This window comes from Nicotiana sylvestris, chromosome 6 (assembly GCF_000393655.2).
Source record: "Nicotiana sylvestris chromosome 6, ASM39365v2, whole genome shotgun sequence".
NCBI classification, from domain to species: Eukaryota; Viridiplantae; Streptophyta; class Magnoliopsida; order Solanales; family Solanaceae; genus Nicotiana; species Nicotiana sylvestris.
The window spans coordinates 208,426,793-208,498,881 of NC_091062.1; the positions used below are offsets into that span (position 1 = coordinate 208,426,793).

The following is a 72,089-nucleotide window of genomic DNA, read 5'->3' on the forward strand; positions in this document are numbered from 1 at the left end:
AAAAAGGAAAAATGAATCGTATAAGCACACTTACAAAGCCAGGGTCATACAGGTTGCATGACAGGAGGTAGAAACAGTTGCGAGATTAGAAAGATTTCGACCACAGGTCATGATATGAGCAAAACGACTAAATGGGGGAATACACTGGACTTTGGATTTATTCACAGAGCAACTGCTTAAATGGCAAGAACAGTATTAAGGTATTCACAAGAGCTATAAGTTGCGAAAATGATAAGAGCATTAGTCAACATTCGAGAACGAATGTTCCAAATGGGGGAATGATGTTACACCCCGCAATATTACGTGAATATTATGTCTTGCGTTAATAAGTTATGACAGTGTTGCATTGTGTAGTATTACATTACGGTGATGTTACACTTCGCAGTAATAAGTTACGACGATGTTGCACCCTACTGTATTTTACGTTGAATTTGTCGTAAGGTAATTGACATCAGTCCAAGAAAAATATTATTTGGGAATTATAAGGATTATGCTATTTCACAAGTGATTAGTAAATTCATGAAGGTGAAAGGGGGAACAAGTCTAAGAAAATGAATTTTGTCAAAGTTTGACATTTTGAGATAAAATACGGCCCAAGCTAAAATACCCGGTATTTATGGACTAGTGCCACACAAGATACTACATGGCCATAATAGTAAGGTGTATAAAATATGTTAAAAGTGAGTAATATTTTAAGTAAGTGGGAATAATTTTCAATTTTACGGGCAATTAATTAATTACCGGGTAACATGTCATTACTTAGTTAATTAATAATTAAGGAATAAGATTCATCGACTCTCCCTTAACGTGGCAGCCCCCCATGTATTCTGTTTGTGACTCTTGATAAAGAGTGATAGGTGGCAAGACAACATGAAAACATAGTCAAAATTCTTGGATTGTGATAATGGAGAAGAAGGGGTGTTGGTATTTGAGTATATTTCAAATGGAACTTTACAGGAGACATTACATGGTATTGATGCTAGGAAAATGTCATGGAAAAAAATCGTATGGCTGTAGCATTTCACCTTGCTAAAGCTATTGAATATTTAAGTGATAATTGCACACTCCTTACAGTACATGGTGATATAAAAGCTTCAACTGTGTTACTTGACAAGAAATTCAATTGCAAGTTATGTGATTTTGGGTCAGCAAAAATGGGATTTTCATCGACAATTTTGCCACCAAAATTCGTCGACGAATCGTATGATGCTTGGTTCTCCAGGTATGTTACGGCCCTCCCTTCTTTTTTTTTTGGCATGATCCATACGATACGAACGAGACGTGAAAATGCACAAATTCCATAAGTGACTCTATTCATAGAAGTAATAGAAATATCTATGTTCTTTAATTTTCATGTGTCATAATATTTTATCATCTGTTCATAGGTCTCAGAAAAATACGAAAGTTGAAAAGATGTTACTTTATGATATTGCTCAAGAGGAAAAATGGTCTTATGACATTCCGAATGATTTTATTGACGTACTTTTCATGCATTACATTCATGTGCATTGACCCATGACCAGATGGCGTTATATATGCGTATATATGTAAATATATGTATATGAGATATGGGAAAAGGTTACGGCGTTATATACGCACCACCACCTGATCAGCTGGTATATGATGATGATGTTTCCCACAGTGGCTGAAATATGATTCAAACAACGTTATATACGCGTATATATGTAAATATGATTCAAACGGCGTTATATACGTGTATATATGTAAATACGATTCAAATGGCATTATATACGCGTATATATGTATGTATATATATGTATATGGGATATGGGAAAGGTTATGCCGTTATATACGCACCACCACCTGATCAGCTGGTATACGATGATGATTTTGCCCACAGTGGCCGATATGATATGATGGGATGCCCTCAGAGGCTGATGATGTTATGAAACATGTACCTATGCACGACATGACATTTATACGCATATGCATGATGCTAAAAGTATTTCATGATTTACAGAGCTATTCGGACTTACATGTTGAGTCAAGTACTATATTTCTTCCATGTCTGTTATGTACTTATTTATGTGCCTTACATACTCGGTACATTATTCGTATTGACGTCCCTTTTGCCTGAGGACGCTGCGTTTCATGCCCGCAAGTCCCGATAGACAGGTCGAGAGCCCTTCAAGTAGGCTATCAGCTCAATAGAAGATGTTGGTGCGCTCCATTTGCTTCAGAGTTGCTTATTTGGTTAGTATGATTTAAACGTGTATTGTTTGGTATTGCGGGGCTCTATCCCGACCTTTATGACATTTATGTACTCTTAGAGACTTGTAGACATATGTCTTGTACGTGAAATATTGTACGACCTTGTCGGCCTATGTTTTGAGTTTATAAAAGATCATGTTGCCCTATTAGGCCCGTATGTCATGTGTATATGATAATGTAATAAGAAAGATATGTTACGTTGGTACTCGGTTTAGTAAGGTACCGGGTGCCGTCTCGGCCCATCGGTTTAGGTTGTGACAATAATACTACGATCCGAAATCCGATCGGATCCAAACTTTAAAATCCGATCCGATATAATTCGAATCGGATTTGGATTGCATTTTTCTAGAATCCGAAATATGAATTCGAATCCGAAATGTGCAAAATCCGATCCGATTCGATCCGTGCACAGCCCTATCTTGTAGTAATAAATAATAAAATAAAATGACAATATAGCCGAGAAAAAGTGAGTCTACCTATTTTCCTTTTATTAATATTCATGGACCATAAAAGAAAAAGAAAAAGAAAAGTAGAAGAAGTTGATTTCTTAAATCCTACGCAAGGGAAAAAATTTGATACTCCTACTACAAAAAAAAGTAAAGTAAGAATAAGCGTCGAAAAAAGGTCAAATCATTTTTGGGCCCATCATATTCGTGATCAGAGATCGGACGGCTACATTTGTTCCTGGCCCTACAGGATGAGTAGCACAATATCCAAAATCGAAAAAGAAAAGGGAATACAAACCCTAACTTATTGATCAAAGGGGAAAATTTGTCAAAACTATCGATTCATCTCGATAAATCACCAAATCGAAAGGCTCTTTCACCAAATCTAAGAAAATGGGAAACGCTGAGAAATTAATGAATCAGATCATGGAGCTGAAGTTCACATCGAAGAGCCTTCAACGCCAAGCCCGAAAATGTGAGAAGGACGAAAAAGCGGAGAAGCTCAAGGTCAAAAAAGCTATTGAGAAAGGAAACATGGACGGCGCTAGAATTTACGCCGAAAACGCCATCCGCAAGCGCAGCGAACAGATGAACTATCTTCGTCTCTCCTCTCGCCTTGACGCCGTTGTCGCTCGCCTCGATACTCAGGTAAAACACCGATCCGAAATATAAGCTGTCATAAACTTGCATTTCACTAACTCGATCTCGGAATATATGAAATTAAGTTTAATTTTGTAGAAAATATGTGTAATTTCGATCCAGGACTGTCTATATGTAAGTACTGTAAAATATCTGATAATAATTAGAAGTTAAATTTAGAGATTAGTATATTTTCTGTCCTGAAATTCTGATATATCTGTGCGCGTATTATAGGAAATTACTAGGTCGTAAATTAAAAAAAAAAATTACAAAACGTGTAATATTGATCCTGGACTATATACTCCATATAGTAGTAAATTATATGATACTCACTACAATGTAAATTTTAAGATATTTTAGTGTGTATATATTAAGAGGTTTATTTACTTTCTTGAAATTATGATGTGTCTGTTTACACAGGCGAAGATGACGACTATTAGCAAGTCAATGTCATCGATCGTGAAATCACTGGAATCATCTCTCAACACAGGGAATTTACAGAAGATGTCGGAGACGATGGATTCATTTGAGCGTCAATTTGTTAATATGGAGGTTCAAGCTGAGTTTATGGAGAGTTCTATGGCTGGAAGTACTTCCCTGTCAACTCCAGAGGACCAGGTCGGCAGCTTGATGCAGCAGGTGGCTGATGATTATGGGCTCGAGGTGTCTGTGGGGCTTCCACAACCAGCTGCCCATGCTATATCTTCTAAGAATGAGGAGAAAGTTAATGAGGATGATCTGTCCCGACGTCTTGCTGAGCTCAAGGCGCGTGGGTAATTGAGAAACTAAAAATTCTTGTGTTAGTACACAAACTCCGGTATTGATGTAACATGATATAGTATGTGAAGTTTTATTTGTTGCTCACTCAAAATTGAACAGCTTTAATGTACATTTTATTCTCCTGTGCTTGTGTAGTCAATTTGCTTCTATCTAACGAGCTTATGGCATTTGTATCTTTGCATTATTGTGTGCTTGTTGATAGTGTATAGACAATTCAGCAGCATCTTAAGACCACTCATTTAGGTACAACAACAACAACAACAACCACCCAGGAAAATCCCACTCATTTAGGTAGGGATTCATAAAAGGAAGATACCTTTAGTGTGGGAAGAAAATAAGAATTGCTGCATTTGGTTTATTATAAGCTTGAGTATATCATGTCAAACTAATTAGTAGTAGTAGTAGTTTGATTGGTCATCCCCTTTTCTTGACACTGTATCTTTTGTTAAATATGATAATATGGAAATTTAGTGATATTGTATGAAATCTAAGGGCTCTCTTCATTTATGTAGTGGGATGAGATATCATAGTTGATAAAGTTAAGAAAGCATGAAGTGCGACTCTTAGTTTATCATGCATGGCTTTGGACTGCCGCAGAAGTGTTTGATATTGGGTGAAGCTCTATAACATTGCACCAGGGTGGTTGTGAATACAATTTATTATCATTTTGACTAGAAAGAATCAGATATTGTGTTTCTTTTATCATTCGCCTTACTGGATTGAGCTTGCATGCATGTGACAAGAGTAGATAACATAGTCCTAAGGTGCATATTCCTTCGCTAAGTGTTGAAATTGGAAGATCTTTAGGTTGACTCGATAGTAATTCTGTATCTTGTTAACTTATTTTCTGAGAGAGCATTGTATATTCTCAAACTCTGCAAGGTCTATATCATCATGCAAAGGGGTGACCCCCCGCTTGCATGCTGTATTTGCAAGAACACTTTTCCTATCTCATGAGTCACCCTGCTATGGTTACCCTCAGTTATATAACGGTTTAAGGTTTAATGCAGTAAAGAAGATGTGCCATTCTGTCTGAGGATGAATGATTTGCAATCCTTTTTGCATACATGTCTGAGGATGAATGATTTGTGAACCTTTATCTCTTATATGTTTATATGCACCTCTTCAGTGATAGCCTATTGCTGTGGGTTGCATGCATTTTCATGCTGGCTATTCACAAGATGTGGTGCATGGTAAACCCTTCTTCAGAATTGCCGGGGATGCTAATGTTTGATGCGAATTGATATTGGCTGACATTGTTGAGAATCTGTGATGCTATGCGATCATGATGACACATGCAGTTCATAGTTGCAGAACCAAAAAAAAGGATGAGGCTGTGGTTTGCTTTCGGGTTTGCTCTGTTGTAGATAAGATATTTGAGTTCTATACATCTGAGTTTCTAATGCTTAATTTTTGATACAGCGGTGAATGCGCTCTAAAAAGAGTTGAGACATGTGAAGTTTAAACGAAGTTGATATTTGAGCTTGATAGAGCTGTTTAATCTTGATACTCATAACTACATCTCAGTCCAACCAAGTTGCGATTGATTATATGAATCTTCACTTGTTTCTTTTCTTACGTATAGTGCAACAACAAACAACAACAACGACCCAGTATAATCTCACAAGTGAGGTCTGGGGAGGGTAATATGTACGCAGACCTTACCCCTACCCCGAAGGGTAGAGAGGCTGTTTCCAGGAGACCCTCGGCTCAAAAAAGCAACATGAGTTTCTTTTTGAGAGGCTCTTACGTATAGTGCAAGTTATCAATTTTGAGTTTAGCCCTAATGGGTTTATGATATTCACATTTAAAAAGCTGCCGTGCTATACATGTTAATGCTTTGATGGACTAGTTAACAATGAAACAGAAATTTGCTCACACTTATATATGAGCAACTCCAATACCAAATCAATCCAATAATAAGAGTGACATATATAAGTTACACCTATATAAATATCATATAATAAACATAAGATGTTACGGTATTTGTATAAAATGGAGTTGCTAATTGTCAATGCACAGCCACTCTGTATCAAATAGAAGTTCCAACAGCTGCCTCTGTCACTAAGATCCCAAAACAAGGGATCAATTGTTGTAAAAAATTGGTGATTATGGAGAATAAAAGGTTTAGCTTGAGGCGTGTCAAAGATACTGTCCTTAAGGATATTTCGCCTACACCGTAATAAATAAAATTAGGCGTATCCCCCAGGATTCAACAAACTCTTCTAGTATAACTAGGAACAGAAACAACAAAGTTTAACAAAGATAAACCCAACACAATAGAAGAAAATAAGAAAGAATTTTTTTTTTACTTTTTCTTCACACACTTCTATGTAAAACCGAAGAAGTATATATATATATATAAACCCAACACAATAGAAGAAAATAAGAAAGAATTTTTTTTTTACTTTTTCTTCACACACTTCTATGTAAAACCGAAGAAGTATATATATATATATAAACCCAACACAATAGAAGAAAATAAGAAAGAATTTTTTTTTTACTTTTTCTTCACACACTTCTATGTAAAACCGAAGAAGTATATATATATATATAAACCCAACACAATAGAAGTGCAAAGGAAATGTACACTCTGATATGAAACTGTCCAAGACAAAGGCTTTTTAACTTTTCAAAAACGTAAGCTTCAAAACATTATAACTATGAAATCAGATTGTTGGCCTCCGTTAGAAACTTAAGGCCATTAAGGCTCTGAAAGAATTGAAAGAAACACTCAATTGAATTTAAAGGTCAAATTGAAACGTCACACTAATGAGTATTCATTGGTCAGATTATTTGTCCCAAATTGAATTCAACATTAAACTAATTTATGTTACAAATATATTTAAAATAATTACTATCATAAAGATCCATTAATATAATAGCAAGAAAATAAATCCAGAGATAATTTTAGAATATTTCTTTTTGAGATATCAAAAATATTTTGCTATCATCAATATCTTAATATTTTAGATACAAAAATAGAAGAATATGACTCAAAGTCAAATCTTGCTTTTGGTAGCAAGTTCAAATTTTACATCATAAAAACAGGTCATGAGCAAATTTATTCAACAAATAACATTACCTAGACGCAACTACACAGAAGGAAACAGGGAAACTTTTTTAAAGTACATCTAGTGAAATGAAGTATAAATGTTGCACCCTGTTGGATCTTCAATTATCTCCGATGTAGGAATGGCAGGTGGTGCGGTGCGGTGCGCGTTCTGTCTGAATCCATGCAATTTTAACCCGCCCCGCCCCGCCCACATAGGATTTAAACCCTCTTTCACCCGCCCCGTCCCGCAAATTTTTTTAATAAATATTCTTTCTTTTTCAAGAAGTTAGACTTAAATCTGATTTTTCTAACAAAATAATTAATTATATCTGATTTTTCGAATTAGGTATATCAAAATAATGTTCAGTTCGAGCAGGGAAGACGTGCATATGTCCCTGCTGCTTTTCCAGTATTATGAACAAAATTCTTGTGTTTATATTATTTTTTGAAGTTGACCGAGCACACAACAACAATAATAATAACTACCACTACAACAATAACTAAACCTCAATAACAATAATAATAATAATAATAATAATAATAATAATAATAATAATAATAATAATAATAATAATAATAATAACCACCACAACAATTAAACCTCAACTGAAAGCAAGTTAGAATTGGTTATATGATTCTCACTTGCCATGCCGTTCTGATTAAGTTCATCTCAGACTCCTATATTACAAATAATAATAATAATAATAATAATAAGTACTAAAATTCTCTATATTTTCAAATGGCATATACATAAATCTCATATAGGATTAAAAGACTCCTAATAAACATAAGACCTAAACTAAATTGGCTAAGACATAGTCTTAACTAATAGACAGGCGACACATAACTTTAAGTTTATTCACTTGGCACAATTTCTCTAACCGTTTACAAATCAATCAAGAACACCTGGCCCTTAACAAGTCAACAGACCAATACGTTTGCGGATATTTATGGGAAGTAAGTTTTTACAAACAACTTTTTAAGGGGCTACAAATAGCGGGTCTTTCGGAAACAATTTTTCTACTCCCTCGGAGTAGGGATAAGATTTGCGTACACATTACCCTTTCCAGACCCGATTAGTAGGATTTTACTGGGTGGTCGTTATTGTTGTTTCTAAGGAGCTACAAAGGGTATTGTTATCTCGCTAATCTTTATGTATGTAGGTGATTGCAGTTTTGCATATGTTGGTTGAGTTTGACAATTTATATGGTAGTAAACTTAAATCGAGTCGTTGTATAGAGATCTTCCGCTTTAGCCGATTTGCCAGAATTTGATCCACAACTTTTTCGGCCACATGATATAAAAACATCACCAAAATTTAAGGAGGGGAGGTACGTGATATAACTTGATACAAAATAAATTAATATTGAAATTGATGATTAGAGAATAAATACAAATCACACAAATTGAATAACTTTGGGTTTTGAGTTTGATCACCCTTGAACCAAAAAATGCCTCAACTAATTTAAGAACAGGATAACAAGATGATAAGAGCTACAAATAACAGTGTATTACTTTTTGCTACATATTACAATATCTTTTACAAATGATCAAACCTCCCTTTATATAGTAGGGGAGTTCTACTCTTGAGGTAACCAATCTCGTGATTTGCTAATTGATCGGCCTCTCCTTGATACGTGCCGAAATTTCTGCCGTGATCTTCAACCGATCTCGGATATTTCGGCCTTCCGTTATTTGGCTCGACAAAGTTCCCTCGATCTTGTTCGGTCATGGAGTCACGAGCTCAACAATTTAACTTCGCGCCTTGGTTCGATATAACCCGCGCTCGAGCTTTGACCTATCACGTTTCAACCTCAGCTGGTCATACAATGGACGAACCCGGTTTCGACCGTATATAATATTTTAGTTATTTTTGAAACAAGTGCTTCCATATAATTCAAATGGTCATGCAACAGCATATCCAGTGAATCCATAAGTGGGGTCTGGGAGGATAATGTGTACACAAACATTACCCCTATATTGTGAAAACTGAGACGTTGTTTCCGATAGACCTTCGGCTTAAGGAAAGCATAATTTCAGCAGTCATGAGAAAGAAATACAGTTGTGGAGAAGCCACGAAAAAAGAAGCAATAACAACTGTCACACCTCCTTTTTCCGCACCCGAGGGGCGCATGGGAGTTTTTTCCAATTAAAGGACAATCGAAACGGGATTGGTTTAATTATTTCAGAGTCGCCACTTGGGAGGTTTAGGGTGTCCCAAGTCACCAATTTTAATCCCGAATCGAGGAAAAGAATGACCCTATATTACAGTCTGCGTACCAGAAATCTAGATAAGGAATTCTGTTAACCCGGGAGAAGGTGTTAGGCATTCCCGAGTTCCGTGGTTCTAGCACGGTCGCTCAATTGTTATATTCGGCTTGATTATCTGATTTTAAATACAATATGAACCAATGTGCCAATTTTAACTTTTTACCGCTTTATTATTGTTATTTTTACAAGAATGTGAACATCGCTTAAAATATATCTTTGGACTGTGTCGCATGAAATGCACCCACAATCCGAAACATATTTTATTTGATGTTTTAGGATTTGGATTTGGGTCGCATGAAATGCACACCCGAGTTTAAGAAAATTAAATTATTAAAGACGCGCCTAAAGCAACTAGCGCATTATTATTTTGCGGAGGCCGTGAAATTCGCTAAACGACCCTCCTGAATTCTAAGTAATTTTAAACAAGTATTTATTGAGGGCCCCACGATTTGTGTTGTTATTCGGCGAGGCTCATCTCATGCTTATTTTTTAAAAGGAATTTGCAACGTCATGGAAATGCATCTCATACCACGTCACAGTCAATGTACCCGTGATTAGAGGCACATTTCGATTTCGTTGAGATTTGGATTTGGGTCACATAAATGTGCACCCGAATTTAGGGAGATAACATTATTAAAGGCGCGCCTAAAGCAACTAGCGCATTATTATTTTTGGGTAGGGCCGTGAAATTTGCTAAACGACCCATTCCGGAATCTAAGTATTTAATACATATATTTTGTGAGGGCCCCGCAATTTGTCCCTTTTATTTGGCGAGGCTCGTCTCATTTTATTTTTTATTATTATTATTATTATTTATTTATTTTTATTATTATTTTTTTTATATATTTTTAATGGGATGCCATTTTTACGCCTTTAACAATACTAAACCTTACGGCTTCTTTACAACTAAAATCCCATGACTTGTTAAAAGTTTAATAAAAGGAGTTTAGTGAATGAGTGTTTCGGTAGTAGTAACAGCATGCACTAATGCTATTTTTCGAATGACCTGACCGAAGGAAAGGACGAACAGATTAACGTCAAACTTGCGTCATGGAACGACTAATCCAACTTAATTAAACGACATCAAATAAACAAGAATAATGTAACATGAAAATGAACCAAAATGCAGGCAATGAAACATAGGCAGAAAATTTCCATACCAATTTTTATATTGCATCTCAAACATTCAACGTAGGTTTATTTATCTAATACATCGAGGTTTACTAACCTTTGCACCTCGACAAACTCAGAGCGACAAACACGATTCCGACGGAACTTAAACCGGACCTTTCTGAACGAAGAACAACGACGGAACCTCGGACAGCGCCTCGACGTACCGGACCTCGACTCAACCTTTGGACCTTGGACTGGAACTCGACCTCAACACAAGGTCGAGCAGCTCACCTCCATGAACTCCGGCTCAACTAGTGGCGTGAAGCTGACAGACTGTTTAGTCGACGATTGTGGGAGTCGACGGGCAGTGTTTAATAGTGACGGGGTGATGGTTGTCGACTGGACAATGACGAGGGCGTTAGTTGCGACAGTAGGATGGGTTGTAGCTGCGAAGAGGATGCAGCAAAAGGTCGACGAGCAGGTGGGTTTGGACGTGAGGTTGAGCTGGAGTTCCGGCGTCGGAGGGTTGCGACTGGTTTGGTGGGTTACGATGGGAAGGTGAGGACGCAAACGCAGCTTCGACGAACAGATGGGGACGAGGGTGATGGTGTTTGGGTGTTGGTTATGGTGTTTGGGCGATGGTGTTTGATGGTGAGGCTGATAGCTGGAGGTGGAAGGTCGTGGTGGTGTCGGGTGGTTTTTGGACGGTGGTTTTAGGTTTTCTGCTTCTTCTTCTTTAGGAAGAAGAAGCTCGAACAGTGGAGGGGTCTGCTGGTAGGAGTTGGGAGGAGACGGGGTGGAGGTCGGAGGCTTGGTGGACGTAGGGTGGTTGCCTGGAGGTTTTTGCGATCGGAGCCGCCCTAGGGTTTTTTTTCCTTTCTCTTTAAAGAAGAAAGAGGAACAGTAGTATCTGTTCCTCAAAAATTCTAAAATCCCCGTTCTTTTTAATTCCAAAATCCTCTCCCTTTCATGTTTTGTCCGTGTATTTGTAACGTTTTTCCCTCAAAAAATGAGCCCCACGCGTGGTGGGGTTTAAGGCATATGTTCCCCACGCGTGGTGGGGTTCCCCACGTGTCCTGGACACGGTTCATTACGGGCTAGGTCCGAAAATTAGGCCTAAAACCGGATAGTTTAAACCCGAATATTATTCTTTTGTCAGGACCCGAGAAATAGGAACACGTCGCTTAACTAGTCCTATGTAAGCAAAATAACTACCAAAAATAAGACTAGTATTTAAACAAAACTATATCTTTTTTTGAATATTTTTTCAAGATTTAAAATAGCTACAAAATATTAATGAAACTATTTTTTTTTTGTAATTTTCGTTTTAAATATTAAGATAAAATATGAGGTAATATTTTTGTATTTTTCAAAGTTAAAATGACTATAAAACTTTAACAGAATTATTATTTTTGTATTTTTTTTTCGAAATTATACAAGGTATAAAAATAAAGTGCAATTTTTGTATTTTTCAAGTTTATGAGAAATACATAAACTAAAATTTATATATATATTTGTTTGAAATTTTCTTTTTGCAACGAAATAAAGTAAAAATAGTTAAAATAGCTGTACTAGACTCAATTTCACATATTCACGCAAAAAATGTGAAAATTCTCGGGGAGGGTCAAAAATCACGTGCTTACAGCTGCCCCTCTTTGACTGGAAACACGAAGAGTTTTCCGACAAAGAACGACTGGACGTGTTTTTGACCCGACCATTACTTGGACGGACTACACTTAAGGAAAGGGAGGGAATGTGACCGAGCCCTGGTACCTGAGCTGCCTACATATCCTTGGTTATACAGGAATCAGGCCACGTGTAGTTCGGAAATGAGAGAGACAGTGAAGTGTACCGAGGTGAAGAGCCGATCGAGGTGCCGTTCCGTTGAGGTTCCGGTCCGCGGTCCTGTCGTTACAACAAAAATGAAAACTGAAAAAGACTAACTAAGCCTATCAGCTACTAGTTACAAGGATTCCTATCTCTTAAGTCTTCTGAAACTTGGTCTTGAGTCTTGAATGGTGCTTCATACAGACTTTGGATTTGAATCTTGATACTTGCTAGTTGTAGGCGCTAGTTCTTGAGCAGATCACATCTGTTCTCCACTTCCGTGCTTCGGATTCATTCATTTTTCTCTTTTTCTTTTTCTTCTTTTTTTTCTTTTTGTTTTTTTGTGACTAGCTTTTGTTGACCCTCTCAGACTGTTGACTCGCATCCTTGGGGCGAGATTCTTGTTGCTTCTATCTTGGATTGAGTGCTGGGGATTTTTGTTGTAATCCTTCTGCTCTCCAGTGGGTCACTGCTTGATTTTGAAAAATGTTTTCTCCGTTCTACAGGCGGGTCCCTGACAATCAAAACAAACAAAACAAACAAAATTTCCTAACCCAGTTTGTGCTGGGAAGGTTTGTGAGTCGTTAGCAAAATTGTAACTCACTTACACTACTGATGCAATGATGAGAGTGAACTAAAGACTAGGCTAGGATGTGCATCTCCTATGAGTAAAACCAAAACTCTTGCTAGCAAATGTGTCTGCTAAAATAAAACCTCAATGACTCAAACTAGAAAGTGTGTCTTCTATGGTTGAATCGGAATGAGCTAAACTAGGAAGTGCATCTCCTAAGGGTGAAAACTCTAGTGACTAGAACTAGGAAGTGTGTCTCCTATGAACCTGAAAGACCTTGATTAGGAAGTGCGTCTCCTACGGGTAAACTTCAAAACTGGACTAGGAATTGTGTCTCCTATGGTCGAACTTAAAAATGAATCAAACTAGGAAGTGCATCTCCTAGGGGTGAAATCTTTTTAGGAAGTGCGTCTCCTATTGGTGAAACTGAACTTAGGAAGTGCGTCTCCTACTGGTGAAACTTATCTTAGGAAGTGCGTCTCCTACTGGTAAAACTTGCTTAGGAAGTGCGTCTCCTATGGTGAAACTGAACTTTAGGAAGTGCGTCTCCTATGGTGAAACTGACTTAGGAAGTGCGTCTCCTACTGGTGAAACTTATCTTAGGAAGTGCGTCTCCTACTGGTAAAACTTGCTTAGGAAGTGCGTCTCCTATGGTGAAACTGAACTTTAGGAAGTGCGTCTCCTATGGTGAAACTGACTTAGGAAGTGCGTCTCCTATGGGTGAAATGAACTTAGGAAGTGCGTCTCCTATTGGTGAAACTTGCTTTAGGAAGTGCGTCTCCTATTGGTGAAACTGAAACTAGGAAGTGCGTCTCCTATTGGTGAAATAAACTTAGGAAGTGCGTCTCCTATTGGTGAAACTTGTTTAGGAAGTGCGTCTCCTATTGGTGAAACTGAAACTTAGGAAGTGCGTCTCCTATTGGTGAAACTGAAACTAGGAAGTGCGTCTCCTATTGGTGAAATAAACTTAGGAAGTGCGTCTCCTATTGGTGAAACTTGTTTAGGAAGTGCGTCTCCTATTGGTGAAACTTGCTTAGGAAGTGCGTCTCCTATTGGTGAAACTTGCTTAGGAAGTGCGTCTCCTACTGGTGAAACTTATCTTAGGAAGTGCGTCTCCTATTGGTGAAACTTGCTTAGGAAGTGCGTCTCCTATTGGTGAAACTGAAACTTAGGAAGTGCGTCTCCTATTGGTGAAACTGAAACTTAGGAAGTGCGTCTCCTATTGGTGAAATAAACTTAGGAAGTGCGTCTCCTATTGGTGAAACTTGCTTAGGAAGTGCGTCTCCTATTGGTGAATTAAACTTAGGAAGTGCGTCTCCTATTGGTGAAATTAACTTAGGAAGTGCGTCTCCTATTGGTGAAACTTGCTTAGGAAGTGCGTCTCCTACTGGTGAAATAATTTTAGGAAGTGCGTCTCCTATGGTGAAACTGAACTTAGGAAGTGCGTCTCCTACTGGTGAAACTTATTTTAGGAAGTGCGTCTCCTACTGATAAAACTTGCTTAGGAAGTGCGTCTCCTACTTGTGAAACATTTTAGGAAGTGCGTCTCCTACTTGTGAAACTTTTTAGGAAGTGCGTCTCCTACTTGTGAAACTTTTTAGGAAGTGCGTCTCCTATTGGTACAATGGACTTAGGAAGTGCGTCTCCTATTGGTAGAACTGAATTTAGGAAGTGCGTCTCCTATGGTAAAACTGAACTTAGGAGGAAATGCATCTCCTATGGGTAAAACTAAAACTTAGGAGGAAATGCATCTCCTATGGGTAAAGACGTGGAATGTATGCCTCTGTTATCTGGGCGGGCTCCCAATTTCAATACTTAAAAGTAAAGACTGAATGTATTCCTCTGTTATTATGGGCGGGCTCCCAACTTCAACACTTAAAAGTAAAAAAACTGAATGTATGCCTCTGTTATCTGGGCGGGCTCCCAATTTCAACACTTGAAAAGTAAAGACTGAATTTATTCCTCTGTTATTATGGGCGGGCTCCCAACTTCAACACTTAAAAGTAAAAAAACTGAATGTATGCCTCTGTTATCTGGGCGGGCTCCCAATTTCAACACTTGAAAGTAAAGACTGAATGTATGCCTCTATTATCTGGGCGGGCTCCCAATTTCAACACTTGAAAATAAGTAAAGACTGAATTTATGCCTCTCATTATACAGGTGGGCGCCTGGCTTCAACACTTAAAAGTAAAGACTGAATGTATTCCTCTCATTATACAGGTGGGCGCCTGGCTGTAAAGATATGAAAAATGATATGCCCGCATTATACTGGTGGGTGACCTAGAATATGAAATGAACAGACACAAGCGTATTCCCGCATTATACTGGTGGGTGACCTAGAACAGAAATGAAAAGACAGAAATGTATTCCTCTCGTTATTCAGGTGGGCGCCTGTCTGTAAAACCTGAAATAAAAAGACTGAAACCAACATATCCTATTTGAGGGCGGATGAACCCGACAGATCCTATTTGAGGGCGGATGAACCCAACAAATCCTATTTGAGGGCGGATGAACCCAACAGATCCTATTTGAGGGCGGATGAACCCGACATATCCTATTTGAGGGCGGATGAACCCGACAGATCCTATTTGAGGGCGGATTAACCCAACATATCCTATTTGAGGGCGGATGAACCCGACAGATCCTATTTGAGGGCGGATGAACCCGACATATCCTATTTGAGGGCGGATGAACCCAACAGATCCTATTTGAGGGCGGATTAACCCGACAGATCCTATTTGAGGGCGGATGAACCCAACATATCCTATTTGAGGGCGGATGAACCCGACAGATCCTATTTGAGGGCGGATGAACCCAACAGATCCTATTTGAGGGCGGATGAACCCGACATATCCTATTTGAGGGCGGATGAACCCAAAATATCTTTAAGACTTGAAAATGTCTTACCTCGAATACTTGCTGGGGATTGGGATGAATTTTCCTTTTCTACCTTCCCCATTTTTATTATTATTCTTTTTTTTTTTTCTATTCCCTTTTTTTTTAATTCTCTTTTTTATTTTTGTTTTGTTTTTGCATAGCTTCTCCCTTCAAAGAATACCTCCCTTGATTTACTTACCTGTTGGGGGGTAAAATGTTATCAGCTGGGGGTACCTGACTTCCAGAAAATTTTCTAAATGGAAGGAAAATTTTCTGCCCCAGTTTGATAATATCCCTTGTGGCATGCGTTTCTGCCTCAATGCCATTTCCCTTACCTGTTTCAAATCAAACAAAATTGTTAGTTTAAAACATGGTGGTTGGTTGTGATACTCCCAATGGGATGGCTTTTCCTTTTTTCCTTCCTTGCTTTGCGTTGCACAACTTGTTGGGGATGATATTATGTGCTAGGGATAATCCCTTCCTGCTGGGGGATATCCCTCTTCTTTTGTGGCATAGCTTGGAAACTGGCATTTTCCCCGACCTTTTAGTCTAGCATTGATTTCGCCAAATCATGCTCACTGCTCTCCTTGCTTTGAGGTTTATAACCTTGGTTTTGGCAAGGATATCCCTCTTGACGCTTGTCAATCCTTTTGTCAATTCCCTTTGCTGGGGATATGTTTCTTGACACTGGCCTCGCGTTTGCTCCCTACTGACTATACCACTTGGATGTACTAGTCAGATCTCATTTTGGAAAGCTGATGGCCTATTTGAAGTCATTTCATACCTGTTCTGACCAGACATACTCTATTGGGGATTTTTCTATGAAAGGAAAAAGATGAAAGGGAACAGGATAAAAAGACAAAGGAAGAAACATGACTCTTTAACAAAAGAAACTATAAATAAAAACCCTATCAAATGCAGATACCGACTCTAATGGCCATGACATGCGTATGTGGCCTATCCTCTACCGTCAATCATCTTTCAAGATCTTCCATTGGCGATTCCCCCTCTGATTCTCAATCTTATTCGACTTGTAGTGCCCGAAGGGTTTTCACTATCAAGTCTCTCTCATTTTGGTTTTCTCTCAGCTTTCATCGCCTTATGGTGCCTGTGAAGGTTTTCACCGATAAGACTCTCTCATTTGTATCACTTTCCAGCTGGGGATTTGGAGTGTCGCCGGTATGACTCTTTCTGTTGGAGATTAGAGTCCTTTCTGCTGTGGAACAGAATGTTATGTTCGCCGGTAAGACTCTTCATTTGTCTGACTTGGCATCTTTTGAAGACTGATCGGAAGGTCTTTCTTTGGACCGTAATGTGGGTTTTGGATAGGGTTAGAAAGAAAGGGTATTAAAGGCTCAAAAATGCATTCATTTTGGGTTATTAATTACAACCTTCGGAATTAGATTTATTTACCTCAAACGCAACATCTGCCCCAGTTTCTTGCTTGGGGATATTTTAATTGTTTTTTTTTTTTTTTTTTATTTTTCAAAACTATGACCGAGCCGTGAAGCGCCTACGTATCCTCTTTGAGGAATCAGGTCAAACGTAGTTCCCAATTCCTCTTTTTCATTTAATTTTCCCCTTCTTTTTTCTTTGTTATCAATTTTCTTTTCTTTTCTTTTTTCTCTTTTCGTTTTGTTGTTTTCTTTCCTTCTCTTTTCTCTTACCCACCATGCTTGCGAATTTTATTCGTTGCTACTAATTCCGAACGAGGGGTACGAAAGAAAATAAATAAGGCTCCAAAGGGGTTAACGAAGGATAAAGTGTTTGGATAGTAGAACAAAATGCCTTCGTCATTCCAGTCTTCAACACATGCCAAGTGCAAACAACACAATTAAACAATAGATTTATAGTCTTTTCCGATGGTGCCGGACTTGACAATTATATTTAACCTCTGTTTGTTCATTTGTCACTTCTAAGACACCGTTGGGCGCCACTCTCATTCTCATTATTGTGAACGACCCTCATGCCAATTTAGGCGAATCTTTCTTTAATGGATTTCTTTGCGTTTAACTTGCCCCAGTTCCACATGACTCGAGCTCTGTATGATCTCAACCGTTCTTATTTTCCTTTAACTATTCTGATCACCTCTCCAGGGTTTGGATTAACTTTTAAGATTAGGCCCAAACTGGGTGCGCATGTTATGTCCCTAGAATCGGCATCGAACAAAAGATGGTAAAAGGACTAAACAAAAAGATGACTGGAAATAATAAAAGACCGGACTTGGTATTAGACTACCGGTGAAATGGTTTAAATAACAAAATAAACAAAACAATCCAGAACAAAATCCTAAAAACCAACTGGACAAGACATCATCCGACTCATCATCCTAATAATCCGAACAACAGAAATGACAACAAAATGAGCCACCACCAGCTTCTCTCTTGCTGACCCAGGAACAAAAACGTCCTCCCACTTTATCAGAATTGGCATTTTAGCCACTGAGCTTTGCATCAATACTGCCGAGACCATTACCAGCTTCAACCTCATCAACCTCCGTCGGAGAATTCTCGAGGAGGTTCGAGTGCCCCATGTCACTGTTATTAATTGCAACCCGCCCTTCTCGGATCATTTTCTCTACTTCCTTTCTCCAGCTATGACAGCTCTCAATGTTGTGCCCTATGACATTGGAGTGGTAGGCGCATCGTGCTGCCGGATCAAAGCTCCTTGCAAGCGGATTTATAGTACATGCGGGGAGTGGCTCAATCGAACCAGCATGCCTTAGCCTTTCAAACAGACTGGCATAAGATAACCCGATGGGGGCGAGAGCATTTCCTCGTTTCAGCAACCTCTTCATTCTTGCATGTTGACAGGGCCGGAAACCTGATCCAGGTGGCTTTTGGTAGGCTTGTGTAGGTGGGTAGGCATTTTGTGGAGCCGGGTGCCTGGAAAGTGAAGTATGGCGGGGAAAGAAGTGGTGTTGGGGAGCGGAGAAGCATTGGGGAGCGATGGAGCTACTCGGGTAGCTGGGAAGGCTGCCATAAGTGGGTTGGGATGGAGAGTATGGGGGATCTTCCATTATGGTGTTGGGTGCTTGGGAATTGACCGAGTTCAAGAGACTTGGCGGTGGAGGGGGTGGTGCTTTTCCTGTTATCCATGCCTGATACATGTCTGCCACATGCTGTCTCAGCATTTTCACTTCTTCTACCAACCCGTTGTTCAGTTCGACCAATTGTTGTCGGTCATCAGTACTGACCCACTCGGTTCTGCGGTTCTGAGCCATTGTCCTTTGATTTTGCTTTGCAAGGAGGAGTTACCACAACCAACCACTCTCTTTATATGGACACATCAAAGGGAAGTCATCACGTTAGTGTTAGGGCATTGGACAGACAATCATATATCAGAGATACAATGTACCTAAGCAGTTAGACAATTGTGCCCCCTAAAAATCTTCCACACTCTCTTTTATTTATTTATTATTATATATATTTTTTTATTTTTTTATTTTAGTGGTGGTCGAATCTTATGGAGATTGCCTACGTATCACGTCCCTGCGTGAATCAGACCTTGCGTAGTTCGGACCAATAAAAGATAAACAATAATAAACGCACACACATTTTTTTTTTTTTTTGGAATTTCCAATTTTCAAATTAAAACAAACTTGATTGCAAAAACAGACTTTTGACAAGAGACAACAAACGGACCCGAAAATCAAAATAATTCGCATACTCTAATCAACAATTACAAACTCAAAAACGAACGGATAGTTCCTTTCCCCGTTTGCCAAATGCAACCGGACGGTTATTTTTTGCAAATGTGGCCCCTTCCAAATTTCATATAAATTTTGAGGCCGGGGAGGATTATTTTGACACTTTGAAACTTGTCCATTCTTTTACGAAAATAACCTTTCGACAACTGAAAGATACTCTAAGGCTATTTCGGCAAGAACGGTTTAAGACGCGGCCGAAGCTGGCTCGGCTTATTATGACAAAAGACGGTATTCACATGACCGCTGACTCTTTGATTTTTTTTTCTTTTAAAAATTACAATAAAAGACTTGGCGTTGTAAACACGGCCCTTCAGCGCCTCGGGGACGAAGATTTATAAGGCTGTGTGGGTCCATATCTCAAAATGACCCAAAGGTGGCTGTTTATGCCAAGTCAGCCTTCCGGCGTCCCTTTCGGGAACATTCGGCCCTTTTTATGACAAAACAGCATCACCTGACTTATTTATAACTCTTTTTTATCGTTTTTCAAATGAGAAAAGTCAATATTGCAAACACGGCCTTTCAACGTCTCGGGGACGAAGATTTTTAGGCTGTGGGGGTCAACTGGACCAAGTCTCAAAAATGACCCAAAAGTGGCTGTTTATGCAAAGTCAGCCTTCCGGCGTCCCTTTCGGGAACATTCGGCTATGTCTTGATAAAACAGCGTCACCTGACTTTCTTTATGACAAAATTAAAATTTGACATATATTTTTTATTTATTTGTTTTTTGGCTATTTTAGCAAAAGGTGGGTTGGACATCACCCGCCTTATTTATGACAAGATTAAATTTTTTGATTTTTGGCTATTTCAGCAAAAGGTGGGGTTGGACCCGATGAGGGTTGCCTACGTATCTCACATCCAGTGAGAATCAAACCCGCGTAGTTCGGGCAAAAGAACTACTTTAAAAGAAGAAAGGAAGCATTTTTTTTATTGATTTTCTTTTAAAAGAAACACTTCTAAGATATATTTTTGAATTTCATTTGCTTTTTTTTTTATTCTAAAGAAGAAGAAGAAAATATTTTTTGGAATTTTACCTTTAATAAAAGAAATGCTTCTAAAATGTTTTTTTTCTGAATTTTCTAAAGAAGAATCAAAATATTTTCGGATTTTTATTTATCTATTTTATCTTTTTTGAATTTTGAACTTTCTTTTGATTTTTTTTTTGGATTATATATACTTATTTTTGGAACAAATAATAAAACTCTTTTTATTTTTATTTCTGGCATTTTCATAGACAAACAAAATAAAACATTTTTTTTTTTAAAAAAAAAACAAACTCTTTTTCATTTAATGGCAAAACAAACTATTATTTTTTTAAAAACAAACAGAACAATGGTGATTTTTTTTTATTTTTCCTTTGCTTTTAATATAACAAACTAACAAGTTATTTTTTCATTTTTTTAAAATTTCGGCAGAGTTTCGACTCTACTCGGACTTCTATGCTGTTATTTTCTCCTCTTTTTCACGATTTTATTTTTAATCTGTGGAAAATAATGAAAACATACAAAATCTTTTTGAATTTTCATGCTTTGTTTTATTTGTAAAATTTTTTTTTTATTTATTATTTCTTTTCCAACATATGAAGCGTGGGGGACATATGGGAATTCCAAGACTTCTTGGATTCCACAAATGTTCCCCATGTGTTTTCCCAAAAAGCAAGCGTGGGGGACATAGGGAATTCCAAGGCTTCTTGGATTCCACAAATGTTCCCCATGCTTTGATTAAAATAACATTATGCTGGGAATGACCCAATGACCCATACGCCCTTGACTAAATACAACATGTAGCACATAGGATGTCATAAGATGGTCTATTATTTTCAGGTTGCTTGTCCTAGACGGACCCAACCCCTGTGTTGAGTCCCCTAAGTCAAATGCACATGATGCAAATAAACGTTCCTACTAGGGATCCGGCATGTGGCTTTGTTATACTAAGTTCATAACCTGGGTATTTGTTCTAGACCTGGCTTACCCGAGCGGACAACTCGAGCCGAGGATGGGAGCTGTGTACCGGTAACCAAAGGGCCATCCGGTTTTGCAACTCCTCCGAATCCTCGTTCTATTTTGGTATATGACACTAACAGAAAGAAGCCACAACCAGCGTGCACTCCTCAAGAGAGAGAAGAGAGGGGTTTCGGCACAGTTTATATATACAGTCCAAATAGTATCAAAGCGGTAAAAGCAACATTTAGCACAACAGGCTCAAACATATAATAAAATCAGATAATAAATAAAGCCAAATAATAACAATTATTCTAAGCTCGAATTCTTAACCCTGAACCAGTGGTTCTGGGTTATCGTCCCCAGCAGAGTCGCCAGAGCTGTCACACCTCCTTTTTCCGCACCCGAGGGGCGCATGGGAGTTTTTTCCAATTAAAGGACAATCGAAACGGGATTGGTTTAATTATTTCAGAGTCGCCACTTGGGAGGTTTAGGGTGTCCCAAGTCACCAATTTTAATCCCGAATCGAGGAAAAGAATGACCCTATATTACAGTCTGCGTACCAGAAATCTAGATAAGGAATTCTGTTAACCCGGGAGAAGGTGTTAGGCATTCCCGAGTTCCGTGGTTCTAGCACGGTCGCTCAATTGTTATATTCGGCTTGATTATCTGATTTTAAATACAATATGAACCAATGTGCCAATTTTAACTTTTTACCGCTTTATTATTGTTATTTTTACAAGAATGTGAACATCGCTTAAAATATATCTTTGGACTGTGTCGCATGAAATGCACCCACAATCCGAAACATATTTTATTTGATGTTTTAGGATTTGGATTTGGGTCGCATGAAATGCACACCCGAGTTTAAGAAAATTAAATTATTAAAGACGCGCCTAAAGCAACTAGCGCATTATTATTTTGCGGAGGCCGTGAAATTCGCTAAACGACCCTCCTGAATTCTAAGTAATTTTAAACAAGTATTTATTGAGGGCCCCACGATTTGTGTTGTTATTCGGCGAGGCTCATCTCATGCTTATTTTTTAAAAGGAATTTGCAACGTCATGGAAATGCATCTCATACCACGTCACAGTCAATGTACCCGTGATTAGAGGCACATTTCGATTTCGTTGAGATTTGGATTTGGGTCACATAAATGTGCACCCGAATTTAGGGAGATAACATTATTAAAGGCGCGCCTAAAGCAACTAGCGCATTATTATTTTTGGGTAGGGCCGTGAAATTTGCTAAACGACCCATTCCGGAATCTAAGTATTTAATACATATATTTTGTGAGGGCCCCGCAATTTGTCCCTTTTATTTGGCGAGGCTCGTCTCATTTTATTTTTTATTATTATTATTATTATTTATTTATTTTTATTATTATTTTTTTTTTATATATTTTTAATGGGATGCCATTTTTACGCCTTTAACAATACTAAACTTTACGGCTTCTTTACAACTAAAATCCCATGACTTGTTAAAAGTTTAATAAAAGGAGTTTAGTGAATGAGTGTTTCGGTAGTAGTAACAGCATGCACTAATGCTATTTTTCGAATGACCTGACCGAAGGAAAGGACGAACAGATTAACGTCAAACTTGCGTCATGGAACGACTAATCCAACTTAATTAAACGACATCAAATAAACAAGAATAATGTAACATGAAAATGAACCAAAATGCAGGCAATGAAACATAGGCAGAAAATTTCCATACCAATTTTTATATTGCATCTCAAACATTCAACGTAGGTTTATTTATCTAATACATCGAGGTTTACTAACCTTTGCACCTCGACAAACTCAGAGCGACAAACACGATTCCGACGGAACTTAAACCGGACCTTTCTGAACGAAGAACAACGACGGAACCTCGGACAGCGCCTCGACGTACCGGACCTCGACTCAACCTTTGGACCTTGGACTGGAACTCGACCTCAACACAAGGTCGAGCAGCTCACCTCCATGAACTCCGGCTCAACTAGTGGCGTGAAGCTGACGGACTGTTTAGTCGACGATTGTGGGAGTCGACGGGCAGTGTTTAATAGTGACGGGGTGATGGTTGTCGACTGGACAATGACGAGGGCGTTAGTTGCGACAGTAGGATGGGTTGTAGCTGCGAAGAGGATGCAGCAAAAGGTCGACGAGCAGGTGGGTTTGGACGTGAGGTTGAGCTGGAGTTCCGGCGTCGGAGGGTTGCGACTGGTTTGGTGGGTTACGATGGGAAGGTGAGGACGCAAACGCAGCTTCGACGAACAGCTGGGGACGAGGGTGATGGTGTTTGGGTGTTGGTTATGGTGTTTGGGCGATGGTGTTTGATGGTGAGGCTGATAGCTGGAGGTGGAAGGTCGTGGTGGTGTCGGGTGGTTTTTGGACGGTGGTTTTAGGTTTTCTGCTTCTTCTTCTTTAGGAAGAAGAAGCTCGAACAGTGGAGGGGTCTGCTGGTAGGAGTTGGGAGGAGACGGGGTGGAGGTCGGAGGCTTGGTGGACGTAGGGTGGTTGCCTGGAGGTTTTTGCGATCGGAGCCGCCCTAGGGTTTTTTTTCCTTTCTCTTTAAAGAAGAAAGAGGAACAGTAGTATCTGTTCCTCAAAAATTCTAAAATCCCCGTTCTTTTTAATTCCAAAATCCTCTCCCTTTCATGTTTTGTCCGTGTATTTGTAACGTTTTTCCCTCAAAAAATGAGCCCCACGCGTGGTGGGGTTTAAGGCATATGTTCCCCACGCGTGGTGGGGTTCCCCACGTGTCCTGGACACGGTTCATTACGGGCTAGGTCCGAAAATTAGGCCTAAAACCGGGTAGTTTAAACCCGAATATTATTCTTTTGTCAGGACCCGAGAAATAGGAACACGTCGCTTAACTAGTCCTATGTAAGCAAAATAACTACCAAAAATAAGACTAGTATTTAAACAAAACTATATCTTTTTTTGAATATTTTTTCAAGATTTAAAATAGCTACAAAATATTAATGAAACTATTTTTTTTTGTAATTTTCGTTTTAAATATTAAGATAAAATATGAGGTAATATTTTTGTATTTTTCAAAGTTAAAATGACTATAAAACTTTAACAGAATTATTATTTTTGTATTTTTTTTTCGAAATTATACAAGGTATAAAAATAAAGTGCAATTTTTGTATTTTTCAAGTTTATGAGAAATACATAAACTAAAATTTATATATATATTTGTTTGAAATTTTCTTTTTGCAACGAAATAAAGTAAAAATAGTTAAAATAGCTGTACTAGACTCAATTTCACATATTCACGCAAAAAATGTAAAAATTCTCGGGGAGGGTCAAAAATCACGTGCTTACAACAACAACAAGAAAAAGAAAAAAATCGAAGCAAAAAATAATAGGTAGTAGTAGAAAACTAAGAATAAGAAAATACGGGAGTAGTACTAATACTACTAGTATATGGGGAAGAAAAACATGCGACTACCTACTAACTTACTACCTTAATTCTCGACATTTACACCCTCCTATCAAGGTCATATCCTCAGTAAGCCGAAGATGTGTCATGTCCTACCTAATCACGTCTCCCCAATACTTTTTTGGCCTACATATGCCTCTCCTTAGACCTACTATTTCTAATCTCTTACACATCCTCACTAGGATATCAGTGCATCTCCTCTTCACATGTTCGAACCACCTCAATCTCGCATCTTGTCCATTACTGAGGTCACTCCCACCTTGCCCCATATATCCTCATTCCTAATCATATCTCTCCTAATATGCCCACACATTCATCTCGACTTCTTCATTTTCACTACTTTCTGTACATGAAATTCTTTGCTGGCCAACACTTTGTCCCATACAACATCACTTTATATAACTTACCTTTAAGTCTTAGTAACACATTCTTATCACACAAGACCCCTGATGCGAACTTCTAGTTTATTCACCCCACTCCAATACGATGTGTGACATCATCATTATTCTCCGTATTACCTTAAATTATGGACCCAAAATACTTGAAACTTCTTTTATTGGGGATGACTTGTGTATCAAGCCTCGCTTTCATGTCAACCTCATGAGTTACTTCATGGAACTTACTCCTCCAAGTATTCTGTTTTGGTTATACTATATACTAAAATTTGGTTTTCAACTCATTCAAAAAGAAATTATTTTATAAGTTTATTATAAAATCTATCCTACATTATAATCCTTGCATTATTAACCATGCATTCCAATCCTTACACAGCTTGCTTCTAGACCAAACAATCCCTTACATATCGACAAAATAAACATAAACTTGTCGTATTTGTATTGAATGAAGCTTCTAATTTTCAATACACAATAACTCCGTATCAGTTAGACTGTCACTAGATCCCAAAAAAAGGAATAAAGTAATTCGTTCTAGCAATCACCATAGAGTTGAGTCATGATCACTCCCGAATAGTGTTGGCAAATGGGCGGGTTGGGCTGAATTTGGACGGGTCAAGATGGATTAGGTTAATAAATGGGTTATTGCCCAACTCAGCTCAAAGTGTACTTGGGCTAAGATGGGTTGGGTCAAGATGAGCTAAACAATGAGTCATAACCCAACCTGCCCAACTTAACCCATATTTTAGAACCATGCTCATCTTGCATAAAAAAAATTCTTTTACCTTAAAATGTGTAAGTTGAATTTTTTTTTTGGGGTTGGGGTAGGGGTGGAGTGTGTGTGTGTGTGCGTGTGGGGGGGGGGGGTGAATAGTGCAAAAAAACGAGAGAAAAAAACAGAAAATAGAAAATTTAAAATAAAAAAAAAAGTAAAATTTTTTTTTGAGGTGTTTGCCGGGGGGTGGGGGTGGGGGCCAGAAAAAAATAGAAATTTAAAAATACAAAAAAAACAAAAAAGTAATTTTTTTTTTTAGGGGAGGGGGTTTCACGAAGGGGAAGGGGGATGGTTGGTGCAGGAAACAACAACAACCCAGTATAATCTCACTTAGTGGGATTTGGGGAGGGTAGTGTGTACGCAGACCTTACCTCTACCCTGGGGTAGAGAGGCTGTTTCCAAATAGACTCCCAGCATCCTTCCCTCCAAGAACTTCCCACCTTGCTCTTGAGAAGACTCGAACTCACAACCTCTTGGTTGGAAGTGGAGGTTGCTTACCATTAGAGTTACCCCTCTTGTCTACAAAAAACAGAAAATTAAAAATACAAAAAAAAAGTAAAATTTTTTTTGAGGGGAGGGTTTTGCGGGGGTGGTGGGTGGGGTATGGATGGTGCAGAAAAACAAAAAAACATAAAATTGAAAATACAAAAAAAAAGTAAAATTGGGACAACTAAATAAATTTCTATATAAGTTGGGTTGATATACCTTTTGTTTTGGGTGAGTTTTATGGGTTGTATTTGGGCTGCTTAATGGGTCAGAATGGGCTATAAAATATAATGAGTTAACTTGGGCTCAGCCCAAATTAACCCATGAACTAAAATATTTATAACCCAACCCATTAATCTCTGGGCGGGTTGGGCGGGTTAGATGTGTTTGGGCTCAAATTGCCACCCCTACTCATGAACACTCTGTTTTAAAAGGCATAATTGGGACTCGCTCGGGGCTCGCCTCGGGGCAGAGCATTTATAAAACGCCCTTGGGCTTATGTGTCGGGCTTAATTCCGTGAGGCTTACGCCTCGGCCGTTGGGGCTTACGCCCCGGACACGCCCAACGCCCAGCGTACTGGGCTCGCCTAATAGAAGTTTATGCAATTGAGTGTAACCAACCTTGTAAATGCACAAATTTTCTTAATAAATCGTTGACTATTCACAATTACGTTTTTCTTAATCATAAATCGTTAAGTTGAGAGTATTTTATGTCATAATTAAAATAAAATTTTTTGCACGTTATCCACTAAGACTGCTATGATAGTAAATTTAAATAAATCTTTCATTTAAAAAATATTTATTTATTAACTTTTGTTATGTCTTTATTATATAATAGTCCATAATTGTTTTATAATTATTTTTCTAAATATTATTTTTTTCATGTTTACGTGATACAATGCTTATTTATTTAATAGCTTATTATTAGCTATTAACTATTTACAAATAATTAGTTATCATGGTATTGCATGGTGAATTATGTGTCACTTTAACTTGTTGAAACTTAAAAATAAATGATGCTAGAGAATCATATTTAAATTGTGAATAATATTTTTATTATAAATTCTCTTTCAAATAGAAAACATATTAAATAAAAGGAGTATTTTATAAAAAAAATATCAAATTATAATATCGAAATTCTTTCAAGATTCATTACTCCTTAAGAGATACGTATTAAATTTCGTATCGAATACATTACTTTTAATGTTTGAGTTGTAACGACATTGCAGCTAATCTGCATATTATGATATATGCCATACTTTCGTATTATTCATGGTTGAATTATAATTTATAAATATTTTAAATAGATTATTTATTATAATTTTTTGATTTTAATGTAATTTTTATAATTATTTTTGTTACTTTAAACTATCTTAAAATTCTTGAAATTAGTAAAATTTAAAGATCCGTGGGACTTACGCCCCATATCTTAGAGCTTACACCTCGCTTCATCAGAGGTAAAACGCCTCGCCTCACGCCCCGCCTTTTAAAACATTGCATGAACATATCATTTATTTCATCAAAAAGATCCTTTTTAGTCGTTAAGGTGAACTCTGTCATAGAAGAGTTATCACGAAAAGATGTTTATAAACCCGGACAAGCTATTCTAAACAAAAGATTCAACAGTTCTAGTGAGTTTTTTTTAGAAAGAAGTGTTTGTTTGAACTGTTATTGCCATTTCTTATGAATTTGCAAACTCTATTTTTGGAAACTTCAGAAAAAGAAAAACCGCCTAAATGTGCTTCTTCTGAGTACGAAAGCTGAATGGAGACACTAACTCATTGTTTGCAATCTACAACAACTACAAAAAACCAAGTGTAATCCCATAAATGAAGTCTTGGGAGGATAGTATGTACGCAAACCTTACCTCTACCTTATAAAGATCGTTATTTGCAATATCTTCATATTAAATTCCCTCGAAGTCTACAGTTGAGTAACAGAGTTTCCACATAACACAACTCAGACTGAAATGATTAAACCAAATGGAATCTCAAGGAGTTGCTTGTTACCTTGCATTACTGTTGATCAGTAAAAGTCTGTATTATCACCAAATCCTCTATTTTTTTCCTCTCCTTTTTTTTTTTGTTGAGTCCATATGTATTCTTATAAATCAGGTCTGGAATGCTAACAGTTACTGTACAAAAGTTTCCAAAAGGATAGCCAGGTTCATTAACAACACAAGAAGACAGAATCACCAGTGATTCCATATCTTGTATCCTTTTGCATACTTGAAGAGAATAAAAAGGTCTTTGACAACAAAAATGTAAAGTTGTAACCTACATGTATAACATGCAGACCAATTGAACCATCTCAGTAAAGCCACTAAAAATGGAAGTACTACAAATGCTGATGAACAAAACTATAGCAAATGCAAAAAGATGTGATTTCCACATACAATGGCTCCACTGCATAATTACCCTTGTTCTCAAAGAAACAATCTTCAGGGAAAATCCAAGCCACCAAACAAAACTTTGGACATCAAATCCACACTGAAACAAAACCAATGGGCTCAAGGGGCTCCATAAGTTCATGTATCATGAAAAAATTCGATACGCCTCGCCCTTTCTAATCCCAATTGTCTCCGCCCGTTCATTTGCCCATAATTGTACTAGGGCAATCATACACTGAGAATGTTCCAGGATAATTTGAATACGCTTTGAAACATCAAAAGCAAAAAGAAGAAATTAGAAACAATAACATGGCAAACAAATGTCCACCGTGAGAATGCCCATCATCGACAAGTACATAACACATCAGCAGAACAGGTCATGAACAAATTTATTCAAAGCATAACATGAGCTAGACGCAACCACACAGAAGGAACCATGCAAACTTAGTTAAAGGAAATCTACTTAAATGAAGTAAGAAGGCTCAATTATGGTGGATCTTCAATTATCTTCTCCAATATATCTGTATTAGTGAGAAGGCTCCTTTATGGTGGAACTTCAATTATTTCCTCCAATATATCTGTATTTGTGAGAAGGTAGTTTCTCAACTCTTGCAGCTCCGTACATGTAAAGTTGTTCAATTTAACTTTCTTTAGTTCATGCCTCCAACATTTCCAAGGCATCGATGCACAACAAGGTTTCTCGTCTTCATCATCAGCTGCATCTCTGGATGTAAACTACAAAACCAAGAAAACCATGACAGAAACAAAGGTAATAAGTATCTCCATGAACAATCAATCATGAAACTAATATAGAAAGGTTAACAGTCACTGTGAGGGAAGGGGAAGTTCATCGAATTAGGTATATCAAAATAATGTTCAGTTCAAGCAGGTAAGACATGCATACGTCCCTGCTTTTCCAGTATTATGAACTAAATTCTTGTGTTTATATTGTTTCTTGAAGTTGACCGAGCACACAACAACAATAAAAATAACCACCACCACCACCACCACCACAACAACAACAATAACAACAACAATAATAAGTACTAGAATTCTCTATATTTTCAAATGGCATGTACATAAATCTCCGATAGGATTAAAAGACTCCTAATAAACATAAGACCTAAACTAAAGTGGCTAAGACATAGTCTTAACTAATAGACCGGCGACACATAACTTTTAAGTTATTCATTTGGCGCAATTTCTCTAACAGTTTACAAATCAATCAAGAACACCTGGCCCTTAACCAGTCAACAAACCAATACATTTGCGGATATTTATGAGAAGTAAGTTTATACAAACAACTTTTTAAGGGGCTACAAAGGGTTTTGTTACCTCGCTAATCTTTATGTATGTAGGTGATTGCAGTTTTACATATGTTGGTTGACTAACTATCAGGTTGGCTAATCTGCTCATAAGTGTACTATTAGGTAAACAAAAGATCTTAAACCAAGTATGAAGGTTTTGTCACAAAAAAAAGAAAAAAGAAAAGAAATCAAAGGCATGTAAAAAAGGGAACTAACTGCCAGAAAACCACACATAAAGAATAAAGGTGCAAGAAACCTTACCTTCAGGGTCTTTAAGTCTTCAGTCCCGCAGCCAAAATACAGGCTGTCCAGTTGAGGAGAAATCCAAAGCAAACTATCCACAACGTCCACAACTGAATGATTCAATGGATTCATAATTGTTACATGCAAACACTTAGCATCATAAAGTGGAGGAAGCAAGTTCTCTCTCATGTCTTTTGGTATAACTATCTCCTGCACAAACAAAAAGAAGAACTATGAGAAATCCAGAACCACGTCTTCAAGCAGGGGCAAGTAGATAACGTGTTGCACGTACGTACCTTGTCATTCTCACAGCATAGAGTGATAGCATTGCAATGATTAAAGTTACCAAGAGACTTTATCAGCTTAGAGTACCAAGGATTGTCAAGGGTTTCTGGGATCAAACAGAGACAAGCTTCCAGCAGATTTGAAGCTTTCAGATTGAATGTGGGCAAGGGATCAACAGTATCTTCTCCATAACGAACATCAGATAAGAATCCTAGTAAGTTAGGAGTATCTAGATCAACCTCAATCAGATTATTGCACGCAGTTACTTGGAAATACTTGAGCCGATCACTTGAGATATTCACGGTCTTCAACAACGAACAACAAGATAAGTGAAAGATTTCAAGGTTGGGTATATTTGGAAGAAGCTCCTCTAACCATTGGTCAGTGACAGCCTCAACAGTCAAGAGCTCCAAATGCTTTAGGGATTTGCAAGCAGTTATCTTAATTACATGTAGGTCCTCACAAAAGGAGCTAATTTCAAGGTCTTTAAGATTAGGCGCTGCAATATCAACCATCTGGAATTGATCTGGGCAATCTTCCAAATATACCGCCCTTAGTTTAGGTAAAGTTCCTGCTACTTGTAAACTGATTGGTCCATGAAATCCACTTAAAGACAAAACTTCTAAATTGCTACAGCTTGCGCATAGAGCTTGAAGTAATTGCTCGTCCAGAAACGAGTCAGCAAGGTATAACTCTCGCAAAGATGAAAATTTTATGCCATCAGAGGGTAGTTCGAGGTTAAATCCGCCTAAACGAAGCATGTTTAGAGCTTTGGCAGCAAAGATTGCTTCAGGCAACTTGATGTAAGTGTGTGTGCGTTCAACCTCTATAGACAACTCTTTGATATTACAGGCTAACAGTATATTAATCCAATTATCCACATAATTAGAGGTTAACGAAGCATATGGTAACTTTACCATGAACTTTCGCACAGAAATGTTCTGCTTTTGCCGATCTGCTAGAATTCGACTCACAATGTTTTTTGACTTGCTGAAAATATCATCACCAAAATTTAAGCAGGAGAGGGAAGCCCAAGCACTGTTCCAAGCCTTGGACAATGTACTAGTGTTCAGAGCATCTTTAACAACAAGTAAAGACTGGATGTGCTCCAAAATCGACACTGGCAGTTCCGAAATTTGATCTGTCCCTTCCATCCCTTCCATTGCTGCCAAAATTTCTATAACACTTTAATACAGAATATAAATAAAGAATAGGAGTATATATGTGACACATACATCTTAAACATATTAGTGAAAGGATTGGAGAAGTATAAGGAAACGGAAAGTTCCCTTCCAAAACCACGCTGTTAAAGGATTTAGGTAAGTGTAAAAGCCAAACCCTACAAGAATAAGGAAAGCTAGGAGCAAGAGGAAGAATTATTTATTTCTATTGTACGAGGGAATGGAACGGAAAACAAATGAGTTTGCAGCGTGCTCACTTTGAATCGAAATGATGTCATTTGCAATAATCCACATGAGCTAACCCTTAGGGGTTGGCCTGGTGGCAATTGACTTGAGCCTTGGGGTTTGCTCCCTTTCAAGGTCACAAGTTCGAAACCCACTGGATGCAAACAATTCTGAGGCTCATCGGATTGGGTAAAACCTGAATTAACCATGGCGCACTTGCGGGAAACTCATTGTCGAGGGCCTGTGCACCCCCGGGATTAGTCGAGGCTCTTAGAGACTCGGACACCCTGTGCAAATCAAAAAAATAATCCACATGAGCTTTTTGTGGGTTAAAATTATTTAAGTTTTTCCCAATTTTGCTTAAATCAGATTCCTGCTTCAACTTCAAACGATAATCATTCTTCCTCTCTTTTATCAATGTTTATTTTGTCCTTTAAACTATCAATCATCATCTATGTAAATTATTTTTGTATTATAATATTTTAATAAACTTTTTCACAGTACTTTGGATATAATTAAAATGATGTCAAACTATATTTTTTTTTTTTAAGTCATTCAAAATATATAAATTGAAAAATTACTTTATGAAATTGTTGTAAAATCAACCTATATTTTATATAACTTTCATTACATATCTTCCCCCCCCCCTCCCCCCCCTTTAAATTCAAACTTTCGAGATATAATTTTTAGTTTTTATCACTGATGACATTACTTATGTTAAAATTTATTAGAAATATTAAGTAATTTCATTAGTGAAAATCAACATTAAAAAATATATCAACATCAACAGAAAATAAAAGCGGGACTTGGAGAGGTTCAAAACTCAAATATGTAATGCATATAATATTAATTTGATATAACAGCCCAGCCCACTAGTGATATTGTCCGTTTAGGACCTAGGTCCGCAAGGCTTTAAAACGCGTCATCAGAGTCTAAAGTTTGTCTACTTATATACCCAGTATTTCTCCCGTGTTTTGTCGATGTGGGATTCGCCTAGGGTGTCACATACACTGATGCAAGATCAAGAATGCTAAAAATTCATGAAACTCAAGAAGCGAAGAATCCATCCAAGATTAGGATTTCTTTTCCTTAAAGATTAGGATTTGTTATTTCTTATTTCCTAGTAATTTAATTCTTGTTTTAGTAGGATTATATTTGTAGTTCTAGTCAAACTAGAATTGTTAGTTGGTATCCCATTCTTACTAGAATTCTTTTTCCTATTTTAGTTAGGATAGATTTTCTTAGCCTTATTCTTATTCTAGTCTAATTAGGATTAGTTTTCCTTAACCTTACCAATTTTACTCATTGTAAGGCCTATTTAAAGGGCTTAATATGCTGAAAATAAATATTGGTGATTAGTTTTTCTAAGATATTGCTTCAAAAACGTGATTTACTTTTTATTTCATTGTTCTTCCTTTATTCAACGCTTCTTGCAATCTTGCGGGATTGGGGAACGTGTCGGTGAGGTTTATTTCCATCTTACATTCTTCTAACGTGAGTTTGAAGAACCCTTTCGCTAGTTTTGTGAAAAACTTTAGCGGGGTGCTTCTGTTTTTCTCTCTTCTTTGTACTTGAGAGGTGCAAAACCTTGAAAGTACATCATACACCCTCCGTAGGAACTCAACGTCCTTACTAAGGTTTGATCTCCATCGTTCAAGATTGCACGCAGACTGACTTGGATACCATGTGTAACAACGCAACCTACTAGTGATATTGTGCGCGTAGGGACACGACGTCCTTACTAAGGTTTGCCCTCCATCGTTCAAGGTTGCACGTAGAGTGGCTCGGATACCATATGTAACAGCGTTAGGCCCAGGCGTATGTGACATCCTAGGCGAATCCCACATCGACATAACACGAGAGAGATGCTGAGTATATAAGTAAATAAGCCTTAGACTCTAGTTATTAAAAGCGTCCAATATCACTAGTGGGCTGAACTGTTACATATAGTATGAGAGCCACTCTGCGTGCAACCTTGAACAGTGGTGGGATAAACCTCAGCGAGGATGCCGAGTCCCTAAAGGGGGTGTATGTGACATCCTAGGCGAATCATACATCGACAAAACACGAGAGAGATGCTGGGTATATAAGTAAACAAGACTTAGACTCTAGTGACGCGTTTTAAAGTTGTGTGAGCCTGCGCCCAAACCGCACAATATCACTTGTGCGTCAGGCTGTTACATATGGTATCAGAGTTACTCTGCGTGCAACCTTGAACAGTGGTAGGGCAAACCTCACCGAGGATGCTGAGTCCCTAAGAGGGGGTGTATATGACACCTTAGGCGAACATCGATATAACACGAGAGCAATGTTGGGTATATAAGTAAACAAGCCTTAGACTCTAGTGACGCGTTTTAAAGTCGCACGGGCATGGGCCCAAAGCGCACAACATCACTAGTGGGCTGAGCTTTTACATATGTTATCAGAGCAACTTCACGTGCAACCTTGAACAATGGTGGGGTAAACCTTAGCGAGGACGTTGGGTCCCTATGAGGGGTGTATGTGATACCAGGCAAATTTCACATCGACAAAACATGAAAGAGATTTTGGATATATAAATAGACAGGCCTTAGACTCTAGTGACGCGTGTTAAAGCCGTACGGGCGTAGGCCCAAAGCGGACAATGTCACTAGTGCGAGCTGGGTTGTTACATTTGACAACTATCTAAATTGGAAATAGGTTCCACAAATACAGGAAAAAACAAAAGTAAAGGAAGGTCACTCAGTCAAACAAGAAGCTAACCTCTTCTACACACTCACTTTCAAAGCAATTAGTAACAAGCTTTTTTTTAATAACCGTGGTGTCCAGCCAGCTTGATCGCACCTTACTAATTTCACAGGTAACTTACCTACTACCAGCACAGTTACACGATAGCTCAGGAGCAATTAATAATAAGCTTTGCAATTATATTATGTTTTTTCTTGCAATAAATGAAAGGAAAGTATTCGTTCGGCATGCACTATGGCCCAAATTGAAAATAGCCAAGCAACAAATAAAAACAAAATTGAAAAGAATTCAAACAGAAATCACCCTAAATCAATTTTAGTGCCCCAGAAAACGCGAAAATAATGGAACACATCCAATTATTTAAACAGTAGAAAGACCCAAAAAATTCACAAATTCGAGATTAAATTGGAGAAAATCGAGCATTAACTTGCATTTTCGTAGGGTAGGGGCAAGGGGAAAGAAAGAAATGTAGAAACATATGTCAGATGGTGCAGGAAAGAATCGAACTACACTGCAGATATGGAAATTTGGTACCAGCGATTTGTACGAAGCTGGCTAATTCTTCAATGTTCCCGAGCGAGTGATGAAATCGGGCTACAGCTTTTCTTTTGTGTGTTGCGAATAAGAAAATTAGAATACTTATAAAGGAAAAGCCAAAAAAAAATGAGGAAAGGGCCAAATTTAACCGTTCCTTTCTAATATTGTCTATAATCTATGCAACAAGAACCCACTAAAATCTCACTAATGGGGTTGAGAAGGGTAGTGTATACACAGACCTTATTTCTAGCCCATAGGAATAGAGAGGCTATTTCCGAAAGACCCTCGGCTCAAGATAACAAAAAGACAAAAGGACAAAAGGAGACAACATTAGTATTACCACAGAAATCATACGAAAAATAGGAACAACATGAAATCCAGAAGAAAGGTGCAATACAATAGCGAAATTAAATAGGTCCTGCACTACAAAGCGAAATAGAAAGACACAACATTGCCACTAGTTATCTTAGACAAAAACCCTACCTAGCTAGTCCCACAATGGTACGAAGTAAGGCAACACTCAACTACCTCCTAACCTACAACCTTAATACTCGACCTCCACATCTCCATATCAAGTGTCATGTCCTCGGAAATCTGAAGCCTCGCCATATCCTGCCTGATCACCTCTCCCCAACACTTCTTAGGCCGCCCTCTACCTCTTCTCGTGACCTCCACAACTAGGCACTCACACCTCCGTATCGGAGCATCTAGGCTTCTCCTCTGAACATGTCCGAATCATCTAAGCCTCGCTTCCCGCATCTTATCATCAATGGGAGCCACGTGCACTTTCTCCCGAATATCATCATTCATAATCTTATCTATCCTAGCATGCCCGCACATCCACCTCAACATCATTATCTCTGCTATTTTCATCTTCTGGATATGTGAGTTCTTAACAGGCCAATGCTCAGCCCTATATATCGTTGCCAGTCTAACCACCGCTTTATAGAACTTACCTTTTAGTATCGGTGGTACTCTCTTGTCACACAGGACTCCAGATGCTAACCTCCACTTCATCTATCCTACCACAATGTGGTGTGTGATATCCTCATCGATTTTCCCTTCCCCCTGGATAACCGAACCAAGCTACTTGAAGCTGCCTCTACTTGGGATGACCTGTGATCCAAGCCTCACATCCACGCCCACTTCCCCCGGCTCAGCGCTGAACTTACACTCCAAGTATTTCATCTTCGTCCTGCTCAGCTTGAAATCCTTTGACACAAGATCCTGTCTCCAAACCTCCAGCTTCTTGTTAACACCGGCTCGCGACTCATCAATCAGAACTATGTCATCAACGAATAGCATGTACCATGACACATCCCCTTGAATATGGTGTGTTAATGCGTCCATCACCAGGGCGAATAAGAACAGACTGAGCGTAGAACCTTGGTGTAACCCCATTACAACTGAAAAATGCTCAGAGTCGCCTCATACTGTCCTGACCCGAGTCTTAGCCCCATCATATATATCCTTAATCGCCATAATGCAGGGAACCGACACACCTTTTGCCTCCAGGCATCTCCAGAGAATTTCTTTAGAAACTTTATCATACGCTTTCTCTAGGTCAATAAATTTCTAATATTGTCTATATTTACCTTATATTGTACTATTCGGTAAAATTTACTCATACCGATAATATTTTCCGACTAAATTTACCCTTTGTCCAAAAAACTTTTAAAAATTACTCCCATTCCTAATATTTACCAAAATATCTCAAATTGTTCTTCTTTTTGAATCAAAGAATTGCTTGGAAGAAAACTGCCAATTGTTGATTTATGTGCAGGAACCTCTATCATTTGGTGGCTCAAAGAAATATAACAGTTTTACTAAATGGTATTTTAGTCATAGCTCAACTTTCATTTGTGTTGTGAGCATATAATTCAACATGGCAAAGTATTAGAGTTACAGAATTACGTCAATTAGCAATTAATTGATACATGTAAAACCTTTAAAATAATAACATGATAAAAATGGTAAGTATTACTATCAATTGAATAAAGAAAATAATGTAAGAGAAGGGATAAGAACCGATTTTTTCAACACCCTTTCAAAAATAATATTAAGTTTAGGGTACTTTTTAAAGATTTGCTAGAGACATGGATAAATTTGGTCAGATATTATAATAATATGCATAAATTTGGTCGGATAGTATATCAGAGGATAAATATGGATAATAATCAAAATTAGAAAGGTGATTTTGATCATTTTCCCAACTTATATTATCAACTATAAATAGGAGGAAACTCTGGAAAAAATGGGAGGGAATGGGAAAAAAACATGTTATTTTTTATTCAGTAGAAACATTAGATTTTTTGATAATTAATAAAAGTCATCACCAAAGGTCGTTTGGTTAATGTACAAGTTATATTGAGATTATAATTACTGAGGTATAATAAGACAATTGAATAATGACAGATTATTTAATGGAACTGTAGATGTTTAGTTCATTGGACAAAAAATAAAATATACAAGGTATAACATAAAAAATATGTTTGGTTTTACACTAGATAACATTTATTTTCAGTTTTGTGAGGCTTTTGTTGAAGATAGAATGTAACACCCTAGAAAATTTTGAAGTATTTAAGAACATTAATAAGATTGGCGGGTGCTAATTATATTAATTCAGATATAAACAGGATTAATAATATAAATGATATTAATTGATCATGATAATACATGTATGAGGTGCACTAAGAATGGTTTATGGTCCAAGAAGAGCCCTAAGGCTCAGTTAAATTAAAAATTATATGATGGGGTAAAATTTCAAGTGAGTTCGCACAAGACTTAACTTCAAACAAGCATAAATATCAATATATGAAGATTTATATGGTGTATGACCTATCAAATGAAAGGTCTATGTGATTAGTTTCTAATGCTTCAAATAGTTTATCATTTGAACATTTTTACAAGAAGTTATGACCTTTTTACTAAAGGATAGCAGAATAATTACGAAAGTCTTGCGTAGCCCACGCAGCATTGTAGCGTAGCCTACGTACCATGCGTAGGCAAATCCAGCAACTGCCAATTGAAGAGGAATGGCAGGCCACCCTGTGTAGCCTACGTGTGTAGCCTACGCATAGGGCTACGCACCTATCAGACCCATTTTTAAAATGTAGAAAAAAGGGGTTTAGAGAGAGAAATAGTTAGTTCTTCAACGTGGAATTGATTTCTGGAGAGAAGGAGGAGCTCTTTGATAACTAGGGATTCTAGTTAATTTTACACTCCTTTTTACTTGAGTTTTGATTAAAAATGTATACAAAATAGTCCCAAAGGCTTACATGTTGTACTTGTTTGCAGGGTTTGGTTAAAAAGGTGACAATTAGTCAAAACCAGCTCAAAAATGAGTGAAACATGCACAAGTACCAAGAACAAGTCAAAGCATAGCTGCAACAGACCTACTGCGGCCGCAATCCATTTAGTGCTTCTTGCAGTGAGAAGATTCAGAGAGGTGCACTTTTGGAGCCTAAGGCAATGCGGTTCACAAAGGATTTCTTGTGGCCGCAGTAGCCTCTCCGCGGCCGCAATCCATTTTGTGCGGTCCGCGGAGAGGGGGGTTCAGAGAGTTGGGAGTTTGAAGATAAAAGCCAATGCAGTCCGCGGTCCTTTTTGTGCGGACCATAGTTGAAGCCACCGCGGCCGCGATGGCCAGATTCAGAGAGTGAATAGTCAAGCCAAGAAGCTTCATCGCGGTCCGCGGTGCATTTTATGCGGACCGCAGTACCTCCTCAGGGGTATTTTTGTCCAGAAAATTCGACCTAGTATAAATACTTTCTTTCACATTTTTAGGGCATCTTTTGTAATCTGTTAGACTCCAGAGCACGTTAACGACTGTTTTGTTCTATTTTGAGTAATTTGTAGCTCCTTTAACACTGAATCTTCATTATCTTAGTTTGTAATTAAATCTTATGGGTTATTCTTCATCTATTTTTCTGATTTCTTCCATTATTATGAGTAGCTAGACCCATTAGCTAGGGTTGCGGCTCAACTCTAGTATGGGTATTTGATGGGTCTTTTGATTTAAGGCTTAGATGTTTATGGGTAGTTGATATTTGGACTGATTTGTGTTTTCCATGTTGAATTAGTGGTTGCAAACACTAATTTGTGCCTATTTGACTTGGGTTCTTCTTGAGAAAGAGAGCTTTATTCTAGAAAAATCGGTCCAACAAGGAATTGGGGTGTAATCAAGAGATTGATAGCGCCAGTTAAAGGGTTAAACCAAGAGATAGTAATACCCGACTTGAGCCTATATTGCTTGCACAATTTTAACACTCAATTGGTCTTGAGAAAGTCAATTAGGGCAAAGTCACTCAAGTTACCGAGAGGTATAGAGTGAGTAATTTCGTGCATTGGCTATATCGCAATCCCCAACAAAACTTCTTTGCCTTAGGCTTTAGATCCCGTCAAATATTCACCTAGGAGAAAGTCACTTCCCTAGTGCCTTTTTAACTATTTAGAAAACCTTACAAGTAATCATTCTTAGTTCACTTAGCTTATCATTAGCATAAATATTAGAAGTAACAACTAACCAAAAGATGATTGAAAGTGTAATTAAGAGCACTACGCACTACTAGCTTAGATAAGAATCCAATTCCCACTTCTAGCTCCCTGTGGATTTGATCCCGACCATCTCGGGTAAAAGCTGCTTCGACCGCTCTCGCCGCTTTGTAGTAATGTAGAGTTGGCACCGATCACTTTTTGGCGCCGTTGCTAGGGAGCTAACGGTTTTGGCTATCTATCTAAATAGTTTTGTGTATTATTCTTCTTTCCTTTTGCGTTACTAATTTGTGTGTGTCACAAATTCAAGTACAAAATGGCAGCAAACAACGCACCTCCTGGAGATCTTCCGCCGGGGGAGGAGGTAGATGACAATATTGATGATGAAGTTCCTATTGTACCTAAAGGACAAAGGAGAGGCCGCCAGGACAATGATAATATTTTAGACCCTCCCCCGCCACCTCCAAGATTGGCTCCTCGAGTGCTTCCCAACCAAGGATATGCTAGTGTAATTGTCCCACCTCGGATCCGGGAGGGCAATTTTCAAATTACAAATGTGATGTTGACGTTGTTGGAGCAGCGAGGGTATTTCACGGGTGCTCCCCATCAGAATGCTTACAAACATCTCAGGGGTTTCGTCGATACCTGTTGGGGGAGCAAGCAAACTATTGTGTCAGAGGATGCACTTCGGTTGAGATTATTCCCTTTCTCACTTAAAGGGAAGGCATTGGATTGGCTTGAACGACTTCCCAACCATTCCATCACTACTTGGGATGAGTTGGCGGATAAATTCATTGCAAAGTTTTTCTCGCCATGGCACATGGCAGAATTGAGGGATGAGATCTTAGCTTTCAAGCAGAAGGCCACCAAACATTACATGAGATATGGGAGAGATACAGAACCATGGTAAAGGAATATCCCAACAATGATATGACTGAGGAAATAATAAAACAGACATTCTACCGGGGCATTAACATAAAAAATCAGTGCATAGTGAACCAACTTGCCATCACTGAAATACTCCCGGGTCATCCAGAACACGATCCGAACATACGCCCAAGTCTAAAATCATCATCCGAACCTGCTGGAACCTTCAAATCCTGATTCTGAGGTCGTTTACTCAAAAATCCAAATCTTAATCTATTCTGCCAACTTAAAGCTTTCGAAATGAGAATTTTCTTTCTAAATCAACTCCGAACTTCCCGAAATTCAATTTCAACCATGCGTACAAGTCCTAATACCTGAAGTAAAGCTGCTCATGGACTCAAACTGTTGAACGATATGTTAGGGCTCAAAACGATCGGTCAGGTCGTTACATACCTAATAGGGAAGGCCCCTATTGTGAATCTAGTTATTTCTAATAGTCTCTTCTTAATTGCTTCATCTACCTATGCAACAAATACGCTTGATTTTTCCATGTTTGCTATCAAGCATGTGACCTTGGTGAAGTGATCTAGTGCCTCCATTACTCCTTTGATAGATTTCTCTTGACCTTTGCAGAAGAGCATTAAATCATCATCAAACACCAAGTGAGTGAGCTTGAGATGTTTACACATTGGGTGAAACTTAAAATCTGGAAGTTCACTCATACACTTAAGTGTTCTTGACAAGTACTCCATAACTAATACAAATAGGAGGGGAGACATGGGATCCCCCTACCTTAGTCCTCTTCTTCCCTAAAAATAGCCATTCCCTTCTCAATTCACAATGATAGAATATTTTGTTGAGGTTACATACTCCATCACAAGCTTGACAAATTTTCCTGGAAACCCATAGCCATTTAATGCCTCTTCTATAAATTCTCAGCTCATCATGTGTCACGACCCCAAAACCGACCCGGTCGTGATGGCACTTATTGTGAAATTAGCCAACCAACTCATTTCCAAAACAAACCACATTTTCATTCAAAACTTAAGAAAAACCTTTTTTTTTTACAGAAATCCGATAAAGATCAAATCAAGTTTAACAAAGCGGAAAAAAATACAAGCCTGATCTCGGGTGTCACTAAGTCATGAGCAAAATGCTACAACTGTTCGAAATAAACAAGACTAACATAGTTTGACAATATCCAATAAATATACTAAGAGGAATATAAGGAAGGAGAAGGCGGAACTGCGATCGCTAGGCAGCTACCTCGCAATCTCCAAGGAAAAGTCCACAACTGATATGATTAGAAATCGCTACTATGGCCCGAAATACTAGGATCTTCACACAAGGTGTAGGAGGTAACGTGAATACACCAACTCAGTAAGTAACAAGTCCAAACTATGGACTGATAGGTAGTGACGAACCAAACTTCAACAGGTAATACAATTAAAACTGTACAGAAAGTTGACATGATTGCAATTCAAGTAAAACTCAACAGTAAATGATACAGTCTGAACAGTACAGAGTATAAATCTCAAGAAATATCTATGTACCAATGCACAAATAACATGATCAATGTTTCGTGTACCTCCACTCACAAGTGCTCAACCACTCAGTACTGTATATGGCCATCCGGCCCAGGGAAGATCCATCCCGAAATATATCATTGACCGCAATTATCCAGTACCAAGGAAGGCCATTCCAGCCGTATGGAGAAGATCAATCTCCAAGTATAATTACTTCGGACAAGATCCATGGCCAGTGAAGATCCATCCCTCAATATTATCAACTGTGCTCACTGGGGTGTATTACAGACTCTGGAGGGGCTCCTACAACCCAAGCGCTATCATAATCATCAACATAACTAGTGTGGCGTGCAGCCTGATCCCATATACTGTCACTCACAATCAGCTTCTCGGCCTCACTTAGTTATCACTCTCCAGTCTCACACTCACGACCTCAAAATGTCATAAAACTAGCCCGAAACAATGATATGATGTGCCAAATAATTATAACTGAGACTGAGACATGATATAGAATGTATGAACAAGACTAAGTACAGAATATCAATGAAGCTAATGATATAATAAGAAACGACGTATCGGGTCTCAACAGTATCGACGTGAAGCCTTAACATGATATCTAGCATGATTTTACAGCACATTTACTTATTTATATGATAGAAAGATGGATATCAACAAGAAAGAGTTACTAAGCAGTGCCATGGAATGATCCTGCAACTCTCACGGTGCACGCCCACAATCCCATCACTTGGCATTTGCGTCACCTCAATAGTAATCATAGAACACATAGTTCGGGATTTCGAACCCTTAGAACCAAATTTCAAAGTGTTACTTACCTCAAACCAAGCAAAACTCTAGCTCGTGATGCCCTTGCCTATCGATTCAGCCTACAAATGCCCCGAATCTAACCAAAATTAGAACCATAACATCAATATATGCTAAAGGGAATAAAGCCCACGCGAAAATAATCAAATTACATAAAAAATCCCGAAATTGGTCAAACCCGACCCCCGGGCCCACATCTCGGAATCCAGTAAAAATTAAATCAATAGAATCCTTATCCTCCCACGAGTTCATACATACTAAGAACATCAAAATCGGACCTCAAATGACCCCTTAAATCCCCAATTTACACTCTCCAATTTCAAGCCCTAATTCCCTAATTTTAGGCTTTAAATCCCACTAATTTCATGTTTAATTAGTTAAAAATCACCATAGAATCGAGTATTGCATTCAAAAATCCTACCTCCAAGTGTTTCCCTTCGAATCCCTCTTCAATCCCTCTTAAGAAGCTTCAAAAACCGCTCAACAATGGTGAGAAATGGGCTAAAAATCGCGAAGACCTCTATTTAAACATTCTGCCGAGGTATTATTTCCTTCTTTGTGAACGCGGTTGTGAACACCTAATTTTTGACAATATTTAATTTTTTATCACTTCTTTTATGTAAATATTTTAGGGGGTTTTAACCTACTATTATTTTAGCTTTATTACACTTTTTATTATAGGATAAAAATACCAAGAAAAAAAATTAAAAGGTGAATTATCACTATTAATATTTTTTTTTATTTTTTGTTTTTTATATAAAAAAAATCCGAAAAAATATATATTTTTTAAAAAAATAAAATAATTTCGGGAATGATTTAAAAAATAAGAAAAAGGGAAGTATTGAATAAAAAAAATATATAAAAGTAAAAATAGGTGGAATTCTCTTTTAAAAAAAGTAAAAGAATGTAGAAAATTTTAAAAAATAAAAAGTTTAGTAATTTTAAAGAAATTAAAAAGTAAAAGAAGGTTGGAATTAAAAAATAAATATAAAGGTATCTGAAAATTTAAAATTTTTAAAGTAATTGAAAGTAGCATTTTTAAAAGAAAAAGAAAAGATAGTGGTTTGTTTTTTTAAAGAAAAGTTAAATAAAGTGAGATGCTCTTTTAAAAAAATAAAAAGTGGGATTTTAAATAAGATAAAAGTAATTAAAGTTGGAATTTTAAAAATAAAAGTAAATAAAGGTGGGATTTCTTTTTCTAAAAAAATAAAAGCAATTTGTAAGTGGGATTTCTTTTAATTAAAAAATAAAAAAAAACAAATCTGAAAATTTCGAAAATTTTGCTATAAATAGAAGAGAAAATTTAGGAAGAAGGGGGTTCAAAAAAGAGAAAAAAATAGATAGAAAGAAGAAAAAAAAAGAGGGGGCGGAGAGAGCGGTATACACTGGATATACACTCTGGATACACTGGATATACACTCTGGATACACTGGATATCCAGGGACAGAATTCATTTTGGAGAGAGTAAAAAAAATAGAACCAAATTTTCTGAAATATTGAGAGCGGAAGAACACCAGAGAGAGTTCAAATCTAGAAAGAGAAAACAAAGAGAGATTTTCGGACTATTTTTCTTCTCCATTTTTACTAGTTTTCTCCGTGTTGCTGGGATTTCTGGATTGAGGTGTTGAAGCTACTGTGTTGGGCTTTCTGCTGCTGTATTTTGCTGTGTTACTACTGTTGCTGACTGTTCTTTCATCTTCTTGTATTGCCATTTCCAGGTACACAGCTGTAACCTTGGTCATTTGTAAGCCGAAAACATAAGCATGAATATACATGAAGAATTGAAGCTTTAAGTTTGATCTAGCTTTTCTACTGATTTGTATATTAGGATATCTCATTCATTAATATCATGCAAGTGCCTGCGGAATGCATAAACTGAACTGTTGAATCTATTTCTACAAACATGTGAATAATGTTAGTAACTAATATTCTCGAATGTTAGTGATTGATGTTAGCCTAATGTCGGTTTTTTAAGCATTGACGCATTTCTTCGACAAGTCGTAAAAAGAGTAAAAAACAAAAATGGCTTTGTATTACACATAGTCAATTCCAATAGTTCAAGTCATCTAATAATGTTAGTTTAAATTAATCAAAGATTAGTTGGTTTGTTTTGATATTACCGGGTGTCAATCTCGTGTTCTATTCATAATCTCAACTTTAGTGTTATTAATTAATAGAATAAGGAACGAAATAATCTCCCTTTGTACAAGCTCGATTACAATTTCCCATTTGCATTTGTCTTAGACTAATAACTAATAAGTCACGTCCATTTTTTAAGCATGTAATTAATTTGGAGATTTTCTTTTAGAGACAAACTTAATAAAAATGCAGTCACTTTAGGATTGTCCTTTTAAAATAAATGAGATGAGCCTCGCTGGATAAACACATAAATGGCGGGGCCCTCTTTAAATGTATGTATTAAATACTTAGATTCCGAGACGGGCCGTTTAGCAAATTTCACGGCCCTACCCAAAATAATGATACGCTAGTCGCTTTAGGCGCGTATTTAATAATGTTATCTTCTTAAACTCAGGTGCACATTTATGTGACCCAAATCCAAATCTCAACGGAGTAGAAATGTGTCGCTAATCACGGGTGCATTGATTGTGACGTGGTTCGATATGCATGTCCATGACGTTGCAAATTCCTTTAAAAAATAATGAATGAGACGAGCCTCGAAAAACAAGAATACATAAATTGCGGGGCCCTCAACGGATAGTTATTTTGAATGCTTAGATTTCGAGACAGGCCACATAGCGAACTTTACGGCTTTTCTCAAAATAACAACGCGTTAGTCTTTAGGCGCGTATTTAATAATGTTATTTTCCTAAACTCGGGTGCACATTTATGTGACCCAAATCCAAATCTCAACGAAGTTGGAACGTATCAAAAATTGCGGGTACATTTATGTGGCGCAATTCGAGATGCATTCTCACGACGTTGCAATTCTTTGAATAAATAATAACAAAGCGATAAACAGTTAAAATTTGCACGTAGTTTCATAATTGTATAAAATCAGATAATCAAGCCGAATATGATAGTTGAGCGACCGTGCTAGAACCACGGAACTCGGGAATGCCTAACACCTTCTCCCGGGTTAACAGAATTCCTTATCCGGATTTCTGGTGCTCAGACTGTTAAACAGAGTCATTCTTTTCCTCGATTTGGGATTCAACCGGTGACTTGGGACACCATAAATCTCCCAAGTGGCGACTCTGAAATAAATAAATAAATCCCATTTCGATTGTCCCTTAATTGGAAAAACTCCCCTCTGCGCCCCTTTGTAGGAGTGCGGGTAAAAAAGGAGGTGTGACAGCTCTGGCGACTCTGCTGGGGACGTAACCCAGAACCACTGGTTCAGGGTTAGAAATTAGAGCTTAGAATAATTGTTGTATTTGGCTTTATCGTGTGATTGAGCTTAAATGTGCTAAATGCTGCTTTTACCGCTTTGATATTATCTGAATTGTATATAAACTGTGTCGAAACCCTTCTCTTCTTACCTCCGGGGATGTGCTTACTGGTTGAGAATCCCTATTCTATTAGTGTCATACCCTGAAATAAAAGAGGCTCGAAAAGTTTCTAAGCCGGCTGGCCTTTTGGTTTCCGGAAAGGAGCTCCTTCCTCAACTCGAGTTGTCCGCTCGGGTACACTGTCTAGAACATATACCCAGGTTGAACCTAGAATAACTTGACTTCATGCTGGATCCCCAGTAGGAACGTTTATTTGCATCATATTGCATTTGACTTAGGGGACTCAACACAGGGGTTGGGTCCGTCTAGGACAAGCAAACTGAAATGAAAAAAGACCATCATGCTGCATCTTGTTTGTTTTGCACATTTATTTGCTTCAGATCTGCATGCTGACCGGCTTCTGAAATCTAGAATTTTTGAAAAATTGTGAAAAAAAGAAAAATAGCAGCGTAGGGAGATAACTACTTATTTTTAGAAAAATAAAACCAATGTCCAAGTAGTGTAAAAACCCTGCTGAAATTTTGAAAAATGAAAAAAAATTGTCTTTTTTTATTTTGATTTATTTGAAAAACAAAAGAAAGGAGTCTTGTTTACAAGTTTAGTTTATTTTGCCCGAACTATGCGGTTTGATTCTCACAGGATGTGAGATACGTAGGCAGCCCTCATCGGGTCCAACCTCCCCTTTGGCAAAAATAGCCAAAAATGTCAAAAAAAAATTCCTCATAGGGTGATGCTGTTTTTGTCAGAAATAGCCGAATGTTCCCAAAAAGGACGTCGGAAGGCTGACTTTGCATAAACGGCCACCTTTGGTCATGTTTTTAGGATTTTGGTTGGTTAGCTAAAGCAGCCTTAAAATCTTCGTCCCCGAGGTGCTGAAAGGCCGCGTTGGCAAAACCCGGTCTTTTATTATTATTTGAAAAATAATAAGAACAAGAGTCAGTGGTCAAGAATACCGTTTAGATTTTTGGTCAAAATCAGCCGAGCCAGCTTCGGCGGTGTCTTAAATCGTTCTTGCCGAGATAGCCTTAGAGTATCTTTCAGTTATCAAAAGGCTATTTTCGTAAAAGAACGGACAAGTTTGTGAAGTGTCATAAAATAATCTTGCCGGCCTCAAAATTCATGTGAAATTGGGAAGGGGCCACGTTTGCAAAAACAACCGTTTGGTCAAAATCGGCATATAGGGGAAGGAATCTGTCATTTTATTTTGCTTGAGTTTGTATTTCTTTTGATTAGAGAATGTGGGCCGTTTGACTTTCGAGTCTGTTGTTCGTCTTTAAGTGATTCCAAAAATGTTTTATTGTTGTTTACCTTTTATGTGGCAGAACTACGCCCGGTCTGATTCATGCGGGGACATGATACGTAGGCAATCCACATAAGATTCGACCACCACTAAAAAGAAAAAAGAAAAGGCAAAGTGAATAAAAGAAAGGAAAAGAAGGACATAAAAAGAGAGATAAAGAAAGTAAGCCGGAATGACACATGCAGTCGAAGCAAAGACATGTTAAAAATGGTTAAACTGCCTAGGAGCATTGCATCCCCAACGTGAAATTGCAATATGTGTTAAACTCTAACTCTAAAAAGTTTGTTGTTGATCCAGAGATTTCGAAACAGTTAGCTCGTTAGAACTTTCTGGCAGATTACCATTACCACATAAGATCTAAAGGGCCCATTCCGGAAAGTATGTCTGGTTCGGACAAAAGTGTTGAGGCGGAAAAGACAGAGATACAAATGATGAAGGAGGAAGTAGACAGGTTGAGACAAGAGATAGTTGAGATGCACCTAGCCTGGGCTAGGGGACAAACATCATCAATCCTTCCCCCTACTCTTACCCTCTCACCGACTCGGACTCCGGAACACCCTCCCACTGGTCCATCAACGAGTTTCCCCATTGCCCAATACTATCAAGGGGAAACTTCCTATAATCCTCAAAGCTCCACCACCCAAACAAAATCCTCCTCCACCAACTGTTCCTGTTTTCGTGGCACCTCCACCCGCCACATTGCAAAAATCATCCGATGAACCAGTGTTTCAGGTTCACGACAACCAATACTATCCTCCTGAACTCACCTTCAAAGCACCCGAGCCATACACTTACACCCCTCACCTTCAGCTCCCGGCAGAAACTGAGAGGCCAACTAAGAATCCGGAGCAGGACGAAGTGCTTCGTAAAGTGAAAAGCCTGGAGCAATCCTTCAGGAATATGCATGGATTGGGCAGCCAAGTTAGTGTGGCCTATAAAGATCTGTGTCCCTTCCCCGATGTTCAGTTGCCGGCAGGTTTTAAGATGCCAAAGTTTGATCTATATGAGGGACATGTTGATCCCATGGCACATCTACGAGGTTTCTGTAGTAAGATGAGAGGGGCAGGTGGAAAGGATGAGCTTCTGATAGCTTATTTTGGCCAAAGTTTAAGCGGGTCCGCACTGGAATAGTACACGAGGCAGGATCCTAGCAGGTGGTATACCTGGGACGATCTAGAACAAGCATTTGCAGGTCACTTCCAGTATAACCTTGAGATCGTCCCTGACCGTCTCACATTGTTGAAACTTGAGAAAAAACCTGGAGAGAGCTTCAGGGAATTCGGATTCCGTTGGAGAGAACAAGCAGCAAGAGTCGATCCACCAATGAGGGTAAGTGAAATGGTGGACTACTTCTTACAAACTTTGGAGCCAACTTACTTTGGTCACCTGGTGACGTTAGTTGGTAAATCTTTCAAGGAAGTAGTAAAAATGGGCAGTATGGTTGAAGAGGGACTCAGATCCAACAAGATAATGAGTTATTTGGCAATCAAGGCCACAACTCAGGCTATCCAAAGCGGCACGGGAGGTGCGCTCAGGAAAAAGAAGAGAGAGGAGGTCGCCACAGTCGAAGAAGGTACTTGGGCCAGATCCAGAGGCCCTTCCCCTCACTACCAACCCAGGCCCCATCACCCAAATTACCCATAAACTCCATATGGCCTTCCACAACCCTACTACCCACCATCAGAGCCACGTTTTTCTGCCCATCACGCCCAAGCATATACCCAGCCTCCGGCTCAACTGCAATGGCATGCACCTCCCCCACAAATACATACCCATCTCCACAAAATACATACCCACATCCACAATACACATATCCACCTCCTAGGGCCTATAGAAATCCTCCAGGGTCAGGTTTTCGTGGGAATCAAGCTTTCAAGAATGAGAGGAAGCAGAAATATACTCCGCTGGGAGAATCCTATACTACTCTGTTCCACAAATTGAGGCAATTAGGCCTGTTGAATCCTATTGAGCCCAAATTTCCAAATCCCCTTCCTAGAAATCTTGACCCGTCAGTGAGCTGTGAATATTGTTCGGGGGCTCCCGGACACGATACTGAGAAATGTTGGAAGTTGAAGAATGTCGTGCAAGAGCTTATTGATACAAATAGGATCGAGGTTCAGGCTCCAGAATCACCAAACATTAATCAGAATCCGCTACCGGCGCACCATGAGACCCACATGATCGAACTAGTACACAAGGGAGGGGAGCTTAAGAATCCCTCACAAACGGTAATGACGATCCGTGCCAATGAAAATAGTTCGAAAGAAAAACCGACCAGTGAAAAAGTAGTGGTGCAGTGTGTAGATGACAAGCCAGTTATGGTGATGGGGGAAGGGTCCAGCAAGGCGGATGTACAGTTTGTGGGGTTGAAAGCAAAAATCAACAATTGAATGGCTACTCCTCTTCCTATCCGAAGGGAGTCTTGGTAGTGGGCTCTGATTTTCTTTCTTGTTGTCTGGATTATTCCAGGGTTGTAATCCAGATTTCTTTTTGTGCTCGCCAAAGTGTGAAACCTTGCTATCCCGTATTTTAATAAAGTGAAAGTTTTTTTTCTTCATTCCTTATTTTGTTTTAATTTTTCTTCTTCTTTTTCTCTTCTGAACAGTTCTCTTTATACTGGTTCTAATGATATGACATGCACGACGGATCTTCAACCTAGTCTAAAAAAATTAATCCGATTTCTAACTTATAGTACAAGATTGTGATGATGAGTCGGATACGATGAGGATGAAGCCTTCGAAAGAAATTAACAGAGAGTTGAGCCAATTTGAAGAAAAAAAAAACAAGCCTAACTCAAATGACACGGAAGCCGTCAATCTAGGGGATGCAGATGATATCAGGGAAGCTAAGATAAGCGTCCACATTGAACTAATCAAAGCACTTATTGAATTCAAAGACGTTTTGCATGGTCATACGACGACATGCCGGGTTTAAGCACCAATCTAGTGGTTCACAAATTGCCCACTGACCCGACATTTCCTCCCGTCAAGCAAAATTGAGGAAGTTCAAAACCAACATAAGTGTGAAGATTAAGGAAGAAGTAACCAAACGGCTGAATGCTAAGGTTATTCGGGTCGCTCGATATCCTAATTGGTTGGCTAATGTGGTGCCAGCGCCAAAAAAGATGGAAAAATCAGGGTGTGTGTTGTTTATCGCAATCTGAAAAGAGCAAGCCCAATGGCGCTTTATGTTTAATAGATATCGAAGGGAAATGCGTCGATATGACTATCAATTCTGACGCAGTTAAGAGATATTATGTATGATTTCTTGTAATTGTAATTGTTGTTTGTTTGTACTTGGCATTTATCGGAGAATGAAATGACGGAGGCAATTATTTCTTCTATCCAAACACTTTAACCTTTGCTTCCCCTTTTGAGCCTTATGTATTCTTTCATACCTCTCTTTTGGAATCAGTAATGAAAATGAAAGAAAAGAGAAGAGAAAAAATAATGATAATAAAGACAAAAGAAAAGTCACAAGAAAAAAAACAAAGGAATTGGGAACTACGTTTGACCTGATTCCTCAAAGAAGGATACGTAGGCGCCTCACGGCTCGGTCATAGTGTAACAAAAAATAAAAATCCCCAAGCAAGAAAAACTGGGGCACAAGTTGTGTTTGTAATTTTGGAAAAAAATTTTGATTTCAAGAGTTGTACTGTTTTACCCATCAAAATTATTTTGAACTTTTGATACCCCTTTTCCTTTTGGCCATACACAAAAACCCATATTGATGTCCAAAAAAGACATCTCGATCAGTATCCGAGAAGTGACAAGTCATGCATAACACTCTGATCCCCAGCAGAGAAGAGGATCATAAACTGGAAATGAATTGATAACCGAAAAGAATCCCCAGCAGAGAGAGTCATATCGGCAACACTCCAATCCCCAGCTGAAAAATAAAATAAAATGAGAGAGTCTTATCGGTGAAAACCTTCACAAGCACCATAAGGCGACGAAAGATGAGAGAAATAAAACGAGAGAGTCTTATCGGTGAAAATCTTCACAGGCACCATAAGACGACGAGATTTGAGAGAAACAAGAGAGTCTTATTAGTGAAAACCCCTCGAAGGGCACTATGAGGCGACAAGACTAGATTGGCGGAAAGGATCCGCATTTGGCAAAGAGTTGAGTGCATGTTTATCCCCAACAACATGAGGCCGTCCGAAGGGTTGATTGATACAAATAGACTGGGTTGATTAATCTGGAATGCGCGACATGATCATTGGAATCGGTTATATCATTCAGATAAGTTCTTTTCTTTACATTTCAAGTTTTGAAGTTGGGAGCCCGCCCATATAACAGAGGAATACATTTCAGTCTTTACATTTCAAGTTTTGAAGTTGGGAGCCCGCCCATATAACAGAGGAATACATTTCAGTCTTTACATTTCAAGTTTTGAAGTTGGGAGCCCGCCCATATAACAGAGGAATACATTTCAGTCTTTACATTTCAAGTTTTGAAGTTGGGAGCCCGCCCATATAACAGAGGAATACATTTCAGTCTTTACATTTCAAGTTTTGAAGTTGGGAGCCCGCCCATATAACAGAGGAATACATTTCAGTCTTTACATTTCAAGTTTTGAAGTTGGGAGCCCGCCCATATAACAGAGGAATACATTTCAGTCTTTACATTTCAAGTTTTGAAGTTGGGAGCCCGCCCATATAACAGAGGAATACATTTCAGTCTTTACATTTCAAGTTTTGAAGTTGGGAGCCCGCCCATATAACAGAGGAATACATTTCAGTCTTTACATTTCAAGTTTTGAAGTTGGGAGCCCGCCCATATAACAGAGGAATACATTTCAGTCTTTACATTTCAAGTTTTGAAGTTGGGAGCCCGCCCATATAACAGAGGAATACATTTCAGTCTTTACATTTCAAGTTTTGAAGTTGGGAGCCCGCCCATATAACAGAGGAATACATTTCAGTCTTTACATTTCAAGTTTTGAAGTTGGGAGCCCGCCCATATAACAGAGGAATACATTTCAGTCTTTACATTTCAAGTTTTGAAGTTGGGAGCCCGCCCATATAACAGAGGAATACATTTCAGTCTTTACATTTCAAGTTTTGAAGTTGGGAGCCCGCCCATATAACAGAGGAATACATTTCAGTCTTTACATTTCAAGTTTTGAAGTTGGGAGCCCGCCCATATAACAGAGGAATACATTTCAGTCTTTACATTTCAAGTTTTGAAGTTGGGAGCCCGCCCATATAACAGAGGAATACATTTCAGTCTTTACATTTCAAGTTTTGAAGTTGGGAGCCCGCCCATATAACAGAGGAATACATTTCAGTCTTTACATTTCAAGTTTTGAAGTTGGGAGCCCGCCCATATAACAGAGGAATACATTTCAGTCTTTACATTTCAAGTTTTGAAGTTGGGAGCCCGCCCATATAACAGAGGAATACATTTCAGTCTTTACATTTCAAGTTTTGAAGTTGGGAGCCCGCCCATATAACAGAGGAATACATTTCAGTCTTTACATTTCAAGTTTTGAAGTTGGGAGCCCGCCCATATAACAGAGGAATACATTTCAGTCTTTACATTTCAAGTTTTGAAGTTGGGAGCCCGCCCATATAACAGAGGAATACATTTCAGTCTTTACATTTCAAGTTTTGAAGTTGGGAGCCCGCCCATATAACAGAGGAATACATTTCAGTCTTTACATTTCAAGTTTTGAAGTTGGGAGCCCGCCCATATAACAGAGGAATACATTTCAGTCTTTACATTTCAAGTTTTGAAGTTGGGAGCCCGCCCATATAACAGAGGAATACATTTCAGTCTTTACATTTCAAGTTTTGAAGTTGGGAGCCCGCCCATATAACAGAGGAATACATTTCAGTCTTTACATTTCAAGTTTTGAAGTTGGGAGCCCGCCCATATAACAGAGGAATACATTTCAGTCTTTACATTTCAAGTTTTGAAGTTGGGAGCCCGCCCATATAACAGAGGAATACATTTCAGTCTTTACATTTCAAGTTTTGAAGTTGGGAGCCCGCCCATATAACAGAGGAATACATTTCAGTCTTTACATTTCAAGTTTTGAAGTTGGGAGCCCGCCCATATAACAGAGGAATACATTTCAGTCTTTACATTTCAAGTTTTGAAGTTGGGAGCCCGCCCATATAACAGAGGAATACATTTCAGTCTTTACATTTCAAGTTTTGAAGTTGGGAGCCCGCCCATATAACAGAGGAATACATTTCAGTCTTTACATTTCAAGTTTTGAAGTTGGGAGCCCGCCCATATAACAGAGGAATACATTTCAGTCTTTACATTTCAAGTTTTGAAGTTGGGAGCCCGCCCATATAACAGAGGAATACATTTCAGTCTTTACATTTCAAGTTTTGAAGTTGGGAGCCCGCCCATATAACAGAGGAATACATTTCAGTCTTTACATTTCAAGTTTTGAAGTTGGGAGCCCGCCCATATAACCAGGGATATGTAGGCTGTCCAAAATCAGGACTCGGTTGCGCCTTTCCTTTTTTATTTTCTTCCTCTTTTGAATAACGATATGATCAAAAATTAGTTGCATTGTTTACTTTATCTTTGCCCGAAAGCTCTTCGTGTTTTCGAGCAAAGAGGGGCAGCTGTGAACACCTAATTTTTGACAATATTTAATTTTTTATCACTTCTTTTATGTAAATATTTTAGAGGGTTTTAACCTACTATTATTTTAGCTTTATTACACTTTTTATTAGGATAAAAATACCAAAAACAATTAAAAGGTGAATTATCACTATTAATATTTTTTTTTTATTTTTTGTTTTTTTATATAAAAAAATCCGAAAATATTTATTTATTTTAAAAAAAAAATTGGGAATGATTTAAAAAATAAGAAAAAGGGAAGTATTGAATTTAAAAAAAAAATAAAAGTAAAAATAGGTGGAATTCTCTTTTAAAAAAATTAAAACAATGTAGAAAATTTTAAAAATAAAAAGTTTTGTGGAAATTTTAAAAAAATTAAAAAGTAAAAGAAGGTTGGAATTAAAAAATAAATATAAAAGTATCTGAAAATTTAAAAAATTTAAAGTAATTGAAAGTAGCATTTTTAAAAGAAAAAGAAAAGATAGTGGTTTGTTTTTTTAAAGAAAAGTTAAATAAAGTGAGATTCTCTTTTAAAAAAATAAAAAGTGGGATTTTAAATAAGATAAAAGTAATTAAAGTTGGAATTTTAAAAATAAAAGTAAATAAAGGTGGGATTTCTTTTTCTAAAAAAATAAAAGCAATTTGTAAGTGGGATTTCTTTTAATTAAAAAATAAAAAAATAAATCAGAAAATTTTGAAAATTTTACTTTAAATAGAATAGAAAATTTAGGAAGAAGGGGTTTCAAAAAAGAGAAAAAAATAGATAGAGAGAAGAAAAAAAAGAGGGAGCGGAGAGAGCGGTATACATTCGATATACACTGGATATACAGGGACAGGATTCATTTTGGAGAGAGTAAAAAAAATAGAACCAAATTTTCTGAAATATTGAGAGCGGAAGAACACTAGAGAGAGTTCAAAGCTACAAAGAGAAAACAAAGAGAGATTTCCGGACTATTTTTCTTCTCCATTTTTACTAGTTTTCTCCGTGTTGCTGGGATTTCTGGATTGAGGTGTTGAAGCTACTGTGTTGGGCTTTCTGTTGCTGTATTTTGCTGTGTTACTACTGTTGCTGACTGTTCTTTCATCTTCTTGTATTTCCATTTCCAGGTACACAGCTGTAACTTTGGTCATTTGTAAGCCGAAAACATAAGCATGAATATACATGAAGATTTGAAGCTTTAAGTTTGATCTAGCTTTTCTACTGATTTGTATATTAGGATATCTCATTCATTAATATCATGCAAATGTCTGCGGAATGCATAAACTGGACTGTTGAATCTATTTCTACAAACATGTGAATAATGTTAGTAACTAATATTCTCGGATGTTAGTGATTGATGTTAGCCTAATGTCGGTTTTTTAAGCATTGACGCATTTCTTCGACAAGTCGTAAAAAGAGTAAAAAACAAAAATGGCTTTGTATTACACATAGTCAATTCCAATAGTTCAAGTCATCTAATAATGTTAGTTTAAATTAATCAAAGATTAGTTGGTTTGTTTTGATATTACCGTGTGTCAATCTCGTGTTCTATTCATAATCTCAACTTTAGTGTTATTAACTAATAGAATAAGGAACGAAATAATCTCCCTTTGTACAAGCTTAATTACAATTTCCCATTTGCATTTGTCTTAGACTAATAACTAATAAGTCACGTCCCTTTTTTAAGCATGTAATTAATTTGGAGATTTTCTTTTAGAGACAAACTTAATAAAAATGTAGTCACTTTAGGATTGTCCTTTTAAAATAAATGAGATGAGCCTCGCTGGATAAACACATAAATGGCGGGGCCCTCGTTAAATGTATGTATTAAATACTTAGATTCCGGGACGGGCCGTTTAGCAAATTTCACGGCCCTACCTAAAATAATGATACGCTAGTCGCTTTAGGCGCGTATTTAATAATGTTATCTTCTTAAACTCGGGTGCATATTTATGTGACCCAAATCCAAATCTCAACGGAGTAGAAATGTATCGCTAATCACGGGTGCATTGATTGTGACGTGGTTCGATATGCATGTCCATGACGTTGCAAATTCCTTTAAAAAATAATGAATGAGACGAGCCTCGACAAACAAGAATACATAAATTGCGGGGCCCTCAACGGATAGTTATTTCGAATGCTTAGATTTCGAGATAGGCCGCATAGCGAACTTTACGGCTTTTCTCAAAATAACAACGCGTTAGTCTTTAGGCGCATATTTAATAATTTTATTTTCCTAAACTCGGGTGCACATTTATGTGACCCAAATCCAAATCTCAACGAAGTTGGAACGTATCAAAAATTGCGGGTACATTTATGTGGCGCAATTCGAGATGCATTCTCACGATGTTGCAATTCTTTGAATAAATAATAACAAAGCGGTAAACAGTTAAAATTTGCACGTAGGTTCATAATTGTATAAAATCAGATAATCAAGCCGAATATGACAGTTGAGCGACCGTGCTAGAACCACGGAACTCGGGAATGCCTAACACCTTCTCCCGGGTTAACAGAATTCCTTATCCGGATTTCTGGTGCGCAGACTGTTAAACAGAGTCATTCTTTTCCTCGATTCGGGATTCAACCGGTGACTTGGGACACCATAAATCTCCCAAGTGGCGACTCTGAAATAAATAAATCCCGTTTCGATTGTCCCTTAATTGGAAAAACTCCCCTCTGCACCCCTTTGCGGGGGCGCATGTGAAAAAGGAGGTGTGACAGCGGTCAAATCCTCGCATTCGCGAAGCACAAAATCACAGCTCAAACTTTTCCTCTTTCACGAACACAAACACCACCTCGCGAACGCGATGCCTTGCCCAGCTTGGCCTATGCGAACGCGTTCCTCTGGCCACGAATGCGATGCCTTAGGGCCTGATGCCCAAGCCTGTTTCACCCTTCTACGCGAACGCGAACTCTGCCACGCGTTCGCGATGCACATTCTAACTCAACCTTCGTGAACACGGGACTAACATCGTGAATGGGAATGGAAACTTGCCTGCCTCACTTAACATCTCTTTGCGAACGCGAGGGCCCTCTCACGAACGCGAAGAACAAATCTCTGCAACAAAAATACCAGAAAATCTGCTATCTTTCCAAGGTCCAAAATGATCCATTAACCACCCGAAACTCACCCGAGGCCCTCGGGACCTCAACCAAACATGCCAACACATCCCATAACATCATTCAAACTTATTGCAATCTTCGGAACGCTCAAAACAATATCAAAACATCAAATCACCATCGGATTCGAGCCTAAGGATTTCCAAACTTCCAAATTCCACAATCGATCAAAAAGTCTATTAAACCTCGTCCGAATGACCTAAAATTTTACACACATGTCTTAAATGACATAACGGACCTACCCTAATTTATCTAATTCCATTCTGACCCAGATATCAAAATTTCCACTACCGATCGAAAAATGCCAAATTTCCAATTTCGCCAATTCAAGCGTAAATTTTCCACGGACCTCCAAAACACATTCCGATCATGCTCCTAAATCCCAAATCACCTAACAAAGATATTCGAACCATCAGAATTCATATCCGAGACCTTCTACCCATAAGTCAACATCCGGTTAACTTTTTCAACTTAAGCTTACTCAAAAGAGAATAAGTGTCTCATTCCTCTACAAAACCACTCTGAACCCGAACCAACCTACCCGATACCACATAATACAATTGAACAAGAAATAAAGAAGCAGAAACGGGAGAAACTGAGCGGTAACTCATGAAACGACCGGTCGGGTCGTTACATCCTCCCTCTCTTAAACAAATATTCATCCTCGAACGAGTCAAAAAATATACCTGAAGCCTCAAATAGGTGAGGATATCTGCTCCCCATCTACCGCTCGGTCTCCTAGGTAGCCTTTTCCACGGGCCGACCTCTCCACTGCACTTTCACTGAAGTTGTATCCTTTGATCTCAACTTTCGAACCTAACGCTCCAAAATAGCCACTGGCTCCACATCATAAGTCAACTCACAGTCCAACTGAGCCGTGGTAAAATCCAAAACATGAGACGGACCGCCAATATACTTTCAGAGCATAGAAACATGAAATACCGGATGCACACTCGATAAGCTGGGTGGCAAAGCAAGCTCATAATCCACCTCCCCAATACTCCGAAGCACCTCAAAAGGCTCAATAAACCGAGGACTCAATTTACCTTTCTTCTTAAATCTCATAACACCCTTCATGGGTGAAACCTTCAGTAGAACCTTCCTCAATCATGTAAGACACATCGCGGACCTTCCTGTCAACATAACTCTTTTGTCTGGACTGCGCTGTACGAAGCCGCTCCTAAATAACCTTCACCTTGTCCAAAGCATCTTGTACTAAGTCTGTACCCAAAAGCCTAGCCTCACCCTGCTCAAACCAACCAACTGGAGATCTACACCGTCTCCCATATAAAGCCTCACATGGAGCCATCTGAATACTCGACTGATAACTGTTGCTATAAGAAAACTCCACGAGCGGTAGAAACTGATCTCATGACCCTCCAAAATCAATGACACAAGCGCGCAACATGTCCTCCATTATCTAAATAGTGCGCTCGGACTGCCATCAGTCTGAGGGTGAAAAGTTGTGCTCAACTCAACCTGAGTACCCAACTCTCGCTGTACGGCTCTCCAAAACTGTGAAGTAAACTGAGTACCTCTAATTGAAATGATGGAAACTGGGACACCATGCAAGCGAACAATCTCTCGAATATAAATCTCTACTAACTACTATGAAGAATAGGTAGTACACACCGGAATGAAGTGCACAGACTTGGTTAGCCAATCCACAATCACCCAAATAGCATCGAACTTCTTCAAGGTCCGTGAGAGTCCAACTACAAAGTCCATGGTGATCCACTCCCACTTCCACTCTGGAATATCTATCTGCTGAAGCAAGCCACCCGGTCTCTGATGCTTATATTTCACTTGCTGACAATTGAGACATCGAGCTACAAATCCCACAATATCCTTCTTCATTCTTCTCCACAAATAGTATTGTCTCAAATCATGATACATCTTCGCGGCACCCAGATGGACGGAATATCGCGAGTTATGAGCCTCCTCCAGAATCAACTCCCAAAACCCATCTACATTGGGCACACACATATCCAGCCCTGCATCTTCAATACTCCATCATCACCAATAGTCACATCCCTGGCATCGTCGTGCTGAACTCTATCCTTAAGGACAAACAAATGAGGATCATCATACTGGCGCTCTCTGATGTGATCGAAAAAGGAAGATCGAGAAACCACACAAGCTAAGACCCGACTGGGATCCAAAATATCCAATCTCACAAACCGATTGGCCAAGTCCTGAACATCAACTGCAAGAGGTCTCTCCCTAACATGAATAAATGCAAGACTACCCATACTCACTGCCTTCCTACTCAAAGCATCGGCCACTACATTGGCCTTCCCCGGATGGTACAAGATAGTAATATCATAATCTTTTTGCAGCTCCAACCATCTCCACTGCCTCAAATTGAGATCCTTCTGCTTAAACAAGTGCTGGAGGCTACGATGATCAGTAAATACCTCACAATACACACCATAAAGAAAATGCCTCCAAATCTTCAACGCGCGGATAATGGCAGCCAATTCCAAATCATGAACATGGTAGTTCTTCTCATAGGGCTTCAACTGACGAGAAGCATAAGCAATCACTCTACACTCATGCATCAACACATACCAAATACCAATTCTCGAAGCATCAAAATACATTGTATATGAACCTAAAGCTGATGGCAAAACTAACATTGGAGCTGTGGTCAAGACAGTCTTGAGATTCTGAAAGCTCGCCTTACACTCATCCGACCACATGAAAGGAGAACCCTTTTGAGTCAATTTGGTCAAGGGTGATGCTATAGATGAAAATCCCTGAATGAACCAACAATAATAGCCCGCCAAACCAAGAAAGTTGCGAATCTCTATGGCTGAGGACGGTCTGGTCCAACTCTAAACTGCCTCTATCTTCTTCGGATCAACTTGAATACCCTCATTGGAAATCACGTGCCCCAAGAAAGACACTAAACTGAGCCAAAACTCACACTTAAAGAACTTTGCATAAAGCTTCTCCTACCTCAACCACTACAATACAACTCTCAAATGCTCTGCATGCTCCTCCTAACTACGCGAGTACACCAGAATATCATCAATAAATACAATGTTAAATGAGTCGAGATAAGGCCGAAACACAACGTTCATCAAATGTATGAACGTTGTTGGGGCATTGGTCAGCCCAAAAGACATCACAAGGAACTTATAATGACCATATGGGGTCCTGAAAGCTATCTTAAGAATGTCCGAATCCCTGATCTTCGACTGGTGATACCCTGAACGGAGATCAACCTCGGAGAACACCCTCACTCCTTGAAGCTGGTCAAATAAATCATCAATACGAGGAAAAGGATACTTGTTCTTGATTGTGACCTTGTACAACTGCATGTAATCAATGCATACCCTCATAGTGCCATCCTTCTTCTTCACAAATAGGACAGGCGCACCCCACAGTGACACGCTAGGTCGAATAAACCCCTTATCAAGAAGTTCCTGAAGCTACTCCTTCAACTCCACCGGTGCCACATGATACGGTGGAATAGAAATGGGCTGAGTGCCTGGCACCAAATCAATATCCTTGTCCGGTGGAATGCCCGACAGGTTTGCAGGAAACACATCCGGAAAGTCCCTCACTATTGGAACTGAATCAATGGTAGGAGTCTCTATACTAACATCCCTCACAAAGGCCAGATAAGAAAGACAACCCTTCCCAACCATCCGTTGAGCCTTCAAAAGTAAAATCACTCTACTAGGTATATAATCTGTCGAACCTCGCCACTCAATCCGTGGCGACCTCGGCATAGCCAATGTCATTGTCTTAGCATGATAGTCCAAAATAGCACGACACAGAGACAACCAATCCATGTCAAATATCACTTCGAAATCAACCATACTAAGTAACAAGAGATCCACTCGGGTATCCAAACCCGCAATAGTCACTACACACGACCGATATACACGTTCCACAATAATAGTATCGCCCACCGGAGTAGATACATGAATAGATATAACAAGAGACTCGCGATAGTATCGCCCACCAGAGTAGATACATGAATAGATATAACAAGAGACTCGCGGGGCGTATCCAGATAATGAGCAAAATATGATGACACATATGAAAATATGGAACCAAGATCAAATAATACAGAGGCATCTCTGTGGCAGACTAAGATAGTACTTGTAATCACAGTATCTGAAGCAATAGCATCTGGTCTGGCTGGGAGGGCATAGAAAAGGGCATGACCACCACCTGATCGACCTCCCCCTCTAGGGAGACCTCTAGCTCATTGACCTCTACCCCGAGCTGACTGAACGGGTGGGGAAGTAACTGGTGTTGAGTCGAAGGCTGACTCCTCTGCTGAGATGAACCTCCCGTATGATGGGGATAAAATCTCTTAATATGACCCAAATCTCCATGCTCGAAGCAACCTCTCTTGGCAAATGGCGGTGGGGACTAAAGGGAGCCCCGCGCACCGGGATGTCCACTAGAAGAACCAGGCATAGATAAGCCCTGAACTGATAGTGCCTGAGTCAAGTTCTAAGCTGGAAGGGGACCGAGAGACGAGTGACCCTGTTGCGAACTGTGAGAATCGTGGCCAGATGATCTACCACGGTGGCCCGAACGGGCTAGTTGAGCATGTCTGAATTGACAACCTCTGTCGTGCTGAAACTGACCTCCCGAAGGAACACCACCAAAACTACCAGATCCCCGCCTCCTGCTCAACTCGCTCCTGGCGGCGAACCGACTCTATCTCTCGAGAAATGTCAACCACCTCTTCAAAAAAAGCACCAGACACCCTCTCTCTGTCATAAGAATCCGTAAGTGATAAGGAAACCATCCACGAATCTCCTGGTCCTCTCCCTGTTGGTAGGAACCAACCAAACAGCATGGTGATCTAACTCAGAGAATCTCATATCGTACTGCGCCACAGTCATATCATCCTGACGCAACTGCTTGAACTGCCTATGCAGCTCCTCTCTACGAGACTATGGCACATACTTCTCTAGAATATCTGTTGTACGTAACATCCTCTGGCACTTGTCCAAGAAATCCTAGGCATCCTCTCCCTTTGCACCACTTAAAGTCGGAGGCTGAAGTTTACCAAACCTCTCCAATCGATGTTGCTCGTCATCAGGCATAACTAGAACCACATAATCCTGAACAGGTGCAACTGGCTGGGCTGGTGGTGCCTTCGGTGTCTAGAGTCCCTGCACAACCTGCTCGGGTGTACGAGCGGTGGGAGTCTGAGTGCCTCCCCCGGCCTAAAAAGTAGCCGCTGTAGTAGAAACTACGACCGCCTGAGCGAGACTAGTGCACACGGTCAAGATATGAGCCAAGGTCTCCTGAAGACCCAGAATAATAATAAGCACAGTCGGTGCCTGAATTGGAACTACTGAAGCATCCTCCGCTGGAGCCTAATCATGAACTGGGGCGGCTGGTGGATCTGCAGGTATTGCTCGAGCTGCTGTGCGGGCTACACCCCTGCCCCTACCACGACCTCGACAGCGACCTCGACCTCTAGTGGCCCCAACTAGTGGTACTGGTGGTCGTCCGTCCTGACCGGTAGCACGTGTCCTCACCATCTCTGAAACAATAGAATAACAGAAGTTTAGTACTATAATCAACAAATTCGCACGACAAGAATTCAAAAATGTGAAGTTTTTCCTAAATGATCTGCAGCCTCCCGAGGATAAGTACAAACGTCTCCGTACCGATCCGCGAGACTCTACTAAACCTACTCATGACCCGTGAGACCTATGTAACCTAGGCTCTGATACCAACTTGTCACGACCCCAAAACCGACCTGGCCGTGATGGCGCCTATCGTGAAATTAGGCCAGCCAACTCATTTCCAAAACAAACCACATATTCATTTAAAACTTTAGAAAACCATTTTTTAGAGAAATTCGATAAAGATATCAAATCAAGTTTAACAAAGCGGAAAGAAATACAAGCCCGATCTCGGGTGTCACTAAGTCATCGAAATAAACAAGACTAACATAGTCTGAGAATATCCAACAAATATACTAAGAGGAAGATAAGCAAGGAGAAGGCGGAACTGCGATCGCCAGGCAGCTACCTCGCAATCTCCAAGGAAAAGTCCACAACAGATATGATCAGCAACCGCTACCGTGGCCCGAAATACCTGGATCTGCACACAAGGTGCAGGGGGTAACGTGAGTATACCAACTCAGTAAGTAACAAGTCCAAACTATGGACTGACAGGTAGTGACGAACCAAATCTCAACAGGTAATACAAATAAACTGTACAGAAAGTAGACATGCTTGCAATTCAAGTAAAACTCAACAGTAAATGATACAGTCTAAACAGTACGGAGTATAAAGCTCAGGAAATATCTATGTACCAATGCACAAATAGTATGATCAATGTTCCGTGTACCTCCACTCACAAGTGCTCAACCACTCGATATTGTAGATGGCCACCCGACCCAGAGAAGATCCATCCCGGAATATATATATATATCGCTAACCGCAGTCATCCAGTACCGAGGAAGGCCATTCCAGCCCTATGGAGAAGATCCATCTCCAAGTATAAGTACTTTGGACAAGATCCACGTCCAGTGAAGATTCATCCCTCAATATCATCAACTGCACTCACTGGAGGTGTGTTACAGACTCCGCAGGGGCTCCTACATCCCAAGCACTATCATAATCATCAACATAACCATTGTGGCATGCAACCCGATCCCATATACTGTCACTCACAATCAGGCTCTCGGCCTCACTCAGTCATCACTCTTCAGTCTCACACTCACGGGCTCACAATGTCAAGAAACTAGCCCAAAACAATGATATGATGTGCCAAATAATTATAACTGAGACATGATATAGAATGCATGAACAAGACTGAGTACAGAATATCAATGAAGCTAATGATATGACAGCAAAAAATGATCTCTCAGGTCTCAATAGTATCAGTGTAAAGCCTTAACAGGATCTAGCATGATTTCACAGCACATTTACTTGTTCACATGATAGAAACATGGATATCAACAAGAAAAAGTTACTAAGCGGTGCCATGGAATGATTCATGCCGTAATTCTCACGGTGCATGCCCACAATCCCGTCACTTGGCATTTGCGTCACTTCAATAGTAATCATAGAACACATAGTTCGGGGTTTCGAACCCTCAAAACCCAAGTTTGGAAGCATTACTTACCTCAAACCAAGCCAAACTCTAGCTTGTGACGCCCTTGCCTCTCGATTCGGCCTCCAAATGCCCCTAATCTAACATAAATCAGAACCATAACATCAATATATGTTAAGGGAACAAAGCTCACGTGAAAATAATCAAATTACATAAAAAATCCCGAAATTAGTCAAACCCGACCCCCGGACCCACGTCTCGGAATCCGTTAAAAATTACATCAATAGAATTCTTATCCTCCCACGAGTTCATACATACCAAGAACATCAAAATCGGACCTCAAATGACCCCTCAAATTTCCAATTTACACTCTCTAATTTCAAGCCCTAATTCCCCAATTTTGGGCTTTAAATCCCACTAATTTCATATCTAATTAGTTAGAAATCACCATAGAATGGAGTATTGAGTTTAAAAATCTTACCTCCAAGTGTTTCCCTTCGAATGCCTCTCAAAAAGCTTCACAATCACTCAACAATGGTGAGAAATAGGCTAAAAATCACGAAGACCTTCATTTAAACATTCTGCCCAGGTATTATTTCCTTCTTCGTGAACGCGATCAAATCCTCGCGTTTGCGAAGCACAACATCACAGCTCAAAATTTTCCTCTTTCGCGAACGTGAACACCACCTCGCGAATGTGATGCCTTGCCCAGCTTGGCCTACGGGAACGCATTCCTCTGGCCGCGAACGCGATGCCTTTGGGCCTGATGCCCAAGCCTGCTTCACCCTTCTATACGAACGCGAACTCTGCCATGCATTCGTGATGCACATGCTAACTAAAACTTCGCGAACGCGAGACCAACATCGCAAATGTGAAAAGCAACTCACCTACCTCACTAAACATCTCGTCGCGAACGCGAGGGCTCTCTCGCAAACGCTAAGAACAAATCTCTGCAACAAAAATACCAGAAAATCCGCTATCTTTCCAAGGTCCAAAATGATTCGTTAACCACCCGAAACTCACCCGAGGCCCTCAGGACCTCAACCAAACATGCCAACACATCCCATAACATTATTCAAACTTATTCCAACCTTCAGAACGCTCAAAAAAATATCAAAACATCAAATCACCATCAGATTCAAGCCTAAGGATTTCCAAACTTCCAAATTCCGCAATCGATCAAAAAGTTTATCAAACCTCGCCCGAATGAACTAAAATTTTGCACACATGTACCAAATGACACAATGGACCTACTCCAATTTCCAGAATTCCATTCCAACCTCGATATCAAAATTTTCACTACCGACCGAAAAATGCCAAATTTCCAATTTCGCCAATTCAAGCCAAAATCTTCCACGAACCTCTAAAACACATTCCGATCAGGCTCCTAAGTCCCAAATCACCTAACAAAGTTATCTGAACCATCAAAATTCACATCCAAGACCTTCTATCTATAAGTCAACATCTGATTGACTTTTCCAACTTAAGCTTACTCAAAAGAGACTAAATGTCTCATTCCTATACAAAACCACTCCGAACCCGAACCAACTAACCCGATGTCTCATAATACAGCTGAACAAGACATAAAGAAGTAGAAATGGGGGAATAGAGCGATAACGCATGAAACGACCGACCGAGTCATTACATCATGTCATATGCTTTCCTTAAGACAATCTTTATAAGGCATCTAAGGGTTGTTTTCCTATTATAATGTCTTAGAAGGTCGTGGAAAACTAAGACATTATGCACCATAGATATTTTCTGTACAAAGGTTGTGTGATATTTAGATACTAGATGGCTAACCCCTTCTTTAAGCTTCAAGCATATAAGTTTTGATATCACCTTATAGATCACACTACAACATACAATTGGTCTGTCTTGACTAGGGGTGGGCATAATACTGGCCAAACCGAAAAAAGCGGCTGAACCATGAATTTCGGTTTTTAGGTTTCGGTTTAATCGATTTTTCGTCGATGCACGATTTTTAAATTACTAATTTTTGATTTTTCGGTGCGGTTTACGATTTTGGTGTTTCAGTGTTTGATTTAACCAAAAATACCAAAATGTTTGGTATTAGTTATTACCTATTTTAGGCTGAAGCCCAATACATATTTGAACAATGAAACCCAATTTAGTTTACCCAAATCCAAACTTACTGGTAGTCATACCCAAACCTATTTCCGATTTTCCATTTCAATATTACTGATAGCCCTCTAAATTAGTAATACACTTAGTTTGTAAGTCACTTCCCATTTCCCAAACGGCCAAACCTAAATCAAAAATTAGATATAATGTTGTTTCAAAACAGTGTTATTGTCAACTTTGCTCTTCATTTTACTCGGCTGATTGACAATTTGCAAACAACACCTAATTGACAGCAAGTATTTATGAACAACACCTAATTGACAATTTGCTAGGCTGTCTTTGTCAAAATTCAAAATGACAATTTACTGGGCTGGCCGAACAGCAAATAAATTCCGGCCTTGTTTATTGATATTCCTACTTCCTACAAATCGTAAATACTTGCTATTCCTACAACCGTTTAAAACCGAAAAAATAAATCGCAAACAACCGAACCGAACTTTGAAAAAATCGCACCAAACCGTAAATACTTTGGTTTGAGTTGGTTATTAATATTACAAAACTGAAAACCGATAAATCAAACTGTATTTTCATAATAACTTATCGAACGGACCGATGCCCACCCCTAGTATTGACTAGCATTTTTAGGAGTTGATACCTTTGGAATAAGTACTGTGAGCACGTGATTTTTGTTTACACGACAATTACTCCAAAAGAAATCGAAAAAAATAATAAATTATATTTGTGTATGATTTTGTGAATTTGCGTGGCATTTTGATAGTTATTTGTAGTTTTTATCTATGATTGTTTAGTTTTATCAATTAAAAAATACAAAATATATGTCGCGTGTTAAAATTAGGATTTTATTCTACTATTAGGAATTAATTAAATCGTATTTGTTTTTTTTAAAATGAATGAAAATCACAAAAATATTATTTTTTGGTAATTTTGTCATTTTATTATTTAATGGCGTGATTTTATTTTAATTAAATGTTTAATGTGAGTGATAATTGTTGTTTAAGTATTAATTAATATTTGTATGGTTTTATTTTTGATTTTACAATTTAGTTAGGAATTTTATTTAAATTAAAAATTAAAAGAAGGAAAAGAAATGAGTTAAATTAGATGAAATCGGAATTGGGCCATTTAAATTGGACCCAAAATCAGGCCCAAAAGCATTGCTTTACCCGGTCCAGATCAGTTGGCCTCAGGGACGTCCAAACGACGTCGTCTTGATCATGCTTGATCTGGGACGTTGATCTCAGAATGATCAACGACCAAGATCAAATCTCCATACCCACGTTTAAACCCGACCCGTCTCACCCAGAGACCCACCGGTCTCACCTAAACCTATACGGCGTCGTTTCCATTTAAGCTGGTTAATCCAGGCCATCGATTGTTGATGATCTAACGGCCTAGATTAATTTTCCCCCTAACTATATAAGCCCAAACCCTAACCCCACGCCCCCATCCGAACACCCCCCCTTTCATCGTCCCAAACCCAAACCTCAAACCTAGACCTCCCAAACCCTAGCCGCCCCTGTGCACTCTCACCGTGAACCCGACGGCAACGACGCCGGTGACCACCAAAATAACACCCCTGATGCACCTCACCACCCTGAACACAGATTTGTTACCCCCTTGCCTCGAATCATTCCCCATCGCCTCGAATCTTCGTATGAAGGTTCGAGCAAAACCCCGATCTACACCAACCCACCTCAGATTCACACCAGTCATTACCCTAGCCTCACTCGTGACCAAACCAAGCTTGGTTTGGTCCGAATCTACCCACAAATCCCAAAACCCCAAATCTGACTGTTCGAACCCTAGAACACAAGAATTTTTGGAATCCGGTTAGATTAAATGGAAGGTTGGGGTCTAATAGACCTTAATCGAAGTATTCTCGGTCGAGAACACCTCGATTAAGATCTGTTCGACCTCAAATGGGCAAATCCAGCTCGGGTCTGGGTCGTCTGTGTTTAAGCTTTTCAGAGTAAGTTCACTTTTCCTTTTTTGTTGTTTGTTTTAGTTTAGTTTCGTTTATCGGCATGCTTAATTAGTTTGTTTGCTTATTTCTGGGATTTTGCTGTCAGCTGTTCTCCATCTCCATAAGACCTTTTATTCGGTCGATTGTTATTCTGTTTATGGTTGAATACGTATAGTGATATACATATTTCAATTTGATTAATATCATCGAATCGATAATGCCTGTGGTTTCCCTGTGTCGTGCAAAATTGTCAAAGACACTTGATGCCCTATTTTGTGTTGTTTGTTTGATCGATTGTTTGTTCTATGTTATAATTAGTATAGTCGATTCGATACATGTCGTCAATTAGTCTCAGCTTGGGATGATAGTAATCTGACTCATGTTGTTTAATTTTACTAAGGCATTGTTTGAGTTAGCTAAGAATTGATTTTAACTGCTCGTGGTCTGTTAGTTGAATCAGAAATCATTTAAGGATTGGTTTATATCTGCAGTTTAATATGGATTTCAGAGTTTAGTTTGAATTGATGGCGTGTTCACTCATTTTAGATCTTGGACAGCATGTGCATTGTAGTTCTTTATTGAATTAAAGCAAATTTGACAGCATGTGCTGTCAGGGCATATTCAGGCTGCCCATACTTGCTAATTAGAATAAGGGACAGGCCACTTTAGCAATAAAAAGGGGGCTGTCAGGGGAATCTCATGGGAATACTTTGCTTTTGAATTTTTTTAGTGGAAAAACAGAAGATTCACATGGGAGGGGATCAGTATTTTATTGGACTAGTTGCTCTAACAACTGGGGGGGGGGAGGTCTGTGTGTAGGTATAAAAGGGAGAGGATCAGGAAAGAGGAGGGGGACTTTTCGAAAACTCAAGAGTCTTTCAACCATCAAAAACCTCCCTAAAAATCTATCTTTTTTTGGAGTTTTCAGAACATAAAGAATCAGAAAAGGAGATAGAATAGGGATATCATTTGAGACTTAAAAGAGTTGGTTTCTTAAAAAAGAATTGGCCTCCAAAACAACAGAGAGACTCTTCCATTGAATTTTTCTATTCAGTTTCGAGTTTAGTAGTTGAAGTTGACATCCCAATTTGGTTTTCAATTTGCTGGAACTTCTTCCGAGATCTATTGGTCCAGTTTTGGCATAATTCAAAGTTCAGTTGAGTCTTTTGGGTGTTGATTTTTGCTTTTGGGTTTACAAATCATTTCGGGTCTTGTTGGAGTGTTGTTTCTGTTTTTGGAATTGTTATTGCTTTGGGTTCGTTACTACTGCTGTTGCCGCTGCCATTCTCTTGTTGCTGCTGCTGACTTCTCTGCATTCTTCTTCTTCTTTTGCGTTTCAATATCCAGGTACACACTAGAATTTCGCATTGATGTAACAGTGAAAGCATGAAATGAAAGATGCGAATGAGTTTAATCATTTGTTGTTGTAATTACAGCTTTATAAATGTTGTTAGATTTTTGTAATTTGTTAGTTTGTAACTCAATAGAGAATACATGAGGTAGCTTGTACTTAATTGAAACCTTAGTTTGTTTACACTGTTGATTTAGTTGTTTTAGTTGACTGTATGAAGTAGAGTGCACATGTGTTTAGTATATTGATAGTTAAATCTCATCTCTATTCTTATTTTAAACACGTAAGGCAGGTTGCTTCTAATTTGGCAAAAGACGCAACATAGTTCTAAATCATTTAAACTAACTCTATCAAATTGGATTTCATTAGGCAGTCTATAGAATCATGTTCGAGTCCCATTAGTAGCAGTTTCTAGTAGTTAATTCCATTAATCTAGTTTAAATAAGTTAGTTTAAATTCAAACTCGAAGAATGTTTAGCGTGAGTTTAACATTTTATTAATCTTATATACAATTTTCTTTATTAAAATTAGCAAATTAAAAGCATGTTCACCCATGGGATAAGGCACGAAACAATTCCCGCCTCGTAAATAATTAATCAGATAATTAGCAAGAATCCGAAGTCGGCCAAACATGTAATTTAATTAGCATGTATTTTCTTTCTTCCATTTTTAGAGACGAACATAATAGAAAAATGTAGTCATTATAGGTTTATCCTTTCAAAAAATGAGACGAGCTTCGCCAGATACATATGCAAATTGCGGGGCCCTCAATAACTGGTCACAATAAAATACTTAGAATTTGGGATGGACCGTTTAATGAATTTCACTGTCTTCCCCAAAGACAATAAACACGCTAGACTCTTTAGGCGCGACTTAAGTAAATTACATTCTTAAATTCGGGTGCTCATTTATGTGACCCAAATTCAAATCTCAACGGAGTCGGAATGTATTAACAACCACGGGTGCATTGACTGTGACGTGGTTCGAGATACATTTCCACGACGTTGCAATTCCATAAAAAATAATAATAATAAAAGCGGTTTAAACTTAATAAAAGCATACAAGTTATAACATGTATTAAATCAGATATTTAGCCATTATAACAATTTAAGCGACCGTGCTAGAACCACGGGATTCGAGGGTGCCTAACACCTTCCCTCGGGTCAACAGAATTCCTTACTTAGAATTTCTGGTTCGCAGACTTCATTTGGAAAGTCGAATATTTTCCTCGATTTGGGATTCAAGATAAACCGGTGACTTGGGACACCAAAAGCCAAACCTTTCTCAAGTGCGATTCTGAATTAAATAAATAATCCCATTTCGAATATTGTCACTTAAATTGGAAAAACTCCATCGCGCATTTTATCCTTCGGGGCGGGCGCGCAAAAAGGAGGTGTGACAGCTCTGGCGACTCTGCTGGGGACAGAACCCAGAATCTCTGGTTCAGGGTTCAAGAATTCGAGCTTAGAATAATTGTTATATTTGGCTTTATTATCTGATCTTTATTACATGTTTGGGCATAAGGTGCTAAATGTTGCCTTTTACCGCTTTGATATTATCTGAACTGTATATAAACTGTGCCGAAGCCCTTCTCTTCTTACCTCCGGGGAGAAGCTCGTTGGTCGAGACTCCCTATTCTGTTAGTGTCAATACCTGAAATAAGAAAGAGGCCGTACAAGTTACAAAGCCGGATGATCTCGCGGGTCCCCAGTACGTAGCCCCCTCCTCGACTCGAGTTGTCCGCTCGGGCACACAGTCTAGAACATATACCCAGGTTATAAACCTAGTATAACAAAACCTCATGTCGGATCCCTAGTAGGAACGCTTATTTGCATCATGTTGCATTTGACATAGGGGACTCAACACAGGGGTTGGGTTCATCTAGGACAGGTAACCTGAAGTGAAAAGACCATCCTGCTGCATCCCGTTTGTTTTGCGCATTTATTTGCTTCAGTTCTGCATGTCGACCGGTTTCTAAAAAAAAAAAAAATAGCAGCGTAGGGAGATAATTACTTATTTTTGG

General features: G+C 38.8%; 2 protein-coding genes across 3 annotated transcripts; one reads left to right on the top strand and one right to left on the bottom strand.

Moving 5' to 3' along the window:
- Positions 1-2,833: 2,833 nt before the first annotated feature.
- LOC104227518 (ESCRT-related protein CHMP1B-like) lies at positions 2,834-4,264 on the top strand. The gene is made up of 2 exons (XM_009779776.2): positions 2,834-3,326; positions 3,738-4,264. Exons 1-2 carry the CDS (start codon positions 3,072-3,074, stop codon positions 4,092-4,094), a joined length of 612 nt encoding a protein of 203 aa, XP_009778078.1. The 5' UTR covers positions 2,834-3,071; the 3' UTR covers positions 4,095-4,264.
- Positions 4,265-29,203: 24,939 nt separating this feature from the next.
- On the bottom strand, positions 29,204-35,525 carry LOC104212264 (putative FBD-associated F-box protein At5g56700). 2 transcript variants are annotated; one of them, XM_070147840.1, is made up of 5 exons: positions 35,431-35,525; positions 32,202-32,456; positions 30,775-31,928; positions 30,497-30,688; positions 29,204-29,663 (listed from the first exon to the last, which is right to left on the bottom strand). In XM_070147840.1, exons 2-5 carry the CDS (start codon positions 32,236-32,238, stop codon positions 29,472-29,474), a joined length of 1,575 nt encoding a protein of 524 aa, XP_070003941.1. In that variant the 5' UTR covers positions 32,239-32,456; positions 35,431-35,525; the 3' UTR covers positions 29,204-29,471. The 2 variants fall into 2 exon arrangements, with proteins under 2 accessions (XP_070003941.1, XP_070003940.1); XM_070147839.1 differs by having other exon boundaries at positions 30,775-31,940.
- Positions 35,526-72,089: the final 36,564 nt, after the last annotated feature.

Bases quoted from the DNA above. Each gene is read 5' to 3' on its own strand.
- LOC104227518 (XM_009779776.2), top strand. From the start codon at position 3,072: ATGGGAAACGCTGAGAAATTAATGAATCAGATCATGGAGCTGAAGTTC. The intron at 3,327-3,737 runs GTAAAACACCGA...CTGTTTACACAG, and splicing joins TCGCTCGCCTCGATACTCAG to GCGAAGATGACGACTATTAG.
- LOC104212264 (XM_070147839.1), bottom strand. From the start codon at position 32,238: ATGTGGATTATTGCAAATGACATCATTTCGATTCAAA. The intron at 31,941-32,201 runs GTGAGCACGCTG...AAAGTGTTATAG, and splicing joins TGACATCATTTCGATTCAAA to AAATTTTGGCAGCAATGGAA. The intron at 30,689-30,774 runs GTACGTACGTGC...TTGTTTGTGCAG, and splicing joins TATGCTGTGAGAATGACAAG to GAGATAGTTATACCAAAAGA.